We start from the raw sequence: 72,089 nt of genomic DNA on the forward strand, positions 1-72,089 counted from the left end.
TCTCCTTTCCAAATTGTATATGGCATCCACCCAAGGGGTGTATTAAAGTTGATGGATTTACCCAAGGAAGAGACCATTAGTGCAGATGGTGAAGCTTTTGCATCAGCCATCAAGGAGGTACATGACCAAGTGAAGTCTCATTTCCAACAATCTGTAGTAAAGTACAAGGCTTATGCTGATAAGAAAAAGAGGGATGTGCAATTTAGTGTTGGGGACTTGGTATGGGTACATTTGAAGAAGGAGAAACTCCCAAAAGGTAAGTACACCAAGAATGTTTGGTTTTGTGTTTGATAGGTTTTTAGGATGTCTTAGTGGTGTTTGGTTGATCCAAGTGTGTGGATCCCAACCTTAGAGAGTTTGACAACTTTTTGTGCAAACATGCAACTTTTGAGAGCAAAAGTGCAACTTTTCAAAGTTCGATTGATGTAAGCCTCCCAACGGCTCCAACCTCTTTCAAATTTAGTTGGTAACTATTGGAGATGGCTATATACCTTGTGGACATGATTCCCAAGGTTGGGGTGACTCTGGATTGAAGTTTGGAAGTAAATAAACATTGAATAAACTAAGTTTTCCCAGAAATTCTAAGTTTGCAGAGGTTGTACGTCCTTGACCGGTTTGAATTGAACAAAACAATTCATGGAGTAGTTGGAGGGATGAATCACCTTTTATTTGGCAGTGGTTTGAGGCTTTGATTGTTTCTATGTAGTGAGAACCCTCCATTTTTCTGACTGTAACCCAAAAATTAAGGGTTTGGCTAGGGTTTTACTTGAAAATGGCCATATCTTTCATCTCCTTCCTCTAGAAGCCAATTCCTTTGTTGGAGTGCAAGATTGGTCAGTGTAAATTAAGGTTTTCATGGGTTTTTTCAGGGAAGGCTTGGTTGTGAGACGATTGAAGTGAATCTAGGTTGACATCTCCATGTGACTACCTTAGGCAAATTTAGGACAGTCATCATAAAATCTGATAGCAGTGGATTCCAGGCATGCAACCCTAGAATTAAAGGTTATTCACCATTCCCCACATTCTCATAAATTTTTTTTTTTCATTTGGGATACCGGTAACGGGGGTTGCTTTGTAAATTGGGCCTAATTGCCCCAATTAGGTCTCTAGGCTTCTAAGGGGTTCAAACCCTTAGGTTGTAAATCTTGCCAACCCATTTTGGGAATGAGTGTAACTCCCAAAAGGGTATCTATAATGGTGAGTATTTTGTTAGAGTGTGTGGAATATTTTGGATTTAAGGCCAATTCTCTCGCTAAATAGGGCTACTAGACTAGGGGGTAGGTTTCCAAAGGAGGTATAAGGATTTGAAGACAAAACCCTAAACTAGTGCTTGGAACAGTCCTCAATAGTCATGAATGGACCAATTCCAAATCCCCTAAGAGAAGGAGTCACTGGTGAGGCATTTTAGAGAAGTTGAAGCCAATTACTCACCTTGAGTAGGTGTTAGGCTTGAGTAGTGGAGAGTTCAAAACCTTAAGATGTGGAATCCTTCCTTGTAGGGTCATTTTTTTCATTTGAAGGGTCAGACCCTAACCTTTTGGACTTGTTCTTAGGTGTAAGGAGGCCTTTGCATCAAAAGGTGAAGATAAGAAGAAATTCACGGTAGGCAAGGATACCGACAAGAAGACATATGCAGATGCTGCTAGAAACCGCCACACAAAACTGGTATGCTCGATCAATGAACCAGAGACCGTACTTAATGCACCGACATGCAAATCCAAGGAGAAATGCAAGTATTGATCATGAAGGATTCACAAGGGTGAGTAACATGAAAAAAAGATCCCCAGTGAGGCAACCGTTTGTGGGTTCAAGACAACCTAACCAGTATGTTCCAAATTTTCATGGTTATTATCACTATGTAATAAGTTCGGTCATAGAATGGAAGATTGTAGGAAAATGAGTGTAAACCCTAGTTTTGAGAGTAGAAACTCATTTGTTTCATTACAAAGTACAAATGTCAAATGTTATAATTGCAATGAGTTTGGTCACAAGAGTTATGAATGCATGAGTAATATGCAAAAGTTCTACAAGAATGCATTGAATACATCTTATAGTGCTAATGTGAAATGATATAAGTGTCAGAATTTTGGTCATATAGCAAGGTATTGTCAGTTGAGAACTGACAAGCAAAAGATAATTGTACCGTATGAGAAACTAGAATCAAAACTGGAACACAAAGTGACAAAAGAGGAAAAGAGAAGAGAAACTGGTTTGGGTAGAGAAGGAGAAAAACAAGATAGAGTCCAATCTAATTGTGTAGACTGCTCTACATGCAGAAAGGAGGAATTTATGGGTAGTTGATAGTGGTTTCTCAAATCACATGACCAGAGATAAGAAAAAGTTCATCAAGCTTGATGATTGGAATGGTGGTTCAGTTTGGTTCGGTGACAACTCCTCCATCAAGATCAAAGGTCGGGGTACATTGAATATTGATGGAAAGCTCAAGGCTCATGATGTGTACTATGTGGAAGGTTTGAAGCATAACCTGCTAAGTGTAAGTCAGATATGTGACAAAGGGTACAAGTTCTCATTTGACTCTACGAGTTTCCAGATAAGGAAGCAGAGTACCGGTCAAGTGGTAGCAGAAGGAAAGAGAACAAAGGGTAATGTCTACAATTTGAAGGAATGCTATGAGTCCCAATGCATGATGGGACAGGTTGATGAAAGTTGGTTATGGCACTGAAGACTAGGCCATGTGAATTTTGACAATCTGGTTAAGATAAGCAAGAACCGGTATGTAAGAAACATACCTTAGATCATAAAACCGACAAGCACATTCTGTGATGAATGTGTCAGAGGTATGCAAGCAAAGGTCAAATTTAAAACAAAAGAATATAACACCTCAAGACCTTTGGAGTTGATACATACAAACTTATGTGGGCCAACAAGGACAAGAGCATTAGCCGAAGAAAGGTATTTCATGTTGTTCATAGATGACTACTCAAGAATGACTTGGGTACCTTCTTGCATGACAATTCACAAGCATTTGAGAGATTAATTTTTTTTAGGAAGATGGTGGAAAATGAAAGTGGACACCGATTAAAATGCTTAAGATCTGACTGGGGCAGAGAATTTTCTTCAAATGAGTTTGTTGACTACTGTGAGTGACATGGAATCCGAAGACAATACTCAGCTACAAGGACAACTCAACAAAATGGGGTGGTAGAGAGGAAAAGTAGGACAGTGAAGGAGATGGCCAAGACAATGTTGAATGAGGCCAACATACCGGATATATACTAGAAGGAAGCAGTTCATACTACTATCTACACTTTAAACCGGGTAAGGTTAAGGGTGACTAGTAGAATGACCCCTTATGAGTTATGGAATGAAAGGAAACCATCACTCAAACACTTCAGAGTGTTTGGAAGTAAGTGCTTCATCAAGAAAAATGTTGATGGTTTGGGAAGTTTTGATTCCCAGAGTGATGAAGGAATTTTCTTGGGATACTCAACCAACAGTAAAGACTACAAATGCTACAACAAGAGATTGAGAAGGGTGGTTGAGAGTATAAATGTAAGAGTAGATGAAGACTCACATAGAGGAAAGTCTCCACCGACACCTTACATTGATGATTCAGATGTTGAAAATGGAGAACAATCTAACAATGGACCGGTAGAAGTTACACCAAACAAGGTCCCCAACCGGTATGTGCAGAAGAATCATCTGAAAGAATAGATCATAGGAGATAGAAATGAAGGTGTGCAGACGAGAAGGAGATTGGCCCGGGAAGGTGAACAGGTATATTTATATCTCATGACTAAAGTAGAGCCCAAAACTTTTGATGATGCTAGCAAAAGCGAGAAGTGGGTAGATGCCATGGATGAAGAACTGAGACAAATTGAGAAAAATCAGACTTGGGAACTTGTTCCTAGACCAACAAACAAGAATGTCATAGGTTCCAAATGGGTCTACCTGAACAAGATGAATGAAGAAGGTAAGATAGTTAGGCATAAAGCAAGGCTAGTTTGCAAAGGGTATGCTCAAGTTGAAGGTATTGACTTTGAAGAAACCTTTGCACCGGTTGCTAGGTTAGAGGCAATAAGAATGTTTTTATCCTTCTCAACCTATAAGGGATATAAGGTATATATGATGGATGTAAAATCCGCTTTTCTCAATGGTAATATTGAAGAAGAGGTGTATATGGAACAGTTGGAAGGGTACTCATTGCATGAAGATTAGAGTTTTGTATGTCGGTTAAAGAAAGCCTTGTATGGTTTGAAGCAGGATCCTAGAGCATGGTATTCCTGGTTAGATAAATACTTGAAGGAGAAAGGATTCCAAAAAGGGAATGCAGACAACAACTTGTATGTCAAGGTAAATAGAGATCACATGATTATAGTTGTTGTATATGTGGATGGTATTATCTTTGGTGGAGACAAGGACACCATGTGCAAAGAATTTGTAGATCATATGAAGACAGAGTTTGAGATGTCCATGCTTGGTGAGTTGTCTTATTTTCTTGGTTTGCAGATCTCACAGAAGGAGAAAGGAATTTTCATCTCCCAAACCAAGTATGTGAAAGACATGTTGAAGAAGTTTCAAATGGAGGACAACAAACCGATAAGTACTCCCATGGTTATCGGTTGTAAGTTGAGCAAACTAGATGAGTCACCAGGAGTTGAGCAAACACTATATAGATATATGATTGGTAGTCTGTTATATTTAACAACATCTAGACCAGATATTGTACAAGTTGTTTACATGGTAGCAAGATTTCAAGCTGCTCCTAAACAGTCTCACCTAAATGTAGTCAAGAGAATCTTCAGGTATTTGCAAGGAACTATTTATTACGACCTGTGGTATCCAAAGAAAGGAGACTTTGATTTGTAGGCTTATACTGATGTAGATTGGGCAGGAAGTATTGATGAATGGAAAAGTATAAGTGGAGGTGCTTTCTATTTAGGAGACCACTTAGTATCATGACATAGTAAGAAGCAAGATTCAGTGTCATTGTCTACTGTTGAGGCAGAATATATAGTAGCTGCTACATGTTGTTCACAGGTTTTATGGATGAAACAGACATTGAAAGACATACAGGTGGAGATACTAGAACCCAATCTAGTCCGGTGTGATAACTCAAGTGCAATCAACATCTCCAAGAATCTAGTAGTGCACTCAAGAACAAAACACATTGCAATCAAGTATCACTTCTTGAGAGAGAAGGTAGTAGACAAGGATGTCACAATTGAATATGTTCCAACTGATGAGCAGATCGCTAACATATTTACCAAGCCACTTCCTTTAGGCCTATTTGAGTATTTGAGACAAAAGATGGGAGTTGTCCCACTGTCTGGCAACACTTGAATGCATAGGAGATTGCATGATCCAGGGGGAGTTAACCATCACAACTATCTTATGACTCTTAAATCTTGAAGCATGGACAGAGGGGGAGAGTGTGTCTCAACCAGATGTAGTCAAGGGAGAGATTATTGGTGTCAGACTAAGGTTCCCTTTGCCATTGTTGTCAAAGGGGGAGAGAAACTGGAAAAGAAGATGTTGACATCAATGCCAAAGGGGGAGATTGTTGGCATTGAGTTGTCATTGATGTCAACCGGTATTGGAGGCAGGCCACCTGTAGAGGTATGCCATCTGGTATGAAGAAGAGTGTACCGGTCTGGTGAAAAGACAAGCAGTTGTTGGGACTATCAGTGAGTTCACTGGTATGAGGTGAGATGCATGTGTGTGTGAGCATGTAGAGTTTAAACCGGTCTGGAGTTTGGTTGCCTGTTTATGATGAAGAGGCAGGATGTTAAAGTAATCACAAATCATCAAAGGTGAAGATGTGCTACCGGTGTAGTGTAAACTATCGATTAGCAGGAGGAGAAGGTCTCATTGGTAAAGGCATGTATCGGTATGAGTTTGCTGAATGTTCAAGTATGAACCGATTGTGTGTCGGTGAGCTAAGTGATCAACCATTGTGATGCCATGTGGAGTTGAGGTTGCAAACATGCAGAGGTCAGTGAAGCCTCCAATGACATGGTTGTTGAAACAACTAGTCAACATCAATGAATCATCCAAAAATCATGAGATTGTAACTGATTGATGTGGCTTGAGGAAGAAAGAATAACATAGGAAGATCAGGGAGTAGTTGGCGCTGGGATCAAAGAAAGAAATCAGATTGCAAGAAGATCTCCATAAGGAAACAACTGAGCTTTTTAAAAGCCGACAGGTTTCAAGGTAGAAAATCATGTACGAGATTGCTATCTTTAGCAAGTATGCATTGGATAATGGAAAACATGTACAGATGCATTCCTGGAGTACAGGTGATCGATCCAAGATAGACTGGATCGGATCTCATGCAGATTGTATCAGGTAAAGGAAACCCTAATTGCTCCAAGTTTGAATTGTTACTTGGCAGGAAATCTCAAGTTTAAAAGATGATGACCTGACACTGTTGTTGTTGCTGCTGCAGAGTGAAGACAAGTGTAAAATTGTTGTCTGAGAGCCAAAGAGATAAACACTTCAAGTGTTTATGAGCGAAGATCTGACTAATAAGGAGAAGCAGAGTAAACCGGTGGAGTGTGCATTGACAACAGAGGTGACAAACCGACAAAAGTTGTGCCTAATTAAGGGTGATCGAGTGTGAGTTGAAGGTGAAAAGATCCTATGAAAGGGGACTTAGACAAGAGATCAGAAAAGTCAGGTTGCAGAGTGAGTGAAGAAGTATATAGACCGGTAAGGCTGAAACCGACAGAGAAGAATATTGTAAGGTTGCAAAGCTTCATTTGCAAGAGTGATTTCATTTGTATATCTGAGCTTTATTTTGTTTTCACTAAGTTGTAGCTTAGTGCAGGGGTTGTAGCTCCTTTAGGTTGTAGTCTATAAATTGTGTAGGGGTTGGTGCTCCTTGGGTTGGTGCCCTAAATATTCTAATCAAAGTTTCATTGTGAGGTTGGATTGGAGCAGTAGATCTCCAACAGCTATTCTCACCGAAGTTTTTCCCACATTGGGTTTTCCTCGTATATATCTGGTGTTGTGTGATGTATTCTTGTTCATGTGTGATGTTGATGTTTTAGCTAGTCCTTCCACACATTCTACTTGCATTGTTTACCGGTTTGCACTAATCCTGTCCTCTACTTTATCGGTATCTCTTTGTTAAAGAAGAAGAGTTTATATCACTGGTTCACCCCCCTCTCAGTGATCCATTGTGTCCAACACACAATTCCACTATAAAATCCAAAATGCGCTCCAAACTCCTCACACTTCCCCATAATAGCAAGATGCGTGAAATAAATGTCTAACAACATCCAAGGACAACAATATATGTTGTTATTATCATCAATACAAATCCAAAAACAAACTAAGAAACTACAACACACAAACTATTACAACCCCTGCCAAAACAAACACTCATAAAAATCTCTTTGAAGCACAACTACAACCCTTGAATGTGATTGCCACTAGAGACCTTTAAACATACTATCTACAAGCCTCTATCTCCCTGGTTTATCAGCCTGGAAGATTACTCCTTCAATGGTTTCTTAGCCTTTGAAGACTAACAACAAAACCTTGTTAAAATGAGAAGATAAAATGAATTCAAATGGAACCAATTTCATGCACATATGAAATTACTTTCAAAATTCAAATTCAAACCAAAATTAGTGCAAAAAATCCCACTCCCAAGGAAAGGAAAATTTCCTCTTTCCAAGTGTCTCCAAACTCCTACAACTCCCAAGGAAACTTGCCATTTACCATCAAATGCCAAACTTGCAATGAAATTCAAAATGTTGCTAAAATAAGACTTTCCAAGAACTCACACCATCACTTCAGTAGAAAATTCAAAATAATATCTTTGATAATAAATCACTATTACTAATTTGATTAAATTACCCCGAAAGATATTATTTTCCAGTCTTATCCAAAAGTCCTCATTTGCTATTTTTGGAAAGTTGAGCTTACTAGAAATAAAAAGTGCTGATTTTGGAAAGGGGACATTATGAATATTAAATAAATAATCTTTCCAAATGTATCTTGTCATAGTTGACTTACTACTTTTGGCCAATGGGGACTTAGCAAGGGCATGTTCCCATGCGGCTGCTTAGCTTATTTTGGCTAGCAACCGCTGCTCAATATTTTTAGGGATTATTTGTGAAGCAGCTGACCCCATGAATATTTATCTTTGCTGCTTATTTTTAAGCAAAACATCTCAAATTTTTATTAATAGCATTAATACTAATTTGTGCACTTAAAATTTGAAAAAAAAAAGAAAAAAAATCTTAAAAAAAAAGAGGGAAAGAAAATTGTGGAGCCACGTGGTATTTTTGTTAATAAGCAGCCACTGCTTATTTTCAACCCCCCCTTTTGTTCCATAGCTTATTTCTAATTCCTAAACAATAGCTGCTCCACTAAAATAGGGAAAGATTCTCAATTATCCCTTTTTTGACAATTTTTAAGTTGCATGGGAACACTTAACTGCTTAAATTTAAGCAGAAAATAGAGTTAAGCAGCTGCATGGGAACATGATGTAAATGCTATTTTTGGAAAAAAGGGACATGACATTTTGCCTGGTGTTTGTTGTATCAAGGTCTTCCAATGGGGACCCCTCTCACTCACATGGACATTCCCACTCCTAATTGTCCTTTTTGTGGCCAAATCAAGTCTCTCAAGCATCTCTTTTGGTTTTGTCCCTGAGCTCAAGAAGCTTGGAATTAGATTCATGATTTCTTTAGGCCTTTTAAGTCTAGTCCTTTCTCTTGGCACATGGTTCTTCTTGAGGATTGGACTTGCCTTCCCCACAAGTATGCCCAGATTTGACACACTTTTAGGGTGAAAATTTTCTTTACTATTTGGAAGGATAAAAATGTTAATCTCTTTGATTGCAACATTTCTGATAAATATTTTCCATTATATTCTAAAGCCATCATTTGTTTTAGTGTTCTTGTGTAGATTCAGGTGCAAGTTAGTAAAATTGCACTTGAAGTTGTGCATCTCTAGGAAATACCGAACCATTGGGGTGATGCCCCTTGCACTATTGTTCAAATTCCTCTTGACTCCACATCTCATGGGTATTAACATGGACACAACCACTCTTTTTGATGGGACAACCATTGAGATTGTGGGTCTTGCTCTTGTGGTTCTATGCCTCAAAATCCCAAGGAATTTGTTGCCCTTGTAGGATGACCTCAACCTTCATGTCCGCCATCTCCTTGGTAGGACATTGGTTGGCCAAATACTAACAAATTCCCTTGTGTGTCGCTCACCATCTCTCCGATTTGCACTCAAACGCCTCTTGAGGAAAATGCAAAAGATGTTGCTTCATTTCTGATAAATATTTTCCATTATATTCTAAAGCCATCATTTGTTTTAGTGTTCTTGTGTAGATTCAGGTGCAAGTTAGTAAAATTGCACTTGAAGTTGTGCATCTCTAGGAAATACCGAACCATTGGGGTGATGCCCCTTGCACTATTGTTCAAATTCCTCTTGACTCCACATCTCATGGGTATTAACATGGACACAACCACTCTTTTTGATGGGACAACCATTGAGATTGTGGGTCTTGCTCTTGTGGTTCTATGCCTCAAAATCCCAAGGAATTTGTTGCCCTTGTAGGATGACCTCAACCTTCATGTCCGCCATCTCCTTGGTAGGACATTGGTTGGCCAAATACTAACAAATTCCCTTGTGTGTCGCTCACCATCTCTCCGATTTGCACTCAAACGCCTCTTGAGGAAAATGCAAAAGATGTCGCTTCATTTCTGATAAATATTTTCCATTATATTCTAAAGCCATCATTTGTTTTAGTGTTCTTGTGTAGATTTAGGTGCAAGTTAGTAAAATTGCACTTGAAGTTGTGCATCTCTAGGAAATACCGAACCATTGGGGTGATGCCCCTTGCACTATTGTTCAAATTCCTCTTGACTCCACATCTCATGGGTATTAACATGGACACAACCACTCTTTTTGATGGGACAACCATTGAGATTGTGGGTCTTGCTCTTGTGGTTCTATGCCTCAAAATCCCAAGGAATTTGTTGCCCTTGTAGGATGACCTCAACCTTCATGTCCGCCATCTCCTTGGTAGGACATTAGTTGGCCAAATACTAACAAATTCCCTTGTGTGTCGCTCACCATCTCTCCGATTTGCACTCAAACGCCTCTTGAGGAAAATGCAAAAGATGTTGCTTCCACTGGGTGCGAGCCAATTGATGATTCCACCTTCAGTGATGTTTAGGGGAAACCTAATGATCAAGTCCTCCTCTATCTAACATAGCCATGATGTCTGCTTAATGACATTTTTAGACTCAACCCTATTGCTTTTGATTTTGTTTCAGAACTGAACCAATAAGTTAAATTTATGAGTGTGCCTTTTTACCACTTCTTTTTAAAAAATATTATACTATTTTCTTTCAACTAATAAACAATAAAATAAAACATATTTAATTGAACACAAATAAACAAATAAATATTTGATCAAACAAGTTTTTATGTTTTCCAACAATATTCTACTTCTTTGGACTTCTAGTAAAGTCTTCTTCTATTTTACTTTGTAACCTAACCATACGTCTTGGACACAAACTCCTTCCCTAGAGTCGATACTTTTTAATAATTAATTATAATTACTTTCTGTACTCCTCGCTTAGCATAGTGTAATCCAAACATGCATGTTAAACAAGCATTTACAGTTTTATAGCATAAAAAACAGCAAAAATTAGAGATGATGATTAAACAGGTCAAATCGAGCACATAGGAAAACATAATTTATCCTCACAAAGAAAAGATTCTGATTACATCCGCGCACAATTACTGACATACCTCGTAAGATCAATCACTTCACTCATTTATTAATTTGGAGAAGCGATACGGCATTCATACAAATCTATGGCGAATGAATAGTACATCCCACGTCGGACGCTGATGATGCAATCGACGTGGCATACAAGACAAATAAAATGCTCGCAAACCACGAAAGATCGCTGAAAGAAAAGGAGGGTTGTTCAAGGAAACAAGCAGACCTTCTGCTGCGATCTGAGGGAATCACTGCCATTTTGGCTTCAATGTTTCTGAAACAATTTTAATAATCGGAGTAAACGGATATGATTCCTCAGTTTTTCTCTTTAAAATGATACTAGATTGGAACCTAAGTCGACCATAAACTGGGCTACTTAGACCTCTCGGGGTTTACAAGAAAGGGTTTTTTTGGTTGTTAGTATTTGTGATTTTGCTGCGATCTCGAAAAGCTCATAAGGTTGAATCTGTACATAAGAGTGGATTGCTTTAACTGGTAAGAAGTCTTTTTCTTTTGTGTAAGTATTTAGGTTTTTTTTTTTTTTTTTGATTCATGTCTGTTTGGTGTCTGGTGCGCTCTTGTACTGATAATAACTGTCACGGCATGGTGGCTTTGAAACGATTAAGTTTGTTCAAGAATACAGTTGGAAGTATAAGCGAAAAACTTTGTTGCCCTCTTGGCTTTCCTTGATTTGAAGAAGTGTAAACACTTTGGGTTTTCAGCGAAAATCTTTGTTGCCCTCTTGGCTTTACGAGATTTGAAGAAGTGTAAACACGTTGGGTCTTCATGTTGGGATAAAGAGCTGATTTTGAAGTTAAGTCTGGATTTTAAGGTAGGAAAGGGGAATTTGTAGTCCATCCTAATAAGGTTTCTTTGTTTTAGTGTAAATAGATAGACCGAGATTTTAGTAACGCTCAGCAGAACAGAACAGTGCAGGTAAGCTCAAAGAAAACAAAGGATGGCTGCCAAGTGAGAAATCCGGAAATAAGAGATAGGGGAGGGTTAACATTAGACCATGGCCTCCTGAATGGATATAGGATATAAGAGCTTGAAGGCTTCGACAGATCCTAACTATCGAAGAAAAGCCCAGTCAAACAAAAAAATTCAGTGTAGAGATAACTACCTTATTCTCGTCTCCATGGCTACATCTTCTGGTAACTATATTTATATATAATATAACTGTTCCTTATCACTTACGGCGGAAACCTCATTGGAACCGCGTCCTTGCCCCTTTTTCGTACCCCTATGTGTTCAGGTGACTGAAAAAAGAGATTTCCGGAATAACCTTGAGAAAAGATTTATTTGAAGACGTTTCGGATCTATTGACTTTGGCCTGCTGGGAGTGTGTAATATATTCTTGATTAAATTAGATCGAGCAATTATATCTGTGTACCGCACTATTTATAAAGGGTTTTGTCAGGAAAGGGCTGGATATAAAGGCAGATTTGTGACCAGGAATAAATGCATAAGATTGAAATATTCATGGTTGCATAATAGGTTGAAGTATGTGAAGTAGTATCTCTCTCTGCTTTTACAACAGCCCTCCTTCGGTTTTAAATAATCCATTATTCACTCATTTAAAGCCCTTTTCTGTTTTTGCCTCGAGCATAAATGGTCCAGCTTTTGAATAAAGGATCTGTACTATAATTTATACTTAATATTATAAATTAGGTTACAACAAATATTATGTTAGTTTCACAGATCTTGGGTATACCTGTCTATAATCTTTAGTACTTCTTCATCTGATCTCAATAGTTCTTTCTTTTTCTGAGAGCAAATTCATTCCATTTCCTACTTGCTTCTTGTTATAGTGGGAGAAGTTGCAACTTGAAATGTCAAGACTGTTGAGGATCGGGCAAATGTGTTTTTGAAGTCTTTAGTTGTACTTCTTATGCGGTCAAGCTGTGAAAGCCTAAACACCTAAATAATATACTATTTTAATTCATAGCTTACAAAAGAAGTGTCATGAATTTCCAAATTTCCACTTTCAATTTCAATTCACAGACTGGAAATAGGAAAAGTTTGCAAATTACTTTTGTGGTATGCAAAGCCTCTGAAAGTGTGTTAATGGATTCTTGATGGTTTGCAACATGTATGGTGAAATCTTTGTGAAAAGAAGATAAAAAATAGATTAAGTTCGTATTTTTCTTCTTGACGATGTAGAAAAACGATTGATGTATTTGCAGTAATGATGAAGACTGCCTTTTCTGTACAAGGCTGGTAAAATGAAATAGTTTTGCAAGAGGAATCCAAAGCCTGAAATATGGTCAATAGATATGTTCCTAGCTCTACTTGTACTGCTCACATGCTTTCATAAAAAAGTATGCCCTTATAAAAATTAACGAATTCCCCTAAAAAATCTCTACGGCTGGGTTTCACTGGTTTGGGTGTTTGGATTTTGTAGATCTCACCAGGATTCAATCATTGTTGAATGTGATGAGCCCCCAACATGTGATTACACTTTACTATTAGAATATAAGGGTTCAAGATCAGATGCAAGTCCTTGTCTTATTAGAGGTAGCTCACAGACCTTGGCAGCTTAGCCAAAAAGGCATGTTCATCGTGCAGAGGTTCACAAGCTTGTGGTTTCATCCCCTATCTTCAACACATTAAAAGAAATTCCCGCAAGTCAGCAATACTAGAAAATGGTAGATTCCCAAGTGACCCTCGGGAAGGACTGGCTACATTCTTTGATAGAGCTGACAAAACACTGGACCTTGGTCTTTCTTTCCAAACTATTGCTAGCTGAACGTTTTTGGAAAACAATAATAAAAAATAATCTAGTTGTGAACCAACTTACTTCTAGGCTCTTAAAAGCTCAGACAAATCAGAAGCAGCTTGATGCAACAAAGTCATTGTTAGTGTTGTTTTCATGTTCGGATCATCCTTTCTCCAACTATTTTTACTGGACAAGAAAGTGTCACCAAGAACTCTTGATTTGTGTACTTTAAAGTGAGTTCTTGTACCTTTAAGATTTACATTAACTATGGATTGTAGGCAAAAACAATAATGTACATGTTCATGTTTGTGGGGCAAAGTAAAATGTTCCTAATAAATCTGAAAGATTAACATACCTTATATGGAAGCTTTGGTGATTCTAATTCTGATTTGAGAGGCTGTTTATTTTTTATTTGTGCAGCTTGTTCAGCCATTTATGGAAGAATACAGAATGATGGAATAGGACACAGTCTGTGCATGGTCAATTGGTGAAAAGGGCTTCACATTTCAGTGTTTTGACATGAAGTTCCTCTCAGTCAAAGAGATTAATGAAACTAAAACTATCCTTCAAACTTTGTGATTGAAAACACTGTAAATAGTTGGCTAACATTTGGCAAATTTTAGAATCACTGAGAAAGCTTGGAGATGGCTTAAGAGGTTGTGTTTTACACTTATATTGTCCAGTCTGCTTGATTTAGAACCTGGAGTTTAGATCTTTTTTTCATAGACAGGCTTCTACATCGACTTCTAAAATTTATTTTGAAACAAAATATTTGGCATCCATTGTAGCAGTGAGCAAAACCTGGACCTGAATTTTCGGATCTATAAGATGAAGTTATTCATCATTCGGAGCTTTCACGTATAAGCATTAGTTTAGCTGGTGCTGAAATACGACCTAGTCAAGATGGGGTCAGTCTGTTGTGTAGCTGGAAGGCCGCGGGATTTATTGACCAATGAGGGAGGGAGGCTTGGTCTGCGAGAGTCACATTGGCAGTCAAATGTAGGGCTCTCAACTTCAACATATCCTCATTGGGATGTTAAGCTACAGGGTGAAGATGATGTGACAGCCTTGAGTTCCATGCGACTGCAGAGGACCCTTTCATCAAACAGTGGAGGGAGCAGAGTTGCAAGCTCACGATTTGTGATCCACCAAAATGGAAATGTTCGAAATGAAGGAAGCCCTTCAGATAGTTTTCGAGCATCTAAATGGTCAAACTCTCCTGGTCATGTACGAAATGCTGAGGATTTTGGCAGCCAACCAGGTAATATATTTTTCTGAATATTTTTGTTCTTTTGTTTCCCATTTCATTGTTTCAAAGCAGCAACTAAATTACTAAATTTCATTTTTTTGCCAACTTTTTTATAATGATCCGATATTTTTGGGAACTGAAAATCATTGTAATATCTCATGTTCTGACTAACTTTGCTGAATAACCAAATTCCTTATGTTATGGAAATTGTCATCCACAAAATCATTGCTCAGACAAATTATTGCTGATAAATATGCTTAAAAATGGTCTTGCAAAAATCTGAAATCTTTTTGGCTCATCTGAGCAATTTCTTTTTGAAGAACACTGTCATTATATTTTTATTTTGTATATTGTCCTAGAACAGGAAGTGTGTGTTTTTGCTGTTCACCAAGTTAGCCATAATTTAGGGGCTTATCTTGCATAACAGATCACTACATTCCCAAAATACAAGTTATGCAACCATGTATGCATAGAAACAGAGAGAAACAGCAAATTGTAATAATACGAAGTGAAGATCAATTAGCTTAGTCTTATATGGTTAATCAGCCATTATTGTTGTACTTCATATTACCAAACATCACAACATTTCTGAAGGATGCTGCCTGTTTGTTTCCAAATAGAAATTACAGTGAATGTTCACATGGATCAATACATTGCCCTATTAGATATTGAAAATGATATAAACAACGTGGACCCAATCAAGTGATCTTAAAACTCATGATTTCAAATTTTTTTCATTACTTATTTTGACTATAAACTTCATATAGTATCTTATAATATGTAATAAAACCTCAAAAACTTTATCTTGAAGCATAGGTGAAATAGAGCAACATCATTATAAATGTAGCTTTCGATGTGTTCTTGGCAGTTCTAGTCGTTTAAATAACCTTGTTGAAAATGTCTGAAAAAGAAAGCCATTCAATTGCAATTTAAACTTCCTCAGATTTGGTTCGGTTATTCTTTACATGATTATAAATGTGGCTTGCAATAATAGTTTGGTTGTAATTGATATTCTTGAAAATGACTAACAAAGAAAAAAAGTAAAAACTGTTTGTTGTGATTAGAACTTTTTCAAGGTTTTGTTCGTTTCCTCCTGATTTTGTGATCTGGGTTTTTGCAGTCTGAAATATGCATTAGACAATTTGCTCTTTGAATTATAATTTAGTCTTCTTGATTTTTTCTTAAGGGTTATATACATCCTTGAAGATGGAGTGCCCGTTTCTTTGTTGGAAATGTCAATAAGCTGGCCTCTTCTACAAGAGAGTGTCAAGTGTATGTTTTTTGTTTCCAAAAGATATCCTTTGTCCAATGGTAGGGTGGGGTCTCCTAGCCGACCCCTCACTGCCAATCATACTGAAACCTCAAATTTATTGTTTTTACTCTGAGGGCACATATTTGTAAAAAATGAAATAGTGTTTCACCTTAATGCAGGAAATATTTGCATAATTTTCTCAAATGAACTTGGCTTTAAAATTAAAAAACTTTAAATTGAATGTAAAATACATCAAACTGAAATTTTCTGAAGGACACATCTTTGAGCTCTAATATTCTGTCTTATGCGGGGATGTATACTCATGTTTGTGTACTGCCATTACTCCTGTCCTAACTCACAAGGCTCAGGTTCGAATTCGACAGCCATGAAATTTGGATGAAATTCAACAAGGGAAAAATTCGAAAAAAAAAATTCGGATAAAATTCGCCCTATATAATTTTGTTTATTTTTAAATATATGTATACTTCTAATAAATTATCAAAATAGCTTAACATTGCTAAATAGATTTAAAGTCATTATAAAAAGATGACACATTTATAAAATATAAACCGCAACAGAAATAAGGTTATCTGCAACTGATTATAGATTTCTAAAACTCAGAAATTCGATACATGTCTTGCAAGTGACAGCAAACACAGAGATAACCCGCCACAGACACAGAGAACCCGCTGTAGACACAGATTTTGGTTGGCAAAGCTGCCCAGCAGACTCAGAAATCGCCGCCCCAGACAGAGATAACCCGCCCGAGCTCGGCCACCACAGAGATAAGCCGCGCTATCCACTGTCGACAAAATAAATCCAACGCATTAACTGGTTCGCAGGGGTTCGTCTTTTTACAGAGTGGAGAGAGGCGTTTTATAAAATAATCTGCCAAAAATGCGTCAGAAACCCTAAAAAAACGCTTTTCAGATTTTTTCTTTAGTGAAAAAAATGACGTCTGTGTCTGTACAAATTAATGGTCAAATTTGAACGATTTTTTCATACAAGTTTGAAATTTGATTAAATTCGAACCTCATCCATGAAAATCACCGTATTCTGTGACTTAGCTTCTGTCATCCTCTACATTTTGGGGAATCATCTCTCTTTGTAAAAGAAACAATCAAACATAAAAATGATCAACCACATTAATAGCCTATGGCATTATATACCATCAAACAAACTGTGCATAGCATAAAATACACTATTAGTCAGAATTTCTTATACATCAACTAGAGATGTTTTTCTGTAGGTTCAGACTTATTACTGAAAAATCCTCAATTCCAGTATACTTTCTTGTTGACACAAATAAAGCACATAACATATTCAAGAAGCAAGGTTGGATGTCACTTGTGCTTATTTTCAAATGGCTTACAGATTCAAGTCAGTGTTCAAGTCCAGGAAGAGGAAGCAACATATATTTTGGTTCCTGCCACTTGAAAAGGTAGTCAATGTCGAGTCATGAATTATAACATTAGCATGCATTAGCTATGAGAAAGGAGGAAAGGGACATGTAGAACCAATTTTAACAAATTCACTTAGTTTGCCAGCATAGTCAGCTTCTTCCTTTAACCCAGTAAAATAGTATTGTGGATTAATTTCATCAATTAATGTCCCATTGGTAAGGGGAGAAGCTCTGATAAAATGAAAATGACACTAGCAACGTTTACAAGTTGGAAATATCAACATTTATTATCATTTTCGTTGAAATCATGAACGTTTATTTACCCTTTCATTATTTTTGTTATCCTTTGGCCAATTGCTAGAGCTCCATGCGTCATGCACATGAGACCAACATAACACTAGAAGTTTGAACTTGAATCACATCAAGGCAAACCTTAACTATTGTTTTCTTTTTATTGTTGTCTATAAATTTTATTTTATTTTTGTTTGTGTATATAATCTTTTTGTTTTATGTTCAACATCAAAATGCTGGGTACACCAACAGGTTGACAATTGACATGATATGCTTTGACAATTTTGTCATCAACAGTATGAAGATCAACATCATCCATCAAGTATAGTATTATTGGGAAGGTCATTGGCAACCATGTCAGATTAAAAAATATGAAATTCTACCCACAGAAGTGTGAAGTACACCATATTGGTTTTACGATTAGTCTATTAGAAGAAATGCAAAGAGAGTTCTTAGAAGACAATTGAATTCGTCAATGTCAAAGGTGATGAGAAAATTCAGTATGCAGCTCTAATACTTAAAAAACCAATAAAACATCTTAACAGAACAAAGTGATCTGATAACAGTAAAATCTTGGCATTTGAGAACAAGGTGCAGAATGGTGGTCTCCAACAAGGTTGGTCAAATATTCAGAATTGAGAAGACTTATCAAATTGTACTTACCCATCTCCAGTTTAAACAGAATGCATTGACAATTTCCTTTTCTCTGAGTGCAGGTAGGAGAGTTTGTTTGTGATTTCTTGATTGTTAATATATTTTCAATGTAATGTCATTGTAGCTAGTTTGGAGATCAGAATATAGGTCCAGATGTTCTGGAATGAGCCAAAGTCTCATTTCCACCTCTTAGAAAACTGTGCATTTACTAATCGTGAATGTTAGGTGGTCAGATGACAGGATTCTGAGCATATCACTATAAATTTATTACTCCAACTCTGTGCTTAATAGATTGTTTTAAATATGTAATTGATGTTGCTTAGATTTTATTCCGTACAATAGATTTTCTTAAGTACATTAATTATATATCATTGTGTTTGGTAAAGTAATTGTAGTTAATCAAATCTGTTAGTCGCTGTAAGGAAAAAATGTAACTAAAAGGCTTCACAAGAGTTGGTGTTACAGCCCCAAAACCCAAGGTTAGTAATGAACTTTATTACGTCACAATATATAATAGAAGAGATTTCCTACTATACATTACAACTAACAAGCCTATGCTGTATATTAAAACATTGGTCAGTAAGATACTTGTGAACACAACTTGAGACCTTATATCTAAAATGAACTATGTAAAAAATGGAATCGGACATGTATTGTAATGACTATCCCACTGAGTGATACATTATGAAAGCATTTTGACAATAATTATATGCCTATGTTTGAATAAAAGATGAGAACATAGTGTTAAAGTAGATTAGATTTCTTAGTAGATAGAAATAGAGGTATCTTTTAATTTTTTAGTCTCTCAAATGATGCTCTCACTAACCTATGAATCTTGCAGGTTGCTGCAAGTACAAGGAGAAGATAGTATGTCCACAAAGTATGTTGATTCACCAAGTATTGATAATACTTCAAGTGTTGCTGATTATATGACAAATATTGCTGAGTATTGAGAATGAGATCGATCTCAAAGGCTTGCACTAATAGATGGCTGTACTTACCTTTCACCGATCTATCTTGGATTATATATATATGAGTGAGGAGACATATCGATGGATAGACATGTAATGTGTATCGATTTACTACTTGATCTTTATTATAATCGATAATGTGTATCGATTTAATGATGCTTGTGTTATCGTCATTCTAACATACCGATTAGGAATCGGTTTGTTAGTGGATTATAAACTATCGATTATGAATCGGTATGTATTATGTTTGCAATGATTAATTAATGGAAATATCGGTGGAGAGACATTAATTAATCATTGCAAACATAATACATACCGCTTCATAATTGATAGTTTATAATCCATTAACAAACCGATTCCTAATCGGTATGTTAGAATGATGATAACACAAGCATCATTAAATCGACACACATTATCGATTATAATAAAGATCAAGTAGTAAATCGATACATATTATCGATTATAGTAAAGATCAATGAAAGTAGTCGATACACAATATCGACTGGGTTTAGATCATGCACGATACTTAATGCAGATCGATTTAAACACAGATTTATACTTGGAAGCATAATAGTAATGATGATCGATGTGTGATCAGCCATTTGATCATTCAATCAATTCGATGCTTATTTATTCCACATAGAATAAATCAATACAATGATTTATGATTTAATATCCATTTATAATTATATATGTATGTATATTAATATATGTAATAATAATAAACTCAATTATTATTATTATGTATATTGGTATACATACATACATATAACAAAATCATAAATCATTCTATTGATGTAATTATCATCCATGATTATGTTTATCTGACCGAAGCTATCATCATTAACACATAGCAACTATTAAGCATTAAGCTGTTCAATACCCTGTCTCTTAATGGGACCATGCAGGCCTTCTGAGATGACTGGAGGGTAGAGTTTTTTGGAGGGACTGATAATTATAGACAATCTTTTACAAAGGGTGTCCCCTACTTCATTAAGTCACTGCCCCTCTCCAAAGCCCGCACCCTTCTGGAGGAGAATGAGTGAATAACATGCACCGTACATGAGGAGAATGAGTGAATTTATTGCAGATTTTCAGTGGCATAACCTGGGCTTTTAATGAATTTCTTTTGGATTATTATGACCTAAGTTACAGGGTTTTCTGGTTTCAGGGCCTGGTACTGGTCCAGTCCGGTTCGGGTTTGGGTCTTGGTCTGGTTTTCTTTTGGGATTGGGTAGGGTTTGTTCTTGGGCAAGCTGGTTCGTCTGGGGCATACCCAGGGTGAACCTGGACATCTGGGTGCGCAAATTTATGTTTTTTTTGGTCAAAATTCAATAAAATTTATAGCAATGAGGGTTTCTTTTTTGAATAGATATGTGTTTCAGAGTTGCAGATTTGTGTGATTGTTTTGCAAGTTATTATGCAGGTTTAAGACTTAAAATTATTAAGAACAGCAACAGACAATTGATAGATTTATTCAAATTTTGTTTATGTCTGAAGCAAGATAAAATAGAGCAGCAAGCAATTGAGTTCTGACCTCTTACTTGTTAACCTTATACAATGTACTGGAGCAGTTGTCAATCACAACAGCAGGATACCCATGCATTAGCTCATTTTGATTTACAATCTTCGGCTTATGAACAGCAACAAAAATATTCAGTTTCCTGAGCTCACTTATGATTTACACACTTAAGCAGTTGGACTCACTGAATATAGAAATCCCTGAAGTTGTATCAGACCTTACAATCTGAGGTATACACAATACGTTTAATAACTTTAATAGAATAGCTGATCTCCACACAGATTTAGAGTCCCAATCTTCTCCTAAAATAAACATAAGCTAAATTGCAATTAGCTTCTTATTCCCATGCCACTTTCATTGTCATCAGTAGTCTGATATGATTTGTATACATTCGACTCTTCAGCACTTCTTCAGTTGTAAGTCAGACAAGATCTAACAAGCTTATGGTGGTTTTGCTGTTTATATGATGCTATGTGACATTCTAATCTTAATTCATGCTTCTAGGCTGCATATATATATATATATATATATATTACATTGTTTTTGTACCTATGAACCCAAATCCTTTTTCAAAATTTTGCTGAACCCGAACTGGCAAATTAGTTATTATCTCATAAGCAATTTTAGATACCACTAAAGCAAAAGAAGGAAGTATTTATCTTTAAGGTACAATTGTAATAGGCTGTGCTTAACTGTACTGGATAGTTTGGTAATAGTGTGAATCAACATATGCTTGCATGTGTTCTAAAATTAATAATTTTTAATAATTCAAAATATTTCATTTCAGCAATCTGTGAGATACCAAGGTTTAAGTTTCCATGCAATCATGGACACATATCTAATTATACAGAACCCACCAAACAACCTATTTGCTGGGGAGATTATCAACATTAGATTGTAATAGGCTGTGCTTAACTGTACTGGATAGTTTGGTAATAGTGTGAATCAACATATGCTTGCATGTGTTCTAAAATTAATAATTTTTAATAATTCAAAATATTTCATTTCAGCAATCTGTGAGATACCAAGGTTTAAGTTTCCATGCAATCATGGACACATATCTAATTATACAGAACCCACCAAACAACCTATTTGCTGGGGAGATTATCAACATTTGAAGCTCGGATAACAAAATAAATCAAATTTGTTTGCATCTCTAAGCACATTTGAAGCTCGGATAACAAAAAACACTATTTCAGATAGACCAACACAGAATGCCTGTTTGATCAGTTATATACATTAAAATATTCATAGAGAAATGCACAGCAAGAACCACTAAAACTGATCTGTTTTGTTTCCTTGAACCTTAAATTGTAACTGTGTAGATGTAAAAACTGTTTGTTCAGTTAGTGGGGTCCATTGGAAATTATTCCATATTCAAAAGGCAATGGAGATACAGTGGAAGAAATTTTGCAAATTGATTATGAGCTGAAAATCAGGGAATTGGCTGCAATGTATGAAATCTGAAAACTACTGAGAAACTGGACACTGGGAAACTAAAACGGAAAACCTGAAGTTGAAAGAAAAACCGAAAGTGGGCTTTCCCTTTCTTGCTTTATTGAAATATAGCCAAACAATTTTCTATAAAACCATGGAAACATGAAGCACTTTCATGGCCTTGTCAGTGGATGCCAATGCTATGAACAGGACATTCAAGAAGAAGATAGAAAACACCCAAAAACATGAATTATATGAAAAGTTTGCTTTACATTGTACATGAAGAAAGTACAACTTAAGGTCAAAACCTGGTTGGAGATGAAAAGTGATTGCTACAAATGGGGCGAGGAGATGCCAAAAGAGATCGCCATACCAAAATAAACTGAGATTCTCATTCATGTTGAGAACCATAAAGATTAAATTCACAGCTTGGGTGATCTAGAGAGATAGTGATTTGCCAATATTATCATAACTATGTGCAGTTGACCAGGTATTCTGCAACAAATCCATTTTGTCTACAGGGTTTTCACTGCTCGTGCCAAGCTCTCTGGAAAAGAATACATAGATGTATGCACATCCAGAGTTCTTTGAAAATGAAGTTAATGCTTAGAAACTGAAAATGAGCAACAAAATCTTAAATATGGGAAATGAACTAAGAATAATGATTAATGATTCCACTACTAATGAAATGATGGAGTCAACCCTGTGCCAAAAGAGCAATGCAAATAATGGAAGAATATAATACATTTATATTTTAAAGTCATTTCTTTCCTTTGCATGATTCCTCCTAGGCATTCTTAGTTTGTTAGCCATTGGCACTTTAAACTTTTTTATGTTGTCATATCTTCAACGTGGAATTCCAGGTCAAATCCTTTTCGCAATTATATATGGATTATCACCATTAGATAATTAAATCAAATTGCTCTGCAAAGGTCTTGTATCCAAGCTGATATTAAGGATGTCATGTTAATTTTTTTTTTGCATTTTGTTTTCTGTACGATGCTTGTAATTCTAATGATGAATATGTGAATTTTTTTATTGTTTTACAAAAAATGGTAAGTATGCTTTAATATAATCACAAGTATTTTATGGACAAGATTCTGTTCACGGTATCATCTTTCTCTAGATTTTAGCGATATATATGATCTCAATCTCTCTTTCAGATTTACAAAGGTATTGTTTACTTGTCTGGAATCATTCTAAATGATATAGAGATCATCCAAATGTAGATATCTTTATCCACAAACTAGCTATTAATGAGCATATAAATGATAATTTATAAGTGACTGATCTTTTCATCTCTTTGATTTGTGCAGATTCAATTTCAAGCCCATCTGTAACACAGACATCCTCAAAAGAGGCTAGTTATATGGTTAGTAGAAAATATTTGGCGATGGTTTTAGTATTTGGGTTGGTTGTGTTTCACTTTTGAAGTGGAAGTGTGTGCATTGGTTGAAGAAATCAATTTGTGCTCAAATGCATTTCTTATATAACTAGTTTTATGGTTTCTTCTGCAGGGTGGACATTCTCCTGGATCATCAACAGTCTCCAACACTCCCGAAGCCACTCCACCCCATTTAAGCAATTTGAACTTTTCCTCCACCCGGTCCAAAAGTCAGCCTTCTTCTTCACGTCGTCGTTCAATTGGCAGTAATTTATTTTTCTCAAGGCGTCCACATCATTCTTCCGCACACCCGTTATTGAGGCAAGTTTCAGATAGTCGAATTCATGCACGGAATGCACCAAATAGCAGTCCAGTGCCTTTGTTTGAAGGAAGACACTCCTTCAAGTTATCTGGAAGTAGTGGTGATTCAACAGTTGGACCACATGGTGGGGCTTCTGACTGTTGGTCTATGCAGACATTTTCAGATCTTGTGGCTTCTTCTAGGAGAGAACGCTTGCGATGGACAGATGCTAGCAGCCCTTCTGATTTTCGATGGGCTCCCGGTAGGGAGAGTATGGATAGAGCCACATTGGCAGCAGAAAGGATAAGGGTTAACAGTTCACAAGCTGCATCAGGACCATCTGGTGGTGATGTACAAACATGTGGCATTTGCTCAAAGCTTTTAACTCAAAGATCACCATGGAGTGCTCAGAAGATGGTGGCCAGCAATGATCTTTCTGTTACTGCAGTACTTGTGTGTGGACATGTATACCATGCAGAATGTTTAGAGCAGGTTACTCCTGAAGCATGTTCCCTAGATCCACCTTGCCCTGTATGTACTGCAAGTGAAAATGTTGTTTCAAAGGGACAGAAATTAGGAGGGCAGGTTAATAACTGTAAGAATAATACAAGAGACTTATCTTCAAATAGCCAGTTTTCAAGAAATAAGCTATCTCGAATTGGGGTTGCTAATGATGATGTTCCTACTCATGAAGGCTTGTCAAATTTCAAGTCATTCAAAAGCAAAAGTTGCTTATCCATTAATGATGGTATGAAATTGCCATCGAGTTCCAATGAAAAGAGTTTCTTGAATAAATCCTTCTCCAAAAGGCATTTTTTCTTCCGAGGAAAATCTTCCAAATCTCTTATGTCAGATGATTCTATTCACAAGAAAGGATTCTGGGGAAAGCAAGAGGGGGATTAACTCACATTTTTAAATTCTAAGAATGTAAATTAGCATCCTATCATGGATTTGAAAAGAATCCGTTTAATTTAGCAGGGCTTGTAATGCCCTTTCAAGGTTTTTTTGGATGGAAGTATGCTTTATCCTCGCTGCAATGCTACTCAACCATAAACTCCCAGAGCAAAATGCATGGCCAGGGTAAGGTTTTTGAAATATTGTAAAAATCCAGTAAATGCCTGAATAGGTTTTACTTTGGCACAAAATTTACTCTTGTAACAAATAAATAGGGCTTAAGGGGTTATTATTTCTTTTATTCCTTCAATTTTATTATCTCTAAAAAGGTGAACATCTTGGGGTAAACTGATGAGTTAACTTGATGAATATTCAGCTTCCAAGGCCTGGGATGTGAGACTGCATTACAAGTCCCTCCAGCAAGTTGCCTTGTTTTATGTTGCTTAATGCATGTATCCTAACAGATCAATTCCAAAAATTGTTGTATCAATATTTGGCACATTGTTTTTGGCGTCTTTTGATGTAGTTAGGTTTTTGTTCATCACAACCTCGTTATCACAGTGTACTGATGGTATCATCGAAGCTGTTGGGAGGGAAGTTTCTTTTTTAAAGCTTCCGTTTTTAAGAATAGATGATTTGCAATTGTGGTGTTTATGGTATGTCATCTATTCTAAGTTAAGAATCTTGTACTTTGGAGGGATCCATTTTTTTTTTTCCATTTTTCAAGTTAGCAAAATTGTCATCTTGCACACAGACATCAAGGGAAATAGTTGTTTTTCTTAGAAAAGGGATTTTATGTTTCCTGTGCTTCTCTGGAATTACTATGAAATCCTTAACATTGCTTTTATTGACTTTTGATGTGATAATTGTCATTGAATACGGTGGAAGCTGAATCTCATAATGGGTACAAATATGCATTTTCTGACATTTTCTTATTCCAACAATCTGCTGCATAACCTAGAAGGCAAATGTGTAATCTTGTGAACAGAAAAAGGAGTAACATTTCGTTAGAGTCTGATTGGCAGAGGGCATGCTGCCTTTTTCTTCTGAACATGTTGAAAATGGAAATATGGAACGATTCTCTTGATTGTCATGAATTTTATTCATGATCCATACTGGGTCTTGGTAAAATAACACATGTAATATAGCTTAATTATGGTGCTGTATTAGGGTTTGATGTCCATGCTAACTTTTCATGAAATGTCATTTATCTTGAAACCATGCATTGCTATTTCTATCCCTACAAAAATGAGCATCTCTGCTAGTGAATGTGCAGGCAAAAAATTGACATGTTTTGTGATTACATTAGAATAAGTAGAACATGTAAAGATAAATATGGAAAAGCTTAAAATATTTTCTAAGATGAAATATTAGTTACATAAAAATACGGCAATTGACAGATCACATCATTATGGAAGCTTGAAAGTAAGCATCTCTGCTTGTGCTCCTACAGGCGCCAAATCAACTTTTTTTGAAACTCTGAAATTAAAATAGAAATAACACATTCGGCTAATATTTTCTTAGCAAACTCCCCTGACTGCAAAGGAAGGCAAACTCCCTGAACGGTTGATATACATTATCTCTTCTTTTGAAAGAACTGTTAAAAAATAATTTTGCCATATTAGTCTTGGAACCACTACTATAAGCAAGTAGCTGCTTTGCATTGCCAAGAGATATGTAACATTAACTTTGTTGCTTGCTTTCGACACAATATACAAGCAGAATAATAAGGAATCTTATCTCAGACAATCTCGTCTAGCCTGGTAAAAGTTGATGGACAAAGCTATACCTAATATCCATTGGAGGACACAACCCTGTACTTTTCTCTGTAAAGGTAGTAATAGTCTTGCATTTCACATGGAACCTCCTATATATATCATTTACCACAAAGAAGAGCAAACCTCATTACCAGAAGTTAGATTTCTCAAATCATCACTCATTGGTTTGAAGTTTTAACCTATGAGGCTGGATGCTGCTGCTTATGGAAACTGGTCCTGGTATACTCTGGATATCAGTAATGGTCCACACTGCTCACTGCCATTTTCCCCTGGGTCTGCCCCAGCTATGGCCCTCAACAAGTAAACGATTTTTTTGAAAATTTTGTTTTTTGACTGGAAAACAAGTCAAATAAGCATTTAAAAATATATATATATATATATATATATATATTAAAAGGAGTACAAATTTCAAATGAAACAACTAAGTTCATTTTTTGAAAAACCAAACAACCAAACAGGATGACTTTGTATTGCACGCTTATCTCAGTTATCCACTTGGTTATTTGCAATCTGTTGTTGGCCAAAAAGGCAAGGAGTTGATCTACGTTCATTTCAACTTGTGCCTAATAGCACACAAACAATTCAAATAGTAGCAAAAGGGTGGTAAATGGAAGATGGAGGCAGAGCATTGTAATATGGATACTAGTAACTACAATCGCCCATTTTTCATTATTAACATAGAGGGGTAAGAGAGTTCCTTGCAGGAGCTGCATAATTCAGCCAGTAGGAGTGGCTCTGCTACTGTGTAGATCTAATCAAACATTCTGATGTTGAAACTCAGGAAGAGATGAGACAATTTATAGTGTATGCATTTCATGAAGGCTACGTGTAGTTCTATGATTGACTATTAATATATTTGGATTTATCATGATATCTGGTATTGATTATCAATTGTTGTATAAGGGTTTTCAACTGTTTTTTGGTTATTTGATGTATTATGTTTCTTCTATAATGTTGTGATAAATTTTGTTTGCTAGATAATACATTTTATACTGTTATTATTTTCATTATTTTGTAGGGTCATAGCAGCTAAGTCAAATCTAGGATGAAAAGAATAAAATGGTATTCAGACATACCTGACTTATGCCACAACAACTTGGGTTTTAACCAGTGTTGTATGACTGGTATGGTAATACAAATACAGCAAAATTTCAACACCCCTTGATAGGGGTATGGTTGGTGGATATGAGATTTATAAAACCCATTATTACTATTTCTTTGTGATATTATTTTTTATGTTTCATTTGCATGCAGTTTCTAATTCCCCCCCAATAAATCGTAAACCAGCACCAGATGAATTGGTACCATATTGAGATGTCTTCGATACAACCCAGTTATGGACTTGAATTTAGAAAAGCCTGGAAACATATCTGGGCTGTATCATATCCATAGCCAAATCTGAGACATATATAAATGTATTTGGGTCACTTTGTATCTGCAAACCCATCTATCTTATATTTGGATACATGTATCTTGGCAGGGACAAAGTATCCAGAAACTCTGATTTTAATTTCACATGTCTTTAGATGCAAATTGAACTCTTTTCTTAAGATACAGAACCTAAATAAAGTTGTTTTCCCTGGTTAATAGCCTACAAGTGGACTTTGTATTAATATTTCATTTATCCGTCTTTCCTGTACGACAAACAATTGGATTGTAAAGAGGCCCAATATCAATCATGGTAAATATTTTAGTCTATCTACACAGGGTTGCGGGAAAAATGGACTCACAGGGTGGTGGTGTTTGTATTTCCATATACATAGCAGAAGCTCTGCTTTTACCTGGACAGCTGTCCTATCATTCATACGCTGGTGGTGTTTTTATTTTCATGTACATAACAGCAGCTCTGCTTTTACCTGGACAACTGTGCTATGCTGTAGTTGGTTACACCTTCACGTGCCACTACCTTTGGTTTCAACATTGAAATAACTTCATAGTTCCCGATTGAGCACTTCCCCCTCAACTCGTAGAGTTTTTATACTCTTTCTCTAAGTCCACTATTAAGTTCTACTATTTTGTTCAGTAAAACGTTTTTGCCAATGAAGAATGCAATTCTGATCTCATATTGTGATTTGTGTCATAGTTGAATTTATAGCATAAGTGGATAACCTAAAGTTTAAATGTTAAAGTTGAATATAGAACATCCAATAGGCAATCAAAGGTGAATAGAAGAACTCTTACTCATTACAGTGTTTTTGGGCGCCAATTTTTCTTCTTCTCACATCAATACTTTTGTGATGATTGCTGTTTATCAGTGCCAATGTGAACTTATGGTCTCCAACCAGCCAAATGTTGGATTCTATTATACCCTATAATGCATTTGTATATTTACAATGATGGACAGGCGCAGAATCTTTATTCATTGAACATAGACAGAAAAGGTTGCATTCTGGAATGGTTTGATCAAGTTGGAGTGCATCTTATACATTCTTCGATTAATTATTAAGCTAGTGATGATGGCAGTTATGCACTTTTCCAACTCTATTTCTTAAATTGAGCTGGTCTATGAAGTTCTAGACTTTTCAATTTGATCCTATATAAGAGTTACCCTGTGTTTTCTATCATATACATCTTGTTGCTTTGCCTTTGGACCCATGAAAGGAGGAGCCATTCAAGGCAGTTGGTGATAGACCAATAGAATATTAGTGCCTTTAATCTTATTATTTGTAAGGCAAATGAATGTAGAGACATCTTTGTTTTAATTCGGATGTAGAGTAATCCTTATCAGCTACCTTTGTCTTCAATATTATTGATTATGTGTGGAAAGTCTTGAGCATTACAAAAATCTTCCTTTCAACTTTAGTTTTTGTAATGAATCTGGTTAGCTTGTTTGAGTTAATTTTTGCTGATAGTTGGTTGAGGCATTACATGCTTTTTCCTTGAGCTTGTCAAAAGGAAATTCAAAGATAGCCTTCTAGACTACATCCGTTAAGTCCACCTTGCAGGATGGTGTGCAGCAGCAATAGAACTCGCTTTTGAATTGCCCTTGCTGGAGTAGTGGATGCTACAGACATGAATATTGGAACTGGAATTTCTGATTCAAATGGATGGCATTACTACATTAGAGAGATTACATGAACTTGACTTTGGCTGATTTGCCTCGAGCATTCAATTGGCATTCCCTATTTTCCATCTTGCAAGATGCAGAATGGTCAGCTCTTTGTAATAATATTTTGTCTTTATTGGATGCTAATTATATTGAAAACATATTATGTGATAAGTAATTATATTTTCTATGGATTCTTAAGTTTTCTATTTTTTTCGCTGGATAAAAGTGGCCTTACCTATATATTAAAACCTGGAAATTTACAGATTTAGGCTGCTCCAAGGAGGGCCATAGAACAAAAAAAACCAGTGGAGATATCAAAATGAAAAGTCATCGATAATCATTATAGAGTTTGTTGGTTTGCAGTTTCAGACATAAGTGATATTTACATTCATAGTATTACCAGCTTGCTATAGGACACACGGTAATTATCCTTCACACCTAGGGGCAAGCTCCTCCTCACTATTTGAGGAGTTGTCGGCCACAGCAAAGGCCTAGTCAATGCCAGGTGAAGCAGCGGCACTGGTGGTAAACTTTATTTATTTGATTCCCTGCTTCACTTGGTTTGTCTCAGGTTGTCATTGTGGTCAATTGCGAAGATGATGAACAATATCCATTGAACAATCACAGAAGTGAAATACAACCATTGACCCACACCATGGTGAAAGTGAAACACCACAAATTGCTTCATCCAGAACAACATTGAAACCTCTGCACCACTGTGGCCTCACATCAGATACTGTCCTTGTCACCTCTTTAGGTTCCTTTGCTTCCAAAAACAACAAAAAACATGGAAGAAACTTTATGTTGACATGATACCTATGTGTTGTGAGAAACAGGTCTCCTATTGTCATATTGATCGTCTGAACTATGATCATCCAACTAACTTTGAAAGTCTTCTTCAGTTGTAAGTCAAAACTCCCCTAGAAAAGAAAATTTTCTTTTCTTGGCTATCAACCTTACAATAGTATCCAAGTCTGTGCAGAAGGAAAGCCATACAAAATGAGAATAACATAATATAACATTAAGTACTCCATATGTACACCAATGATTTTTTTTTTGCTTGTACTTTAACTGTGATGGGGCAAATTTGCATAAGAACTCATGCTTGGGAAGCTTTTCCTGCCATCATTGCATTAGACCTGATCTTCATAATTATACTGGATCATCAGTAAATAAATTGGGCCTTTGGCTTTGCCAAGGCTCTAAGGATTTTCTAGGTAAGTACTGTTATCACAAAAGCTCGCACCCTTGCTGAGCTATCAACTCAACAACCTTGTGAAACATGGAAAAGACCCCGAAGTGTGGGACCTTGCACAAGGGGGTTGAATCTTCGGAGAATGTCGACTTCCTTCTCTATCTAGGTGCAGGTATTGAACCAACTCAACACTTCAAAACTTACTCCTAAGCTTATTCTAACAACTTGCAGAGGTAATAGGAAGAGAGAATTGCTTGAAATAAAAGGAGGTGATGCACCAAGAAGAGATTGTTTCTCTCCCTACTCAAATGGCACAAGGAAATTAACTAAAAAACCCAAGAGATGCACAACTTCAATTGCATAAGTGACCCAAACACATGTATGGAGGTTAGAATTTGCTAAGTGTTGAGAGAGGAAAAGGATTCCCACAAGTCACACTCAAAAAACAAGTTAACACAACATAGATGGAGAGAAAAGCCACAAGACATACACTTATAACGAAGACAAGAAAGCATACAGAACATGCATAGGTTAGAAAGAGGCAAGAATGGTGATTTTCAATTTATCATAAGGCCAAAAACCAATCTTACAGTTGCAGAAATGCAAAAATAATTACAAGTCTTTAAGAGAAGAGAAGAGCATAAGAAAGCTCAAGCCAGCAGGGAGAGAACTCTTTACAATGAGGCCTGACAAACTTATATAGAAAAAAGGTTACAAAGGTGATCATGACCCCTGCATGTCAGTCTGGAAGTGCATGCACTTGACTTGTACATGCAATCAACCTAGCCATACCCACAAAGAGAAATCCTAAGAAGGTGGATTGACTAACCTTCCAAAGTCAGTCATGACATAAGTCACCAAGCATGGCCTCGTACCTCCCTGATGGAAATCCTGCCAAAACATTTAATGCACTCTCGTGGCTCCATAAAAGAAAGTGCACAAGTCACCAAAACCATCGGAGCATTAAAAGCCTTGAGTGCTGATCACGCCATTCAGAAGTGTCGCCAGTCGGAAGGAAGCCCGGAGACTTCGGACTTCCAAAGTGAGGAAGACCCAAGAGCAAGGAACTTTGGAACCTTGAGGTACTGGAGTTCCGGGATAGAGAGAGGAAGAGAAGGAAAGGAACTTTGGAACCTCGGGCTTCCGGAGTTTCGGGGGAACTAGGGAGAGAAGGCAAAAGGGGAAGGAACTTTGGAACTTGGGAGTTTCGAAATTCTGGGGAACTTCTCAAAGGAACTTCGGAACCTCGGGGTTCCGGAGTTCCGAGATAGAGAGGGAAAGGGCTAAAGAGAGAAGGGGAACTTCAAAACCCGGGGGTTCCAGTTCCGAAGTTCCGGGCAAGGATAGAAGAAAGGCTATGGAGAGGAAGGGAACTTCCGAACCTCGGGGTTCTGGAGTTCCGAGCAAAGGAGAAGCTTAAGAGAAGAGGTGAAGGAGAGGAAGGCTAGGAACTTTGGAACCTCGGGGTTCCAGAGTTCCGAAGAGGGAAGGAGAAAAGGGACAAGGAACTTCGGAACCTCGAGGTTTCAGAGTTCCGGGGGAAAAGAGAGAAAGGCTAAGGAGAGGAGGGGCTAAGCTAGGGAAAGAACTTCGGAACCTTGGGGTCTCGGAGTTCTGGAGAAATTGGAGAAAAGCTAAGGGAAGGAAGGGAACTTCGGGTTCCGGAGAACGAAAGAAAGCAGCTAAGGCAAAGAACTTCGGAACCTTGGGGTTCTGGAGTTTTGAAGAGGGAAGGAGAAAAGGGACAAGGAACTTCGGAACTTTGAGGTTCCAGAGTTCCGAGGGTAAAAAGGGGGCCTAGGAACTTTCGACAAGGCAACACTTCAAACCATGATTGCTTTTCTCCTTGATCAATTGGGGCAACACTAGTCCATGGAACATATCTTTGATCGGTTCTCACTAACGGACCAAGGGTGTCATAAAATGACAACAAGTACCCCATGCAAATATCTACTGTGAAGTTGGCCAAAGCATCCGTTTGGGATTGATCTTGCTAAATACATGCTTAATTGTAAATTCATGTAAGGTTTCTAATAATGGTCAAATTTGCTTAAGGATCCTATTTATTTTCTAACTTTGAGTTCCCCCACTCCTAATGGCATTTGCCTTCAATTTGTACTCTTCTGGAACCAAGGTGTATACATGTTTGCAAACCTAAGAGAAGCATGTGAGCTTCTGTTTCATTGTTTGTTCCATGCTTGAGCCCTTCTGAAGCAGCTCCAATTAAAAGACTATGATCTTGTTGGTGTTTCCAAGTGATTTCTTAAGTTTCTCTAAGAATTAGCCTTCTGCATTCGACAAGAACTTAAGACCATTGGCCAATTAACAAGGATATCATGACAAGATGGACAATCCTTCTTCATTTCAGGTTCTGCAAGACCCAGACAGGTTCACCTATAGCAATACTCACAAATTTACAACACACTAGACCGGTATTGCTTTTAAAACAGATAATTCTCGATGACACAGGTTAAACTCATAATTGGCCCTATTTAGCTTATTTCACAAGATATTGTCGACTGAGGATTCAAATTCTTATATAAAAATGTAAATTGAGAAAACAATTGCATAAAAGATATTGTGGTTATTGAACAAACATGTCATCAGACCATTGTGTTATTCATAGGCACAGAGTCATATTTTTGATAGACTGACAAGAGTCACATTTAAATCCTTGAATATAAATGCCTTACAAATATATCCTATCATAATTTCTCTTGAAGCATACTTAACCAATTGTATAACTATTCCTCAATTATTGTAATGTACTACAAGAATTTAATTTCTTCCTTAAAGAAAATTTAAGTATCACATCACACATATACAAAGAACCCATAGAGACGATACCATTTGTCTTTAACAAATGAAAGCATACAATTGAGAAATAACAGATACGAGACAATTCATCAGAATGTTTCTATTAATTTTCATGTGTGTAACCATTCATATGTTAGAAAAAAATAACTTTGTATCAAGAAAAAACACTCATAGATCACTTCAATATTACATTTTCAGAACCCTTCCAAAATGGCCATGGATTCACTTTTATAAAAACAAGAGAGCAACAAGCTTCCGGCTAATACCATGCCACGTCACTATCTTGCTTCATCATCAAGGAATAAAGCATGATAGTTATCTCGAGGAGAAACTAGGGACGAAGAATTCCATAACAAACCATGATTCATAATGAATCACTACCTTTTACAACTATAAACTCTTTGACAAGTCATATTAGAAACGAGACATTTTGATTAAATTGCAACATAATTCATGAAAACAAAAGAAAACCTCCAGCTGACAAGACTACCTCTCATGACTCACTTCTCTTTAAAAAAGAAGCTTTGCCAAGAATCCATGTGTGCGTTATATGAAGAAGTCACTAAGGTAGCATTCACTTTATTCAAGATTCTGGCACTATACTCCAGTTGGTACAAGCTACTTATCTGCAATTGCAAATTCTCCACCACCCTATCAACATCATCCAAACCTTTATCTAGTAATTTCCAAGTTCTATCTTCCATTCTTGTTCTGTTCTAAGTTCTCCACCACCTTTTATGAATGAAGGGAGGGGAGTGCCTTTAATTTGACAAATCTTTTCAGAGCTTGTGCAATACGTCCATGAAATCTATGGGGATTATTTAGCAATTCTTCAACCTTAGATAATGTGAATTTAATTCATTTAACATGCTTGTCCATACTTGAGCATCTTGACCACCAACAGACTCAATAAACTCATAAATAAGTAGATTAATTGCTGCTTTTGAAACAAATGCCGCATGGTAAGTTTTAATTGAATCTCTAATGCCTTTTGCTTTTGTATAACATGGAATAACACCCGATATCTTGTCCCTGCAACCTGTAGATAGGGCAATATCTGTTCAAACTTGCTCTTGACATAACTTTGGGCCCATGTGAACTTATCATTTTGAGATCTTTCTTCAAATGCATTACCTCCTATTGCAATTTCAACACTTGCTTCTCAGCCTCTTCTCTTTTATTTCTTTTATATATGAGGCTGGTCTATAACTTGGAAATAGTGTTCTCATCCTCCAACAACAAACCTTTTCCTTTTGAAGCTCCTAGTGCTTCTTTTAACTCAATGTTTTCCTGAGTAATTTGTGCAATTATTTCATTCAATTCCTCAACCTTGGCTTGAGTAAATAGGGCAGTATTTACATTTAACTCAACTACATCACTAGCAGGGACATCCCTAAGCCTGTAAACCATAAACTGTCCCATTATTTCATTCATATCATTGATCAATTTTGGTCTGTCCCTCTGGATACATGCACCATGTGGAAAGAGTCTTATTAGAAGATCTAAACTCTAAACCAAAACAAATCTTATCATATCCTTCATTTGTAAAATTGCACTCAAATTTTTGATCTCTTCTCAGATTATCAAAAACAATACCAGAAGATAAATCCTTCCAGGGATAATCAAACATCCAACTTCCTTAAGCAATTGTCTCCCATTTTCAGATGTCATTTGATCAAATTCTTCCTTGAGCTCTTCGTAGAACTTCTTATTACATTCCTCTCGTTGCTCATTAGGGATTTCTCTTAGTCCCCTAGCAATCTCTCTTCTTCTCCACTTGTACACAAATAATTTAAATTCTTGAGAATGAATGAATTTATCATCAGATAGAAAAGATTCTGATGCTTTTCTTCTCACATCTTCTGTTAGATAGTTTCTTATTTGAATCATATCATCATTATTCTCATAAGGTGGAATGTAACGTTGCAACATTACTTCCTGGGTCACTTCCACCTCCTCTTGCTTTTTGCTTGTACCTTCACCCTCCTAAGATAAATCAACACATGAAGGTGGTGCTGGAGACATTCTGGCTAAAGGGGAAACCTTAATCGGTCCTCCCACTGCAAAGGTTGATGGACTTGGAGACGAGGGTGGAGGAATGAATAAGTTGTCTAAAATTACTAGGGCATTTTGAATAATCTTCTCTATCCTTACTACTCCGTTAAATTCATCCAAAAAAAGTCCTCCATAAGAAGGGTCTTCAAGCCTTTTCCTATTTCAATTTTTTGTACTTTGAAGTACATTGATCTTCTTGCCTGTACCTCTTCATAGGAACTAGAATTCCTCATTAATGCCTTTTTTAGTTCAAATTCATGCTGGACTCTCCCTAATGTCATTGCCCTTTTAGCAAAAGTATAATACCTTTCCGGGTCGAATTCCTTGACCTTCAATCCTAGTGGCAAATGAAAAGACATAAGAAACTGAACGACTTGTTCAAAACCTTTATTTGATTTAATTTCAAAATCACCAATTTCCAAACACATAGGCAAAAAGGATCCCTTTTGACTGGTCCTAAAAGGAGCCGAGGCTTCATACATTTGCCACACAATCTCTAAAGCAGCCAATCTATTTGAAACTATAAATGGTAAAATATGTGACATTTCCTTGAATCCATATACCCTGATGTATGTATATTGCTCATCCAGGTACTAGTTAGCCCAATTATGGTCAATATTCACTTTGAGTTCCTGTTCCTTCCCCTTTGGTCTCAGGAAATTCATCACTTGCTTTGAAAATCGAGGGACCTCTATGCCACATGCAACATATATTCTTATGACAAAATACTGCTCGAAGACGAGCTTGCAAATGTTGGTATCCACTATCCCATATAGCAGTCCACAACTGGACTGACATTTTAACACCCTTCTAAACATGCTTTACATTAAGAAAAGGGCTCCATACACCATATTTCTATCCTTGAAATAATATCATATGCATTAAAAATGAATACCATTTGAAAGTGAGTATTGAACCACTCTGTTATATTTTCACCAATGACTTTGTAACAAATTGGGGGTAGTCATAACATTTGTAATCAGTTTTACTTTGCACATCACAAGCAAGCAAAATTAACTCCTTGGGCATCATAGGATTCCCACTATACCCTAATACTTGACAAATTGCATAATAAGTCAATTCAAAATATATAGAATAACTCCACTTTATATGGGGGATCTTCGTTTCTAGCAAACTATTGCAAGTTATTTCTATACCTTGGTCTATGAATAGGCAACCATTTTCTTCTAAAAAACCCTTCTGTGGCATCATATTCAGCTTTTAGGTTTTCCAAATTAATCTATGTAGCACAATCTCTACAATCTTCTAGGCCAAATACCTCCAATATTGTATCTCTGTTAATATCTAACAACCTTCCATTTGTGGCTTTGATGTATTGACCTTCAGAATTTTAGCATTTTGCTAAGGCCCAAACTAGGTCTACATTGAGAAAAATATTAGGAACAACCAACCTAGCTAGTCCTAATCTCCATGGATTGCACTCAGGAGTTGCAGACTCTGATTTCATATAGAAACATTTAAAAAGATGGTGCCCCTTGGTTTTGAAATAACTTTCCCTACAATTAGATTGCTTATCAACAAATTTCAAAACACCAGCTCCCATTTTAGGATTGTAAGATGGCCCAAATAATTGAGCAAGTAAATCATCATGAAGACTCCTACTTTTGTTTCTTAGCTTTGGGTTTTACAAACTATGAGGTTTTCAAAGGGGTGGACATTTTACAAATTGATTCAAGATTATCCCAGACCTTGACAATACTTCAACTAGGGCTATATTTGATTTGTTTACCAGGCTCTTCAAAGAAACTAAAGAAATAGGCAGTAGAACTTACAGATTTTTGCTTGCGCTCTTTGACCCTTATGGCTGCTGGACACTTTCGTAACTTGATTTTTCGGCTCCACACTAGACCCTTTCAATAATTTGTAATAAAAGAAATCGAAGTTGTCCAACACTCAAACTCACCAACCTTTTCTTCATAAATGAAGTTCGTATGAATAATGATGGCGCAAACAGGCTTTACACAAGTTTAAACATGCATCGTTGATCTCAGAAAATTGACGACTGTTGGCGAAATTCAAATGTCCATACCTAAGGAAGCTGTCAATCACATCACTTGTCTCATCACTTTATTTCACTCACTCAACACTCGTCTGGATCACCAAAGCTACTTTGGCGAGGCCTGAGCTGACACGCTGGATTCTACCTGGCTGCTAACGTTCCGCTTGTTCCTCCTCCTCTCGAGACTCATTGAAGCAGAGAAAACACTTCCACTGAGTGTCGGGTTAACCTTTTACTGTAGCTGTAATAGCCTTCTCAGACACTTGTGGAGCGCAAAACACAAGACTTACCAAGTTTCGAGTAACTTTTACCTGGCCAACTCAACTCGGGACTTGACCAAGTTAAGAAAACACGTCCACCAAGTGTTGGGCACGTACTGTCACCACATCAGACAACAACTCAATGCAAACACAACCTCTCTTTCAATTAGGGCCCACTTAAAAATAATCCGTGCACGTGATCAATTACAAACCTTTAAGTTACATCCAGGAGGGGATGAAACTTTAATTAACCTAAGACATGGGAAGATAATAACCAATGCAATGCCGGCCAAAACAATTTCTCACTAAAACCACCATCAAAGGGACTATTAAGAAAACATAAGTGCTTAAAACAAAATTTGAAAAACAACAGCAAGAAAACCTAAACCTAACCAAGGAAAGAATATGCCCAAAACAATCCTAACAGATCTCTCAAAACACAACCTGCCCTTGAAATCCCAAGATTGCTTGCAACATTCATTGGGAGGAGCTATCCATCTTATGCCTTTCGTCAGATTTGAAGGTGGATTATCCCGACCAGCTCCATGAATAGGGTTAAATTTTCTATTTATTATATATATTTTAGTTTACCATATTTTTAAACCATATCTGATGTCTACCGCATTATTGTTTTGTATAAAAGTTGCTACCTTTACTTTGACTAAGAAATTTTGTAGCATGTTTCAAATGTTAAAATCCCAGACCATCGTTAGATGCAGGGAGTGACCAAACAATAGATTCGACTTCAAATGGTATTAAATTGTAGGCTAAACTTTGATAAGAGAATTCTTGTGAGAGATGTCAACAATGTGCACTTTCATAATTGCGATCAGTGTATACCATCCATTTAACATTTTAGATTCATTTTTATTTCACACAAGGATATTTCTTAGAATGAATACTTCGTGATAGAAGACAATGAATGTTTTTCTCCGCTCCGAAGTACCTAGAGTTCGTTCTTTAATGTACAATTAAAATCCTCTTTACTGTTTGTTGATTGTGGAACCGGTTCAACTTATTTGCTTGCATGTAAAATATATCTTTAAGATGTTTGAAGGCCTATATGGTTTAAAATCAGAGGACAAAGATGCTTTGGGCACAATGTGTTTCTGTAACAAAAAAAGCCTAAAGTGGCTGCAAAATTCTCTTCAAAAATACAAATAGAATAAGTTTCAAACACTTTATTTTAACAACCATTAGGATGACTTAGATAATATATTTGAGTAGAGGAGTCAGAGGAGAAAACTCAAATAGTAGTGCACCCCCACTTTGCATCCCTCAACTTTCAAATAGTGCATCAGAATTTTGTTAAAACAAATGACATACCTTTGTATTTGAGAGCTTAAACTTATTTGGACTTCTGGATAGTTATGGTGAATGTAAAGATGAGTTGTTCAGCGGATAGTGCTCCGTAAGTGATGGACCATACTCATGCAAGGAGGGCCCTAATAATTGAATGCTATGCCTATTAACAAAAAAATTAATAGATCTTTTATATAATGCTCTAATTTTTTTTAATATTCAATAAAATACTAATTTTACACCATATGAAGAGGAATCCGTTATCTCCATGGATATATCTTGAACTTTTGTTCAATTTTCTTTATCCCTAATCATAAACGCAGTGAAGCTTTGTCTGTTGTTGTTTACTATTTTTTTTGGGTTGCTACTCAAACACATTCTGGATTAGAAATAAAACTAATGCAAATTATCAACGGATTCAACCACAAAAAAATCTCAAATTCACAAACAATTTATCAATGAAATATGTAAAGTGAATGCATGAACAATGAATTGATAACAATGAATTATACCTCACATGATCTGATGTTAGGATCTATGACTGTTGCACGTGAGATGTTAACTTTTGCAACGATTAAATGAAGGTCTTAAAATTACAATCAAATTGTTTAAATAAACATAATAATCAAATAACGATAGATTGAACAAAAGAGGGAAAGAAGAGAGAAGACAAAACACAAGTTGATAACGGAGTTCACCAATTGGCTACGTCTCTGGGTCCCTCCAATGGAGTGGCCGATCCTTGATTCAGCTCTAGAAAATGGTTACAAAGCACCTCAATGGTTACAAAGACTCCTTATGTCTCCTTGGACGATAATTAATTACAAAGTCCTTCTCCCACGTACAACAAGCTTGAATTCAAGCTCCCAATGCACAAAGATGAACCATTCACTATCAAACACCCAAAATAAATTTTCTCACTGAATCTCCAATCTTCAACTCTCTCCCAATTTCCTCACAATTCACTACTACCTCTAGCTCACAACTTACCCCCATTTTATACAATTTTACATGCTAAAATTGGGTTAACAAACATATTCCCCATATCTCCCATTTACAACAATAAATCTCCTTATCTCCAATATCTCCCAAATTTAAAAGTATATCTTTAAAAATACCTTATAAAATGGGGCTTATTAAGTTTAATTGGCTTACATAATTTTAGCCCCCATTCCTTCTTATCTGGTCCATTTATCTTGTTTGGTTTATGGTGAATAATAGGGGGAATCACATGGTGTAGTGGTTGAGAGGAAAAGTCGGAGGTGAGAGATTGGGGGGTTTGAATCTCTCAACCCCAATTTTGGTAAACTTAACTAAATAATCACTTCTGTATCTACTGAAACATTAACCATTTTTGGTGGAAAACTTATCCATTGGATCATCACACAAACACCTTGCTTATCTCCATTGCTTCTTCAACTTCTCTTTGAATGATAGTATTGTTGATTTCAGATTTTGCACAAGTATAAGTGATAATGTGATCACATGAAAGCTCAAAGATTGTGGTTTGAAAATAATGATGGATGAAGGTTGAATATATAGATTTTTTTGATATCGATCAATAGTAGAGATTGGTTGAAACATATCAAAACGATTGATGAGAGCAATTGAAAGCTAAAAATAAGAGTTAACTAATTGTCTAACTTAGTGAATTGAATGCATGAAAGAATGACTAATGAGAAGACTAAAATTAAATGTGAGTTGAACTTAATGAGATGAAGATGTTAATAGAATTAAGTAATTAAAAATTATTCAATCCCTTTGCATGATTAATTATAAAAAGAATTAAATAAATAAATAATTTAATTAATGCGCACGTGGAATATAAATAAAATAATGGTTTTATTCATTATTAGAGGAAATATATTTAGAATAAGAATAATTACATAAATTAAAACAATCTATTTAATTAAATAAAAACAACTAGCTATTATATAATTAAAAATAATTATTTAATTAATGTATAAGAGTAAAAGTTAATAAATTAATTAAATAATCAAAATTACTTAAGGTCAAAAGAAGTGAGTACTTAATGACTTAATTAAATAATTAAAAATTATTTAATTAAAGTGGAAATTGAGGGAAAATTTGAATTGAATTATGAAAGAAGAAAATGAAGTTAGTTAAAATAATTTAATTAATTTAAGAAAGAAATGATGATGAAATGCTTTAGTCATTTTTTAGTGTCTATATTTTGCCCCTTTTTGAGACAATATGTTTTATAGCATTGTTTCAAAGAAAAAGAAAAAGTAGCAAATGACGACGACGATGATAGACATGCCCCAATTGGGTAAAATATGGAATGCAAAAATAGAAAAGATGGTGGTTGATGCCCCCTTGAGAGATTATTTGTACATCAAAGACATGAATGATCTCTTGAAAGAAGAAGAAAGAGAATAATGTTAAATGAAAGATGAAATATGATGAAAAAGAAGAATGAAAGATGGATGCAAGAAACATGAATATTGATTCAATGATGATGATAATGATGTTAAAATTGATATGAAATTGTGATTTTGTTTGTGTTTTTTATCATCACAAAGTGTTTTATTATGGAAAATAGGTATGTGTACACCAAGGTATGACAAAACCATGGTGACTTTGCAAGGATTATGACTACAAACAATGAATGTTCTCATTTATACCACACACAATAGAACCTTGTTGGAATATGTGATGAAGTAGCATTAAAGCATGATCTTTCTAATGCAAAAAGTGTTAGATGACCTTATTTGCACAAGATGATCATTTGTACTAGAAGTTATTCCAACACACACAAGGAACATATTTGCCCTAATACTGTTCATATGAAAACACACATCATACCCCATCATCACTCCTCTTATCATTTGCAAATATCCTTGAGTACCATAGGAACATGTGACATAAGATGAAATGAGAAAAGTAAAAGATCCATTTACCAAACGAATTAACATCCATTTGGATCTTCTTGCCAAAATTTATGTGCTTTAGATACGACAATGTTAGATAAAATACCTATTGTATGAAAGGTGTATCCGTTAAGACATGATTTTGTGATAAAGATGGATAATGTTGATTAGGCAATTGATTGGTTAGGTGTAGGCTAGTTTGGTAGTTGTCTTTTTGTTTGCGGTTTTGTTTGAATCTTGATGTTTTTCTGTGATGCTTAGTTGTTCTTGTTTAAGTGTCAAAAGTTTAGGCAAATATCCATTTATTATGGATGAGGTAGTAAATGGTTGGATATGTTATGATGTTTGAATGCATGATGAGATGATATGGATTGAGATTTTTTGGATATTCAACATTTTGGATTTTGACCATATTTGATTTCTTTTGGAATATGTGTTTTTTTTTTGTTGTATTTTTGGAATATGTAATTATTTTAGATTTTTGGAATGTTTGATTTTTTTGTATTTTTTGAAATATTTGATTTTGTTTTGGATTTTTGGAATATTTGTTTTAAATTTTTTTTTTTTTTGGAGTATTTGTTTTTTTTGCTTGATGGGTCTTTGTGGCCTCTTGGACTTTGCCTTTTGTTTTGTTTTTGCATGTCTTTTAGATGAAACATGTTGATCCTTGAATGTATGCATATTTTTGGACTTATGGACTTTATTCTCGACATCCAAATTGTTACCAAGAACAATGAGATTCATATATGGATAGGAGTGATATGAAGGTCTTTTGGATGGGTTTATTAGGTATTATTTGGAAGGTTCTCAAGGATGCATGGCTTTGTTGATCTTGATTTATGATAGGGTAAACAAATTTTGAGGTAGGAGTGATATGGATAGTGGATGGAGGGATATGTTGATGGGCCTTTGGACACATGTAACATGCAAGCTTCGTGAAACTAGGCTCCTCATGAAAAAGGTAAGGAAGTGGGAAATTCCAACCTTCCAAGGTCTCTTTTGTTGGATCACAATGATTTTGGGTAGTACAATGTTCACATGACTTATTTCAATCAAGGGATCTGCTGGTTTTGCAAGTGGAGCATACGAATTAGATCCTTACTGAATAAATAAAAATCAAAAGATGGGACAAAGATGTGAGAGAGAAAGTAAATAAAGAAAGCATGCAATTACAAAATAGACAAACTATATAATATGATATTATCAGATAAATTTAGAGACAACATCAAACATAATTTCTAATTAACATGTAAGATCATCAATCAACATGTAAACATAGAAAGATTCATAAATATAGATTTTCACAATACCAATCAATCCTTATATAATTCACATACATAATATAATTCATAGAATAATAAAGCTTGAAACAAACAAATGCTATCTGAATAGAGAGAAGATATCACACTATAGAGGAGTACCGATTATGAAGACCATATCTTATTGACCATGTGATCCATAATTTTTTTTGCATTAATTTAGAAAATCATCAACAATCACTAATATTGTAAGTGTTTAACTGCTTATAAATACTAGAAACTTGAAAATAATAAAATTCCTACTTATTGGCCTCAAATCATCAATTCTCGGACCCTTCAAATGGCTTAATAACACATTACATTTATAGGTCTTTCACCCCATAGACCTGGAACAAATTCTGCCTAAGATCTAGTTACAAAATGGAAGAGGTTGCAGTTTGACTTGCAAATTGCTTCATCCTGACCTTAGTTAACTGCTCTTAAACAAGTCTTCTCAACAACTCCTCACTAACTGGACAATAGTTACATTCTCCCTTGAGCGTGATTTTTGCTTTCTGAGATGTTGTAGAACCTTGCATGTTGAACACGTTGTTTCCCTGGGTGTACTATCAAAATTGTAGATTACTTGATGATAGCAATAATTACGCCATGACTGCATCCTTCAAATGAAGATAATTGGGGTTGCACATATAGAGTATTTATTATTGTAGCGTCCTAAAATTGCGACACTTGCAATTTCGACCGCATTTGGGTCTTCACGATGGCGACGCAACACTAAACCTGAATGGAGACCTCGAAACTTGCTCATGACACCAAAAACTGCATTTTTCCAGTACCCTGGCCTGATCCTCCTTGCACCCTGCTGTCCCGGGAGGTGGGACTAGAGCGCCCAGCGCCCTGGTCCCTGGCCCTATTTTGGGCCCGGTCTCCTATGGGACTTCGGGCCTTTTTGTTTACAAATTGGAAAATAACATTTCCTGGTCGGCCTAAGGTCGGGAAAATCAGTCTTTCAACCCTAATTGACAAGTATATAAACTACTTTTCCTCTCTCATTTTGGTATGAAAAGAAAAAGGTGAAAACGATATTCAAACATTCAAACATTCAAGCATTCAAGCATTCAAGCATTCCTTCAAGCAATTGATCATTCTAAGTCTCCATTCAAGGCTAAGTGTTGCATTCAAGACAAGGATTCAACCATTGAAGAGGAGATCACTTACAACACATTACATGCTACAACATACAACATACAACAAACAACAACATCTATACCTTCGCATATAAGGATACAAACATCCTTACAACAAGGTATTAGTACTTGTTTTACATTACATTTACAACATTTCTCATTTCTTGGTTAATTCCAAAACCAGGGTTTGACCTAAGGGCAAACCCCTAATCCCTAACCCCCCAATCGTCTTCGCTTTTCTGTGTGTAGGTTGCAGGTACGCGGCTGAAATTGAAGATCTGGAATCCTTGTGCAGAGACGAACAGATCCCCCTTCGTTTCGCGGATTTTTCGGAGGACCGTGTGCACGCCGGGCGCCATCGTCCCGTCAACTTTTGCTCAAATTTGCAGGACAGCGCCGTCTCGACATTTTACTGCTAATTCCAGGTCCGCAGCTTCATCCTATATCCCTAACTCAGTTTATAAGCGAATCTCTCACTTTCTATGCATTCCTAGTTCAATCTTTCCATCTACATTCTTTACAAAAGAGGGTATCCTTGTTATCACAACCCTTGAAACTCATATAGAATCCAATCTTGCATTGCGTGGGATTGGATCTTGTGGGTTTCAACCCCTCTTTTGAATGTAAAGTCCCTCCTAAGTGAAAACCATCAACCCTAGTGACTCTCCCTTCTCCCTCCTCGGAGTTGGGGAGGGGAGAACGACTAGGGTTTGATTTTTCCGCTTTACAATTATTATTCTTGTAATTGTCTTACTTTCCCAAATAAAATTCAATGGAATCTTGAGGAGGATCTGAAGCATGCTAGACCTGGAACTTGGAGACTCTAATGTTTTCTCTTAGTTCATCCATTCTATCCACCAAGCTATCTATCACTTGTGTTGCCTGGCAAGATTGCAAAATGAGGTACATGTACCTCTCCATCATACTAGTGTCAAATTCGGTCTCTAGAGAGAATTTATCTAGAACATATGTTTCCCACAACTTGATCACCTCTTCTTGATCAAGTGAGCTTGATTAGATAGCTATAGACCTAGGTTTGCCCAATACCTTGACTACACATTTTTCATACTCTTCTAACATCCCCAAGAGGGATGGGTGTCCTTTCAACACTTTGGTTCTAGACTGGTCAAGAATATCCCTTTTAAACTCTAACATATCAATGCAAGCTTGTAGGAAATTGGAGTCTTCACCTCCTAATAAGTCTTCTCTTTTAATCACATCTTCCCCCAAGTTCTTGACTTTCTTCAACATCTTAATTTTCTTTGTGAATCCATTAGATTGGGATTCCCATTGAGTTGAAAGAAATATTAAACCCTTTTCCAGAAGATGATCATCACCTTCCTTAATTGATCTCTAGCCCAAGTATCTACAATCATTGCTTTCTTTCTCATGACATACAAGGACTTTACTTCTTACTGAGGGAGTGCTATGAAAGAAGGTTGAGTATCTGTAGGCCTTGAATCCTGTGGTTGTGATAGCTCCATAAGCAACTGCCTATATTTCTCCAATTGATCCTTAGCCTCTTGTTTCAACTTGTGCTCCTTTTCAATCATTGTTTTAATGGTGGCAGTAGTGGCATCCAAAGTGGCTATTTATCCCCATTTAATTTGTTTACCTAGATTTACCTGGGAGATTTGAAAACTAGTAGAAACATTCTCTCCACCTTCCTTTTCTAGCAATGGAGTGGCTATGTTAGCCACGAGCTCTCCTAACTCACTTCTAGTCAAGTGATGTTTAGTTTTCACCTTCTTGGCCCTTCTAGAAGATTAAGTGGTTATATCTTGCAGAGTCTCCCTTGGCAAGACAATCTCTCTTTTTCTCAAAGTTAGAACTTAGACATTGAGGCATGCTTGAATCTTGTTGTTCACCCTATGGAGTAATCTGAGTTGTTATTGCATAGGTTTTTGGCTCTTTTTCCTATTCCTTTTCTTCTTCTTCATATTCTTCATCTCTATCATGATGTTCTTCTTGTTGCTACTCCTTAGACTCTTCTTGTTGTGGTGGTGGCTGTGAGAGTTGTTGAGTAGACTGCTCATGTTGTTATTGTTCCTTGGTAAGCTCTTCCAGTTTTTCTCCTACCTCTTGCTCAAAAGCTTCCTTATTTGTCTCTTCTTTTTGTTTCCTTTGGCTTTCCTCAAGATATTTTTGAAGCACCTCTTGATCTTGTGGTGTAAGGACCATACGTTCATCCTCATCATCAACCTCCATATGTTCATTTTTTGGTTCATCTACCTATTGCTGCAAAATTTCAGTAGTTTGGTCTATATGTGTAACAATAGGTGGTTGAATTGTTTTCTCTTCTCGAGAGGCAACATAAACTTGAACTAATATAGGCTCCTCCAAGCTTTGCCTTGAAGTAGATTGCCTTTGCATTGAGGTTTCATTTCTTTTGTGAGTTACCACTGAAATAGGTTCATTATTCGAATTGGATTCAGAATCATTACCAACCGGTGGATTTCTGCTTCTACAAAATTTAGCAATATATCCAACCTTATTACATCCATAACATGTAACATTGTTCCTTTGAATTGATTTTCTAAAACCAGTGAAATTGCTTGACCTATACTGATTATCCATATGTCCAAACTTTCCACATGCATAGCATTTAACATTCATTATGCAATCTTCTGTCTTATGACCATACTTATTGCACTTAGAATATTTCTTGGGAGCAGAATCAGGGTTCTGATTTGCTCCATTTCTACATTGTCTAACCATGTGACCAAATCTATTGAAAACAAAACATCTACCATTAAATTTATAAGCATTGAATTGCCTTACCAATGCTTAATGGTTTTGATTTTTATTAGCATTACCAAAACTCTGTTCTTGCTCAAATCCAAGTCCATTGGAATCTCCAATTTGCCTTTGTCTCTTCAATAACTCATCTAGTTGTGTTGAGCTAATTTTGAATTTTTCTTTATACTTACTTGTAGTAGTTAGATCTTCCCTTAGAATTATCATTTGTCTCTCAAGATCCTGTTCATTACTTTGGGATTGTACTAAATCAGTTCTCAACATATCATTCTCATGAACCAACCTACCACATTATTCAAATTTGTTCTTCAGGGATACAACAAGATTTTCTTCCTTTTTCTTTCAGTCCTCAATCTCCTTAGACATCCTCATAGTTATAACTTGCATTTCATTTTTCATAACCATGTTCTCCTGACTCAATTTCTGACACTGTTCCTTAAGTGCATCTTTCTCTTCATCATCCTGACTTTGAAAAAGTTCCTTCCTCCTAGCTTGAATAGATGATAGCCTCTCTTGTAGGACAATAATGAATTCCTTAGCATAATTTAATTCATCTTGTAGCTTTAAGCTCTTCAACCTTTCAACATCATAATCTTCAAGTGCCATCTCAGGTTGCTTCTCCAAAGCCATATTCATAATTCCGGATTCAGAATCTTCCTCAAGCTGTTAAAATTCCTTTGAGGCACAAGGATCTGATACCAATTGTTGGAATCCAATAACACTGAGGGGGGGGGGGGGGGGTGGGGGGGTGATGATCAATTTTAGCCTTATTAAAACATGCATACATCAACCGGTATACCGGTACATACATAATTGAAAGAAGTAAAGCAACCAATAAGCCAATCACATAAATGAGAATTATAACACACAAAATTTTACATGGAAAACCTCAAAGAGAAAAAAACACAGTGGGATTTGTGACCCACAATATCAATCCACTGGCCATATGAAGAGATATTACAGAATATGAGGGGCCTGTACTTGCAGGAAGGCTTATAGCCTAGAGCACACTTCTCAATCACAAAAGGAGCTTCACTGACTACATAAAAATCCATACTACAATCTGAAGAAGTGTTGAACTACGAAGATAACATCTTCTATGCCAAAATACAGTTCTGATTTAAGCTCTGTATGTTCTGATCTGGAACCCTAAACCCTTTATAGAAATAACCCTCACATGAATTTACTCACATACATAATCTCTCTGATATATTTTACATCATATTACTTTTGCATATCCATAATCTCCTATTTCATGTCTCTCTCAAATTGATCTAATCCAACTGACCTATGTACCCTATGAAAATTATCATACCTTATGTCGGTTTACAAAGATATATACAATATCAAATTACATGTCAGCTAGATAACATGAATGCATAAATATTAAGAACAATTTCTGATGCCGGATCCAAGATAAGTCGGCCTTCAATACCGATAACCATATTCTAAACCATGTCGACCTCCATTGCCGGTAACCAAAGAAATCCTTCTATCCTATCGGTGTCGGTGCCGGTGCCAGTGTAGTGTCGTGAAGTGCCTGCCGGTACACAACTGCACCAAAACATGAAGCCAAAACATAATATCATGTTGCCATCAATGACAACATGGTGATACCAACCAATTGAGTGTCAATTGCCAACAAATGTAATGTGTGGATTGGACCTCTCGATGAATTTCCGGGATGTCTTATGTGTTGGATATTATTTGTTTGGTCTAAGGTCGACATTGTTTGTAATTATGTAATTGGTTTATTGTTTGATGAACGACTTGATTATTTATGGTCGAGGGTTTGCATATATAGATGTAAGATCTCATTGTATATTATCATGGTTATTGTTAGAGGTCATGGTCAAGGGATGTAATATGTGGATAATGTAATATCATTCAAGCAGAGGAGTTGGTCGATCATTGGAGATCGAATTGGGTGTATGTAAGAGGATTTATTCCTCTAGTATTGAGCTTGACCGAAACTGTACTTAGGCATAGGAGATGCTATCTTTTGCAGTTCAACACTTCTCCTGATTGTAGTCTGGATTTCTATGTAGTCAGTGAGGCTCCTTTTGTGATGAGCAGTGCACTCTAGGTTGTTGGCCTTCCTGCAAGTGCAGGCCCCTCAATTGTAATTCACATACTTACTGCATAAGTATTATCTGACTATGGGTAGGCTTCCTACCATGGTTTTTCCCTTTACTGAGTTTTCCACGTACAAATCTTGGTGTCATGTGGATGGTATCTATTTTGTGATTATTGTTTATGCTTAATTGGTTTAACTTCTATTCCGGTATTAATGTTTTGGGTTCTGGTATTAAAGTTTAAAGTCCTAATGGTTTCGGTAATCTGTGACAACTTATTCATGCCCCCCCTCCTCTTAGTTGTCTTCCAGTTATTTGAACTGTCTAACAATTGGTATCCAAATTTCGGTCCTCTCTACAGAAAGCTTAACCGCTTGAGGAAGATCCTATGATGACTAACAGTTCAAGTTCATCCAGTTCTTCTGGAGCTATCTTTTGGAGGGATATTCCGAGGCTTGATGGAACAAATTACAGAGTATGAAAGATTCATATGGAAACTCATCTGAGATGTCTTGGCAAGGAGATTTGGGAGATCACAAAGAATGGTGTCACACCTTATAATCAAGGATCGGGCAATCCTCCTCTGACAAAAGAGGACAAGGAGCTTGAGAATGATTGTAGAGCAAGAGAAGCCCTCTTATGTGCACTTTCTGATTAGCAAATGATGGGATTAACCGACAAATCATCTGGAAAGGCTATATGGGATAAGTTGGAGACTCTTAACGAAGGTGACCCTACAATAAATATTTCTAAACTTGATGGTTACTAGGTGAGATATAAAAACCTGAAGATGGAAGAAGATGAAAGGATTACTGTATTCATGGAAAGGGTAAATGAGATTGTGTTGGGTGAATATTTTGTCACCAGCGTACCAATGAAAAAATATATGATTTACACACAACTATGTAGGGAAGTTAATCTCTCCTCTCATCAAGAGGAGGTTCCCTTTGAAATTTCTTCTCTAATTAATAAGAAATCAAGATCTGTGGGTTGGTGTTGGGCATATAATTCTCTTTTTTCAGAGTCTATGTATTCTCCCTCTACCTTGTTACAATTCCTCTACCCCTTTAGATACTTAAAGAAAAGAACAACGAATCTAACAAACTACAATAAAACTTACTATCAAGTAGCACAAAGTCTCGCTTGAACGTAATACTAACTCAAACTGATTATTACAAATAATTAGAAACTTAACTTGCAGCTCAAAGTCTTCAAATATAAATTCCTAATCCTTTAAACTACAAGTAAATGCAGTGATACAAAGCCTACCACTAATCACTCAATTACCAGAAGATTTCCCAAATATGCTAGAAGCACATAGTCTACTTGCACGATTCAAGAGCTCTTTTACCCACATAACAATATCTCCAATATCAAAGAAGTAAAGAACATATATAAGTAATGGACATAAGAGCATTAACTCATATAAACAATTTTCTTGACACAACACAAAGTTTGAGATCAAACAAAATTGTTTTCTTTATTTGCTTGATAGAATCTTCACAACAAAAGCACAAAGTCTTAGTTGAGGCAAAAATTATGCAGAGTTTTACTTAGCATGAAAAAGATAAATATTTACAAATGAGGTCATCCTTAAATAGGAAAAGAATAGAGAAAAATGTGGGCACAGTTGACTAATTCAATTGCACAGTCCCACTTTACTACAACTACAACATAAGGAAAATGTGCAGCTGCAAGAAAACTAGCAACATCTAATGATGCAACTGTATAAAAAAGAAAAAGCTAAAAGGGGACACTTTATTCATCTTTCTCCTCCTCGTTTGATTTTTGGAATTCTTCAAACTTAGCCAGGATGGATTTCATCTCTGCTTCGTTTGACATAGGGGTAGAACTTGTGATCACTCGAACATGGGAAATTGCATCTTCAATATTTACGTGTTTCTTTTTCCCATCCTTCAGCATGGATGCAAGGACTTCAAAACTGACCTGGATCTCCAATATCTTATCAAATGTATCAAGTGAGAAATCCTGTCCCATGCAGTGATCCATTAAGGAAAGGAATTTCTGTGTGATAGATTCACCAGTAATGAGATTCTAATCACCATCATATAAATAACAAGGAAGATCGACAACTTTGGAAAAAATGAGATCAATCTTGTCATCACCTTCTTTCTTCTCTTGGTCCAGCTCTGCAATCATCAACCTTATTGTCTCTTGCTTATGAGACAATAATGACAAAATTTGGATATATTTTTCCCTCGTAGGAATTACTTTATTTTCAACAAGGACATCTATTTTGAAGTCCTCCATCTTGCTCCAAAGGGTCGTACTTTTCTCAACTTCCTCAATTTCTTGCGATAATGAAGTTTTGAGTCCTTGCATTTTACTTTGGATTACTTCAAAATCCGCCAATATCCCAACTGTTGAACTTAGAAGATGAGAGCCTTCTGACCTTAGTCATGAAATCCACTCATCCATCACTCGGCCCTTAGCTCGTACCTGTTCAATTTTCTTTAGAGCTTCAGTATCCATTGAGGATCCTATGGGCTCAACTTCCTAAGAAGATTGTGTGACCTTTAGAAGAACATTGGTCAATTGTTCACATTTCTACATTAATTCATTCTTCTCATCCCTCTCTTGATCAAAACTTCATAACAAAGAGTTGAAGGCTGTCTGAGAATCCAACTTAACACTCTCAAGTGTTTCGACCCTGAGCTCTATGGTTTGCATGGTGTAATCCTCAGGTTGTATGTTGCCGTTATCTTTATTTGATGATGGTACCATGACCTCAACATATTTTCTTTTAGAATCTAGGTCTACTAACACCCGAGATACCATCTTTGGCTTCTTTGTTCCCTTAGGCTTCAGAGGAACCAATTACTCAAAATCAAACTCATATGGAGAAATTACCTATTTTTCCTCTTAGGGGCCACTACTTCCATCCAAGGTGGTAATTCTAGATTGGCCGATGGAGTAGTAGCTCCTTGCTGATTTTTCAGTTAAGATTTCAGGAGCAGGTTGACTAGAGCTCGAAGCAGTTATGAGTGTTGTCATTGGCACCAATGTTGAAGCATCTTGTGGTACACTTGTTGATGTTGTGATATTTGCTGCTGCTGACACCTCTTTAGTTACAGATGGGAGAGTTGAAGGCATCGTGGATGCAACTTCAGTACTTACTAATGGTGGAATTTCTGGTGTGACTGTAGTAACAGGTAAGTCCACTGTAGACTGTTCTGCAAATACCTCTTCCAAGGCTTCATTAAAATCCATCATCGTAGATTCAATGGTAGATGAAGGAATATCATCCAAATTGGAGAAATTGGTTAATGTGAAAAACTCTTGAGCAACCTCTGACTGTGCCATGCCCATACCTAGATCCCCATCTTTATACTCCTCATCCTCTTGATCAGAGTCATAATCAATAGAGTGGATGATCACCTCTGAATGAGTTAGTACCTGTGAATTGGTTGGGGCATCAAATCCATCTGGATGTGATGTTTCTTCAACCTGTGCTTCCTCTTGTTGAGGAGTTTCACCTTCTTTAGTCCCCTTCTCTTTTTCAATTTCAATGGCAGGCAGTTGTTCTGGCTCATTTGTGACTGTCCCCTGCACTGCTGATGATGAATCACCTTTCTTGGACCCTTTAATTGTGAATTTAATTTTGGGCCCTTCCCCCTTAGGTTGTACCATGAGAGCCAAAGATAGTGCTTGTGGATTTTCCCTTCTCTTTATTCTTATCTCAGCTTTAGCTGTCTTGCCAACTGAGCCATCACTATTATCCTCATCCCCTGAACTAGCAGGAAGCTGTTTCATCCTAATATTATTTTTCAACAACCAAGCATTGGTATTTGCCAGGATGGGAGCGAGCCTTTGGGTGATAGATTTACTCTCCTTCTTTGACCATTGCACTAGTGGGAGTGGAGAGTCGGCAATCTTCTTTTCATAATAGAGAGGGTCTATTATGTCATCCGTGTCTTCCATGGTCATTGGGATCTTTGCTAAATCCAAGTTTTCAATCTGTTCCAGGGTAAGATGACTAAAATCCATCCTTCTTATATCTTCCTCATTCTGACAGTCTACCCATACATCTTCAAACCTGTAGACATGGGTATAACTCCTCTTGAGTTTGTTCTTCATGCCATGAAAATCAAAATTGTTTTGTGCCTTGAATCTTCTCATAGTATTCCACTGTATTTCTTCCTCCATGTTTTTGGCTTTGGGATTAGTTAGGACTGAGTACCTGCTAATTGATTCTGGGAACTTCAACCCAATCTTATGTGCTTGTGATTTATTTTCATGTACATATATTAGTTGTTGACACAACTCCATCAAAATGATCTTGTCAGAAGGATACCTTGGTAGAATGAAAGGCTCACCTAAGAACATCCAATCCAGATGTAAGTGAATGTTGGGAATTGAAGGAAAACACATCAAAAGGAGACACCCTATTGTACGCGGCCTCTGGTAATCTCCTCTTCTACAAGCTCTTATCAAACATGAACTTCCACACAACAAAGAAGGCATCATTAACTCTTCTAAAGTGGCTACCTTGATTCTTGATCGTAAGTTGATAAGAGTACTCCTAGACAGACACCAATCTCCTATCACCCTTGGTAGACAAACCTGGATATTGCCTCATTGAGGCAGCTACACAAACTAGGTATTAGGTCATATAAAATTTTAGTCTTACTTTGACTTCCTTTAATTGAGCATAAAGTGCATCGCTAATCTGTTCACCCCAGTCAATTCTTGTAGCCCCTTTCCTGATTATATTCATGTAGTAACACATCCAACTTTGAAAGTAATGCGAGTCTTTTAACCCCTTCACTCTTGATAACATGGTGACCATGTCGTTGTAATCCTCATTGAAGTCACTCCTGTGAAAGAACTTGGGCCATCGCGTGGTAGTGGAATTTCTGGCAGCAGAGAGGTACACAGTATTGATCACTTTCTTGCATTTAACCTCATTTTTCTCATAGTACTCTTGAGCACTTTCTTGAGAAATGTCAGTTACTTCTTCAACTAGAGAACCTTTGAAGACACTGTTGAAGAACACACTATCCAGAGTCATGATGACATTTTGATCAACGTCCCTCACCTATCTTGTATTCAGATCAAAGTGATCCATTACTGTAAGTACAAATTTTGGATCATGAGCTACAACTGGGAAGGATGCATATTTATGCAACTCAGATTTGATCAGATTGGTTAGGCGATCAGGAGCTTTCTCAACTCGATCAATAAACTCTTGCATACTGACATGTCCAATTTCAGTATCTCTAATATCCTTGATTTTTGAGTCCATTGAACCCTCTGGGTACAGATTCAAGTACTTATCATACTTGTACTTCATCTTTTTTGTTGATGTTTTACTTGGAGAAGATTCCAATTGGCTCGAGGAAGGCTCGGATTTATCCTGAGGGGGCTTTGACATTCACAATGACTGCATTCAACACTGAGGATTAGCTCCTTTGATAGTTATCATTATCATCAAAATCAAATTTTCTCAATAGGATTGAAAAATCAGACTTAGAATAAGCTTGAGAGTAAAACTGTCAAAAACACCAAGTTGGGGAAAAAAGTCTGATCTTCTCTTCAGGGGATAAAATTTGCACATTGGACTTTAAAGTCCGATGTGCAAGGATAAACATCTTAATTCACACATCGGACTTTAAAGTACAATGTGCAAATTTGGAAAAGTCATCAGCACATCAGACTTTAAAGTCCAATGTGCAAACCAAGGAAGATCATTAGCACATCGGACTTTAAAGTCCGATGTGCAAGTGTAATTTTTTTTGAAAAATCAGCACATCGGACTTTAAAGTCTGATAAGCTGATCGGGGGAAAGAAACTAATTGACATGTCAGGTTTTAAAACCCGACATGTCAATCCAACATTCTCCTCTTTGCATATAGGATTTTAAAGTCCGATATGCGAAGATCACCCTTCTGCATATCGGACTGTAAAATCCGATACATGAAGAGGGATCCATTGATCAGCTTGCATATCATATTTTAAAGTCCGATATGCAAGCTAAGGGGAGAAGAAAATATTGGAAGGACAATCGGACTTTAAAGTCCGATGATCCTCCAAAGAAAGTACCAAGCAAAATGAAAAACAAACAAGCAAACAAGGCGAAATAGAAAAAAAAGAAAACATAAAGAACATGCAAAAACCTGAAATGAAATCACAAACCTACCTTAATCCGCTACAACAAGATAAAAATCTGATGTAGACGAGATAAACCCACAAGGCCGACGAGCGAAAATGGAGGAGGACACGCGCGGAGGAGAAAAACACAAGCCAGAATGAAGAAATAATCACCAAAATTCAATAAATAATCCCCCAAATTAGTAATCAATGCAATATTAATTGCTAATCATGCAGTGCATGTCGGACTTTAAAGTCCGACATGCAGGAAGAAAACCCTTGCAAGTCAGACTTTAAAGTCCGACATGCACTCTTCGACCAGACAACCTGCAGGTCGGACTTTAAAGTCCGAACTGCAGGGGAAATATTACTTGCAGGTCGGACTTTAAAGTCTGATCTGCAAGATGAAAATCAAACACGTGCAATTAACTTTGCAAAGAAAGAACCCTGCAGGGTGGACTTTAAAGTCCGACCTGGAGGTAAAAATGCAAACTTAAAAAAAACTTAGAAAACAATAAAAATGAAAAGCGAAAAGCTAAATGAGCTAACCAATAGAGTTGATCAAGCTCTACCAAAGGTTGTAAGGTACGAAACAGACCAATTTCGTAGGGTTGCCTCACGATTTTGGCTGTGCTGAAATTGAGGATAACAAATTGTTATGGGAATGCAATGTTGTGGTGGAACTTTGAGCAAAGATGAAATTGTTTCTAAAGTCATGAGAGCCCTACCATCGGCTTACAAAATGAAGTATATTGCTATTAATGAGTTGAGAACAATGGCTAATACATCTATCAACATAGATACTTTGGTTGGGAAACTATCTACTTTTGAGCTTGAAGAATTTGGACCTTTTGGAGTAGTGAAGACTGAACCTTCTTTTCATTCATCTACATCTACAACCGGTAAGAAAGCCTAGAAATATTTGTATGAAAATGAATTGGAAGATATGAAGAGAGAAGATGATGAGTTTGAGAAACTTGAAGCACTATTTGCTAGAAGAGTACCTAAAGGACTGGTAGGAAGTAAGTATGAAGGAAAAGCACCTTTTGTATGTTTTGCATGTAATAAGATTGGTTATTTTGCATCTAGATGTCCTGAAAGGAATTCAAGATTTGAAGAAAGAGTTAGAAGATTATTTAAACCTAACCCTGGATATCAGAACAAGTATAAGTACAGTAAAAATAGAGATAAATCATGCTACATAGCAGATGAGGAAGGCATTACTGATTCCGATGATGAACCAACAAAAGACTCTGCTAGTGGTTCTGACAATGGGAAGGAATAGGTGTTCTTGGCTATCAAGGAAGATGATCTGACACTGGAAGAGAATGTACCCGAAGAGAAGGCACTCATTGCTAAAATTGAAGATAAGGATGAATGGGTAATTGACAATAGTTGTTCACATCATATGACTGGTGATAAAATGAAGTTTCTATCTTTGTAAGAATTTGATGACAATCTAGTTAAATTTGGAGATGACAAAGCATGTATGATCAAAGGAAGATAAACTATATCATTGGATGGTAAGAACAATACTGACAGTATTTATTATGTTGCAGGTTTGAGGCATAATATTTTGAGTGTAGGACAATTGGTAGATAATGGATTTCAGTTACAATTCAAGGATGGAAAATGCAAAATCATTAACAAATCTGGTTTGGAGATTGCAACCGGTACACAAACAAAAGGTAATAGATTTCATTTGAACTTCGGTGAGAAGAAATGTTTGAATACACAGATTGATGAGAGTTGGCCATGGCATAAAAGGCTGTGTCATGTGAATTTTGTTTGCATTGTGAAGATCAGTTCAACTAAGGCAGTTAGGGATATACCTAAGATTATGAAGCCCTATAATCCGGTATGTAAAGAATGTCAAATGGGTAAACAAGTCAGAACCTCTTTTAGGAGTATACAAGATAAATCAAATTATGTTCTTGATCTTATTCATACTGATTTGTGTGGTCCTTCTAGAGTTAGAAGTTTTCAAGGTGATAGATATTTCTGATGAATAATGACGCATAGTTAGTACCAAACCGGTACTGAGAGGGGGGGGTGAATCAGTACAGGCAATTTTTTTTTTTCCTTGAACCAGTTTGATTGCAAAGACTGCACTTAACTGGTAAGCAGTAACACCGGTCTAAATCAGGGCACTACTGGTAACAACACAGTAAGACTGTGAAACACACAAACCGGTAACACCTAGATCAATTCAAGACCTAATACCTTATCACAACTTCACCCAAAAGCTTAAGAAAATAATACATCAGAAATACTTATGACCATTGAATCAACTTGCATTACCACTTAACATAAAACACTAAACCATCACATGAAAAACATCACACATGACACACTGATTTTTCACGTGGAAACCCAACTGGGAAAAACCACGGTGGGGATGAATACCCACAAGCTATTCTTTGAACTCTTCTGAAGTCTGCTCTGTTAGGAGCCTAGTCTGGTTAAAGAATTTTACAATAGGTTCTGCTAGGAACCGATCCTGCTAGGGATCACCCGGTTAAGGGAAGGCTAAATACCCGATTAAGGGTTAGAACCCTGTTAAAGGTTACCTCGCAAGAGGATTTGAAGAAATTATTGAATTGAGTCACCCTGTTAAAGGATTTATACAAAAGCCTGTTAAAGCTACCCGGTTAAGGGATTTTCCAACTGCCGAAATGGTTAGAAGTCAATAGGTAATACATTGATCTGATAACAACACACAATGCCAAGGCAGATCCTCTTTAGCTCCTTTGCTTCTGCAATCACACTCTGCAGGTATCAACACACTTCTCCAATCTGGCAAGAATCAAGTATCTCTTCACTTGGATACACACATAACATTTGCCAACAACTTCAAAATGAAAAACATCATCGACCTTATAGGAAACAGATAGGTCGGTAGCATAAACCCTAAACCCTAAACATTTAGGTTTAACAATTCAGTCAATTCAATCCTGACCGTTAATCATATTGCATTGAATACAACAGTCTTGAACATATCTTAAGACATTCTCCAACGTTCATTCTTTTCCACTTCAGGAAGTTGATAACCCATCACATGCTCTCCACCGTTTATAGAGACTTTGCACATTCCCGAGGTAGATAGGATCAATCTCCATGCAAGATTTTCAAGGAAATCCTTCACATGCACAAGGTTGATGTGGCAACATGATCTGATTTTCATTACAATGCTAACTTCATCACAAGATGTCATCAGTTGAATCACACAGGCTTGGAATGCATCAACCGGAAACCTTGAAGCTGAGACTACCAACCGGTAGTCATGCCAAATGAAACCCCGATACAAAACTTCCCATATACCGGTTCTCATTCCAACATACCACTTTACTTTTTCACATATACCGGTTCACAATATCATACTAGTTCTCTTGCCAGTTTGCTTACTTCAATATACCGGTTCATACTTCAACATATTGACATCAATGACAATATACAATATCATCATGTCATCAAGCTCTGCACATATGCCAACAATTTCATGCTAATCATTGATGATTATTCTAGAATGATGTGGGTTACTTTTCTTAAAGAAAAATATGAAGCATTTGAAAAGTTCAAAATATTTAAGGCTAAAGTGGAAACTGAGACAAGATTGAAGATTAAATGTTTGAGGTCAGATCATGGTGGAGAATTCACATCTGGTGAGTTTAATAACTTTTGTGAGAAGCATGGTATAAGAAGACAATTTTCTGCTCCCTAGACACCTCAACAAAATGGAGTTGTGGAAAGGAAGAACATAACTATCTTGGATGCTGCTAGAAAAATGATGATGGAATATAGTCTACCTCATATCTACTGGAGAGAAGCAGTGAGCACAATGGTTTATACATTCAACAGAGTACATATCAAAGGAGAAACCAGTAAGACACCTTATGAATTATGGTTTGGCAATACACCTACAGTTAAGTATTGTTGGCATTATGGATGAATTGATTATTTGTTGCATTGATGTCTTGTCATTGATATGAAAACTAGTTGTTATGGTTGGTTACCGACATACATGTTTTGGTTACCGGTAGTAGATCTAGTGTTATCGGCAGAAGAGACTATCTATTGGACACTTCTGACATGTTTGGATCAATGGAGTATGTTTGATTTTATGTGTTACATGTTCTTGGAGCATGTTTTGGTCAGTTGGTATTGGCTTGGTGATCGGATGCTATCATACACTCTTGTAACCCCTTACCGACATTGGTTTAAGGTTTAACCGACATATCTTTTATTGAGGAATCTTGACATGATGCATAAGTGGTGTTGGTGCGGCTTCTACATGGATTTTAAGATGCTGAATATGTTCTTTGATCGTGCTTCAAATAGCCTGAAGACATTGCTTTAGCATGGTGGACCCAGAATAGGTCCGGTGCCTATCAAGGTTATGTACCGATATCTTGTTAACGTGCACTCTACACGTTACTGGGATGTTTCAGGATGTTCTATGGATTGGTTATTGTTGTTTTGGTCTTAAGCCAAAATGGCATATCATTGTAATATGAATTTATGTAATGATCTTATTGTAATATCTTTTAGGTGGCCAACCTAATTGGTTTAGGCCTTAGAGTTGGTATAAATGATGTAAGATCTCATTGTAGATCATGACCATATGGGAATGTGGAATACATGTCGTGGTCTTGAAATGCAATATCATATGCGAAGGAGATTTGGTTAATCATAGGTGATCAAATTGGGATTAAGGAAGAGATCAAAGGCCTCCGGTATTGAGCTTAACCGAGACTATAATCAGGCATGGTAGATGCTATCTCTAGAAGTTCATTACTTTGGATTGTTGTCCATTTATCTTGAGGTGGTTATAACCTCTCTATAGTTAGTGAGACTCTTTTGTAATGAGCAGTGCGCTCTAGACAGTGTGCCTTCCTGCATGTGCAGGCCCCTCATTGTATCACATACTTTTTGTAGAAGTATCATCCGACTGTGGGTAGGCTTCCCACCATAGTTTTTCCCTTTTTGGGTTTTTCACGTTCAAATCATGGTGTTATGTGGTATTGTTGGATTGTCTTGATTATCTGTTTCATTGTTAATTTTTATTGCTTACCGATATCTGTTTCTATTTTACGGGTACTTAATCTAGTTAAAGGATATTAAGTGGATTAATTGATATAATTTGTTAACAACTGATTCACCCCTGAGCTAGAACTACGTACTAGAACTTCTGGACCTGAAACTATCGCCCTATAGTTGAGAGTAGGGGCTATGGATCTTTGGCTCGCTCACGAAGGTCAGCAGAAACTGGGACTGAGTCCCGACCTTTAGGATCTGCGAAACTTGCCACCCTTGTTTATGACGTCGTAACAGGCTCTGCTGCTTGCTTTGTTGCTTTAAGCTTTGGTCCTCTTTTGCAAAAGCTTAACCGCTTGAGGTAGATCCTATGACAACTAATCCACCGCCAACTATTTTTAGAAGAGAAATCCCTAAGCTTGATGGAAAAAATTATGGGATATGGAAAATTCAAATGGAGACTAATCTTAGATGTCTTAGCAAGGATATTTGGGAGATCATTGAGAAAGGATACACACCTTATGATCCAACATTTGACAATCCTTCTCCTCCAGACTTAGATAAGAATATTGAAAATGATTGCAAAGCTAGAGAAGCCCTCTTGTGTGCACTTACTAATCAACAGATCATGGGATTTACTGATAAATCATCGGCTAAGGTTATGTGGGATAAATTGCAAACTCTAAATGAAGGTGATCCTACTATCAAAATTGCTAAATTGATGGTTATCGGGTAAGATATGAAAACTTAAAGATTGAAGATAATGAAAGAATTGTTGTGTTTATGGAAAGAGTAAATGAGATTGTTATGGGAATTCAATGTTGTGGAGGATTTTTGAGTGAAGATGAAATAGTTTCCAAAGTCTTGAGAGCCCTTCCATCGAATTACAAGATGAAGGCAATTGCAATTAATGAACTGAGAACAATGGCTAACTCTTCAGTTAACATATATATTTTGATTGGGAAATTATTATCTTTTGAGCTTGAAGAATTTGGATCTTCTGGAGTTGTAAAGTTTGAACCTTCTTTTCATGCATCATCATCATCATCATCTATCGGTGAAAGTGATTGGAAATTCCTATATGCAAAAGAATTGGAAGATATGAGGAAAGAAGATGAAGAATTTGAGCAACTTGAAGCCTTATTTGCTAGAAGAGTACCTAAAGGACTGATAGGAAGTAAGTATGAAGGAAAAGCATCTTTTAAATGTTTTGCATGCAATAAGATTGGTCATTTTACATCTAGATGTCCTAAAAGGAATACAATATTTGAGGAAAGAGTTAAGAAATCATTTAAGCCCAACCATAATAGATATAGATTCAATAAAAGTAAACAATGCTACATAGAAAATGAGGAAGGAGTAAGTGATGACTATGGGGATGAACTAACAGAAGACTCTACTAGTGGATCCGACAATGGAAAGGAATGGGTGTTCTATGCTTTAAAGGAAGATGAACTGGAACCTGCTATTATGAATAAAGAAAAAGCCCTGGAAGCAAAAGTTGAAGATAAGGATGAATGGGTAATTGATAGTGGATGCTCACATCATATGACCAGAGATAAAAGGAAATTTCTATCCCTGCAAGAATACAATGGCAGTCAAGTCAAATTTGGAGATGACAAAGCATGTATGATCAAAGGTAGAGGTATTATTTATCTAGATGGTAAGCATAATAATGACAATGTCTATTATGTAGAAGGTTTAAAGCATAATCTTTTAAGTGTTGGTCAATTGGTGGACAAGGGTTTCCAACTTTAGTTTAAAGATAGAAAATGCAAAATCATTAACAAGACTAGTTTGGAGATTGCAACCGGTACTTACACTGGAGGTAACATCTTTCACTTGAATACTGGTAATAAGACATGTTTGATTTCTCATATTGATGAGAGTTGGTTATGGCATAAGAGGTTGTGTCATGTTAATTTTGATTGTATCGTTAAGATCAGTTCAACTAAGGCAGTTAGAGATATACCTAAGATTATGAAGCCTCGTAATCCAGTATGTAAGGAATGTCAATTGGGAAAGCAAGTTAAAACTTATTTTAAGAGAATACATGATAAATCTAATGATGTACTTGATTTGATTCACATTGACTTATGTGGTCCAACAAGGACTAGAATCTTTCAAGGTGATAGGTATTTCATGTTGATTATTGATGACTATTTTAGATTGATGTGGGTGACTTTTTAAAGGGAAAAGTCTAAAGCCTTTGAGAAATTCAAGATCTTTAAAGCAAAGGTTGAAACATAAACTATATTGAAAATTAGATGTCTAAGATCAGATCAAGGTGGTGAGTTCACTTCTCATGAATTTAATAGTTATTGTGAGACAAATGGAATTAAGAGACAATTATCTGCACGTTGGACTCCTCAACAGAATGGAGTAGTGGAAAGAAATAACAAAACCATTTTGGATGTAGCAAGATCTATGATGATGGAAGCCAAATTGCCTCACATCTATTGGAGAGAAGTAGTGAGTACAACAGTCTACACATTCAACAAAGTTCACATCAAAGGTGAAACCGGTAAGATCCCTTATGAATTATGGTTTGGATATACACAAACTGTTAAATATTTCAGAATTTTTGGAAGTAAATGCTATATCAAAAGAGATGATTCAATTGGAAAGTTTGATCCTAGATGTGATGAAGGGATATTTCTTGGTTATTCAATTCAAAGCAAAGCATATAGATGTTATAACAAAATATTGCAGAAAATTGTGGAGAGTGCTAATGTAAAAGTGGATGAGCAGTAAAAAAATTAATATATATCATATGACAGGGAACCGAAAGTGGAATTGATCATAACTGAACCAATAATGCATCAACCGGTACAGGAAACTGAGACAAGTACATTGACACAATCAAGAAATTCAACTGTGACTGATGATTAGAGTAGTGAACCTGAAGTTCAGAAGACACCAAGGTATGTAAGATTAAATAATTCTGAAGATCAAATCATTAGAGATAGGAACAAGGGAGTTATGACAAGAAGAAGACTGGTAAATGAAGAGGTATGTCTTATTTCTCTAATTGAACCAACATCTGTTATTGAATCTTGTAAAGATAAATATTGGTTAAAGGCTATGGAAGATGAATTAGATTAGATAGAGAAAAATGAAACTTAGACTTTAGTTCCCCGACCTAAAAATAAGAATGTTATTGGAACTAAATGGGTTTTTAGGAATAAATTGAATGAGGATGGTCAAGTTGTAAGAAAAAAGGTGAGATTGGTTTGTAAAGGATATTCTCAAATGGAAGGAATTGATCATGGTGAGAGATTTGCACATGTAGCTAGAATTGAACCTGTTAGACTATTTCTTGCCTATGCAGCTTATAAGAACTATAAGGTTTATCAAATGGATGTTAAATGCACATTTTTGAATGGTGAAATTGAAGAAGTATACATTGAGCAACCTGATGTATTTTCACTAATAGATGATAAAGATATGGTTTGCAGATTGAAGAAAGCTTTATATGGATTGAAACAAGCTCCTAGAGCTTGGTATGCAAGGTTGGATAAATATCTTTTGAAGCTTGGTTTTACTAATGGCAGTGTTGATAGTAATTTATATTATAAAATTACTAATGATGATATTCTGATTATTGAAGTATTTTTTGATGATATCATTTTAGAGGAGAAGATAAATTGTGCATGGAATTTGCTAACAACATGAATAATGAATTTGAAATGTCCATGACTGGTGAGATAAAATTTTTCTTAGGTTTGCAGATTACTCAAACTGACAAAGACATCTTTATCTATCAAACTAAGTATTTGAGGGAATTGTTGAAGAAGTTTGGTATGGATAATTCCAAACTGGTAAGTACTCCTATGGTGACAAGTGAGAAATTATCCATCAAGGATACTTCTACACTGGTAAATCCGACAAGGTATAAGTCTATGATTGGTGGCTTTCTATATTTAACTCAGACTAGACCAGATATTATGAATGCAGTAAGTATTGTTTCTAGATATCAAAGTAATCCTATAGAAAATCATGAATGTGCAGTAAAGAGGATATTCTGGTATTTACAAGGAACAACAAAATATGGTTTATGGTATTCTAAAATGATGATTCCACTTTATGTGCATATACTGACTCAGATTGGGCAGGAGATATTGATGACAGGAAGAGAACTTCTGGTGGAGCTTTCTTTCTTGGAAAGAAACTGGTTTCATGGATCAACAAAAAAGAGTCATGCATTTCTTTATCTACTGCAAAAGTTGAATATGTTGCAGCAACAACTAATTGCACTCAAGTCTTGTGGATGAAGCACATGTTGAAGGATATCAAGGTAAATTGTAGTGAACCGGTAGTTATCTACTGTGATAACTCTACAACTATTGACATGTCTAAGATTCCAGTATCTCACTCTAAGACTAAGCATATATCAATAAAGTATAACTTTATGAAGGACAAGGTAGAAGCAAAGGAAGTCAAACTGGTTTATGTGAACACTAAAGAACAAATTGCAGATATATTCACTAAACCGATGTCTAAGGAATAATTTGAGTATTTCAGAGATAGGTTAGGGGTTTCTACCTCTCCAACAGAGACTTGATTGATGCAGTTTGTCATTAGTCCGACATGCATTATCAGAGATATTATACATTCCGACACAGATGAGTGGTGCTACTACTCAGGGGGAGTAGTCAGCTTTGAGATTCAGAGGTTTATATTCTTGCTTTGATATTTTTGTCAGGTTTTTGGCATCAATGTCAAAGGGGGAGAGATAGTAATGTGAAAAATAATTTTAGAACTTTATAGGGAATCATTCACAGGGGGAGAGTTATTGGTATTTAGGAGACTGTTGGTTGTCTTCCATAGGGGGAGACTTCTTTGGCATTTTTTTAGTACTTAGATGTTTTTCACATCTAGTGTTGCCATCATTGCCAAAGGGGGAGATTGTTGGCATTATGGATGAATTGATTCGGTGTTGCCTTGATGTCTTGTCATTGATGTCAACACTAGCTATTATGGTTGGTTACGACATGCAAGTTTTGGTTATTGGTAGAAGATCTAGTGTTACCAACAGAAGAGACTATCTGTTGGATACTTTCGACATGTTTGGATCAATGGAGTATGTTTGATTTTATGTGTTACATGTTCCTGGAGAATGTTTTGGTTAGTTGGTATTGACTTGGTGATCAGATTCTATCATACACTCTTGTAAACCCTTACCGACATTGGTTTAAGGTTTAACCCGATGAGCTTTTAGTAAGGAATCTTGACAAGATGCATAAGTGGTGTTGGTGCGGCTTCTACATGGATTTCAGGATGCTGAAGATGTTCTTTGATCATTCTTCAAACAACTTGAAGACATTGCTTTAGCATGGTGGACCCATAATAGGTTCAGTCCCTATCTATGTTATGGACCGGTATCTTATTAACATGTACTCTACACATTACCGAGATGTTTTGGGCTGTTCTATGGATTGGTTATTGTTGTTTTGGTCTTAAGCCGACATGACATATCATTGTAATATGAATTATGTAATGATCTTATTGTAATATCTTTTTGGTGGTCGACCTAATTGGTTTAGGCCTTAGGGTTGGTATAAAATGTTGTAAGATCTCATTGTAGATCATGGTATGGGAATGTGGAATAAGTGTCGTGGTCTTGAAATGCAATATCATATGCGAAGGAGATTTGGTCGATCATAGGTGATCAAATTGGGATTAAGGAAGAGGTCAAAGGCCTCTGATATTGAGCTTAACTGGGATTGTAATCATGCATGGTAGATGCTATCTATGGCGGTTCATTACTCTGGATTGTTGTCCATTTATCTTGAGGTGGTTATAACCTCTCTATAGTCAGTGAGACTCTTTTGTAATGAGCAGTGCACTCTAGACAGTGCAGCTTCCTGCATGTGCAGGCCCCTCATTGTATCACATACTTTTTGCAGAAGTATCATCTGACTGTGGGTAGGCTTCCCACCATGGTTTTTCACTTTTCAAGTTTTCCATGTACAAATCATGGTGTTATGTGGTATGGTTGCATTGTGTTGATTATATGTTTCATTGTTAAGTTTTATTGCTTATCGGTATTTGTTTCTATTTTACTGGTACTTAATCTGGTTCAAGATTATTAAGTGGATTAATTGATATATTCTGTTAACAATTGATTCACCCCCCCTCTCAGTTGTTCACTGGTTATCCTAACAAAGTATTTCAAAATTTATGGTAGTAAATGTTATATCAGGAGAGATGATATCATTGGGAAATTTGATCCTAGATGTGATGAAGGCATATTTATTGGTTATTCTAATGAAAGCAAAGCATATGGATGTTATAACAAGTGATTGCATGGAATCATGGAGAGTGTTAATGTCAAAGTAGATGAGCTGAACATAAGTCAAATTAGAGTTTATGAGAAGGAACCGATAGTGAAAATGATTATATTTGAACTGGTAGCACCTTTACCGGAACAAAGTGTTGAACTAGTTACTCCAGCAGTATCAGAGAATTCTACAGTAACTGAAGAACAGGGAAGAGGAACAACAAGTAAGAAGACTAATAGGCATGCAAGATTGAATCATTCAGAAGATCAAATCATTGGGGATAAGAGAAATGAAGTGATGACAAGAAGACTGGCAACTAATGAGGAATGTTTAATTTCACAAGTTGAACCGGTAAGTAATTGAGGCATGTAAAGATGAATATTGATTGAAAGCTATGGAAGAAGAATTAGATCAGATTGAGAAAAATAACACATGGACCTTGGTTCCCCGGCCTAAAAATAAAAATGTTATTGGAACTAGATGGGTTCTTAGGAATAAATTGAATGAGGATGGTCAAGTTATAAGGAATAAGGCTAGATTGGTTTGTAAAGGATATTCTCAGAAGGAAGGAATTGATTATGGAGAGACTTTTGCACTTGTAGCTAGGATTGAAGCTATATGATTATTTCTTGCCTATGCTGCTTATAAAAACTACAAGGTTTATCAGATGGATGTTAAATGTGTATTTTTGAATGGGGATCTTGATGAGAAAGTTTATATTGAGCAACCTGATGGTTTTTCACTATCAGATGATACAAATATGGTTTGTAGGTTAAGGAAAGCTTTATATGGATTGAAACAAGAACCTAGAGCTTGGTATGCAAGATTGGATAAATATATTTTGAATCTTGGCTTTACTAAGGGTAGTGCTGACAATAATTTATATTATAAGATCATTGATGATGATATATTGATTATTCAAGTATTTGTTGATGACATTATTTTTGGAGGTGAAGATAGGTTATGCATAGAATTTTCTAAGAATATGGAGAAAGAATTTGAGATGTCTATGATTGGTGAGATGAAATTTTCCTTAGGTTTGTAGATTACTTAGACTGACAAAGGTATTTTCATCTGTCAAACTAAATATGCTAAGTAATTGTTGAAGAAATTTGGTATGAGAGATTCTAAACTGGTAAGTACTCCTATGGTTACAAGTGAGAAATTGACGAGAAAAGATGTTTTTGCAGCAGTAAATCCTACAAGATACAAATCTATGATTGGAGGTTTGCTTTATTTAACTCAAAATAGGCCTGACATTATGAATGTTGTTTGTATTATTTCAAAATTTCAGAGTGATCCTAGAGAAAATCATGAGATTATGCTGAAAAGGATTTTTAGATACTTGCAAGGTACATCAGAATATGGTTTGTGGTACCCTAAGGATGATAACTTTACTTTAGGTGCATATATAGATGTTGATTGGGTTGGAGATGTTGATGACCAGAAAATTACTTCCGATGGAGCTTTCTTGGAAAGAAGTTGGTTTCATGGATCAGCAAGAAACAGTCATGTACTTCTTTATCTACTGTTGAAGCTGAGTATGTTGTTGTTGCTACTAACTGTATATAAGTTCGTTGGATGAAGCAAATGTTGAAGGATATAAAGGTGGATTGTGATACACTGGTAGTTATTCACTGTGATAACTTTATTGCTATTGATATATCAAAGAATCTGGTATTTCATTCTAAAACAAAGCACATATCTATAAAGTATAACTTTTTGAAGGAAAAGGTGGAAACAAATGAAGTTAGATTGGTTTATGTGAACACTAAAGAGCAAATTGCAGATATTTTCACTAAACCTTTGCCCAAGGAATCATTAAAGTACCCGAGAGACAGATTGGGAGTTTATGCCCCTCCAATAGAGATTTGATTGATGCAGTTTGGCATCAATCTGACATGCACTATTAGAGATACTATTCATTTCGGCACTGATGTGGGATGCTACTTCTTAGGGGGAGTAGTCAGCTTTGTGATTCAATGGTTTATGTTTTTGCTTTGATATTTTTGTCAAATTTCTGGCATTTATGTCAAAGGGGGAGTAATATTGACATGAAAAAGAAAAAAAGTGAAAAAGAAAAAGAAAGGGGGAGAGACATTGATAGGGGAAAATTCAGAGCTTTACAAAGATATTATTTATAGGGGGAGTTTGGTCTTTATTTCAGAGCTGTATGTGGGAGATTGTTGGTTGTCTTCCATTAGGGGAGACTTGTTTGGTATTTCTTGGTACTTCGATGTTTTTCACATCTAGTGTTGCCATCAATACCAAAGGGGGAGATTGTTGGCCATTTGGTGGAATTGATTATGTGTTGCATTGATGTTTTGTCATTGATGCCAACACTAGCTGTTTGGATGCTTTACCGACACCCTTTTGGTCCCGGTAGGTTGAATGGTTTTTGGTTGATCTGGATCCGACATGATCCGGTAGGCTCTGGTATAGTTTGGTGATGGAATTGGCTTGATCATGATACTCATACTCATATTTGGTCAGTTGGTTTTGGTTTGGTGATCGGATGCTATCCTATTTTCTTAGAAGCTTAGTTTCTGGTTATGATGAGGGTTTCACTGATAAAGCTTTTGATGAAGATCTTTGATGAATTTCATAAGTGGTGTTGGTACAACTTCTGGTGGAGTTTCAGGATGTTGTTGGTGATCATGTTCGAGACTTGGCAGATGGAGATCATTGTTGAAGCATGTGGACCTATATTGGGTCTCGGTTGATCTAGGTTATGGACCAACTTTAATGTAATGTGTGGATTGGACCTCTCGGTGTATTTTTGGGATGTCTTATGTGTTGGATATTATTTGTTTGGTCTAAGGCAGACATGGTTTGTAATTATGTAATTGGTTTATTGTCTGATGGCCAACCTAATTGTGTATGGTTGAGGGTTTGTATATATAGATGTAAGATCTCATTGTAGATTATCATGGTTATTGTTAGAGGTCATGGTCAAGGGATGTAATATGCGGATAATGTAATATCATTCAGGAAGAGGACTTGGTCGATCATTGGAGATTGAATTGAGTGTATGTAAGAGGATTTAGTCCTCCAGTATTGAGCTTAATCGGAACTGTACTCATGCATAGGAGATGCTATCTTTTGCAGTTCAACACTTCTCCGGATTGTAGTATGGATTTCTATGTAGTTAGTGAGGCTCCTTTTGTGATGATCAGTGCGCTCTAAGCTGTTGGCTTTCCTGCAAGTGCAGGCCCCTCAATTGTAATTTACATACTTACTGTAGAAATATTATTTGACTGTGGCGAGGCTTCCCACCATGGTTTTTCCCTTTACCGGGTTTTCCATGTACAAATCTTGGTGTCATGTGGATGGTATTTATTCTGTGATTATTGTTTATGCTTAATTGGTTTAATTGCTATTTTGGTATTAATGTTTTAGGTTCTGGTATTAAAGTTTAAAGTCCTAGTGGTTCTAGTAATCTGTGACAACTGATTCAACCCCCTCCCCCTCTCAGTTGTCTTTCATTTATTTGAACTGTCTTACAACTATGGTCTATACTAGACTAGACATTGCCCAAGTACTGGGATTTATTTCTAGATAAATGTCTAATCCTTGTCGAGTTCATTGGGATGCAGTCAAAGAGACTTCAGATATTTGAAGGGTACCTCAAATTAGTCTTTGTGTTATCATGTGGTAATTTGGTTGGAGATGCAATTTCCCTTTATATTCATGGTTGTTTGGATTCAGACTAGGTAGGTGATATTGATAGCAAAATATCCACCAGTGCTTATGTGTTTACTTTATTTGGTGGTGCAATTAGTTAGATGAGTAAGCAACATGTTGTGGTTTCTTTGTCCACTATAGAAGTAGAGTATATGAAAACTACACATGCTCGTAAAGAAGCCATTTGGCCTAAGAGACTGTGTTTAGATATTGGAATAAAACAAGGTGCAGTGATTGTTTAGTTTGACAGTCAGAGTGCGATCTGCCTAGCTAAGAACTCGACATTTCATGCCTAGACCAAACACATTGAAGTTCAATATTATTTTGTTAGAGATATGGTCAAAGATGGCAGGGTGAAGCTAGTTAAGGTAGAAACTTTGATGAATGTTATAGATTCTTTAATTAAGATTGTGAGCATAGAGAAGTTCAGATGGTGTTCAGAGTCTATGGGCCTCATGGCCCCTAGCAATTAATTTATTGTGTTGATACTCCCTTTTCTCTTGCAAGGTGTTCGACAAGTGGGAAAATGCCGGGAAAATGGTGACGTTACCTTGCATTTACAAAAGGTTACTATTTATAGATGTATACACCTAAAAATGGTCTACAGATAATTAATTAAATAAGAAATTATTTAATTAATCTCCCTTCCCAATTTAATCGAATTCACTAAGCAATTTGATTAAATTTCCCTTTTCATCTACTTATTAATAAATCTAAGGATTTATTTAATAGGTTCATTTCATCCAGTTTAATCAATTAATTCAAATTAATTAATTCCCTCCAACAAAATTATTTCTTCTAATCACTAATTAATTAAAACAAATCAAATTCATGAGTTGTTGAGATTAATTAGCCTTTTCCTATTATTTTAATTTCTAAATTCAAATTCTCCTAACTTCTACCACTCCTAAACCCAACCATTCCTAAACCTAAACCATTCTACCTACCCACCATGTTCCCTTTCATCCAATATCTTCTAGAACCTTTGTGACACTTGTCACTAAGTGTTCCCTTTCATCTAACTCCTTCTAGAAGCCTCCTGATAGTTGTCACCATAGAGATGACAGATGTTCCCTTTAATCCAACCCCCTTTTCCAACCTCCTCCAATTTAACCATTGATATATTCAGATCAATCTTGACCGTTGATTCCTAACACCTCACCCCTAGCCTTGAAAAATCCTATAAATAGACCTCATTTTGGAGCACAAAGGGTCCCATATTCATATCATTTTTGCATATCGATTGATCCCGTCTCATTTTCATCTTATACATTGTTACTATATGCATTTAGTTTATAGCTTATCATCTTAGCAATGTTATTATGCTCAATTTTAGCTTAATTGCATCTTAATCTTAGTTCATTTTCTAGATCAAACATGAACTCATATAGCTTAATCATGCTATTCTTGCTAGATCATGCATTTTCATCATTCAAATCCTCCATCTAAGTGTAGTCAAGTCACTGAAATATGCATAATCAGATCTGAGAGCATTTTTCATACTCACATTTACTAGGAGGCAATAAGTC

At 36.3% G+C, this 72,089-nt stretch overlaps 1 protein-coding gene across 2 annotated transcripts; it reads left to right on the forward strand.

Moving 5' to 3' along the window:
• Positions 1–10,848: 10,848 nt before the first annotated feature.
• Positions 10,849–25,301, forward strand: LOC131071724 (uncharacterized). Of its 2 annotated transcripts, XM_058007669.2 has the most exons (5): positions 10,849–11,221; positions 13,866–14,101; positions 14,237–14,706; positions 23,540–23,595; positions 23,741–25,301. In XM_058007669.2, the coding sequence occupies exons 3-5, from the start codon at positions 14,349–14,351 to the stop codon at positions 24,809–24,811; spliced, it is 1,485 nt and encodes a 494-aa protein (XP_057863652.2). In that variant the 5' UTR covers positions 10,849–11,221; positions 13,866–14,101; positions 14,237–14,348; the 3' UTR covers positions 24,812–25,301. The 2 variants fall into 2 exon arrangements, with proteins under 2 accessions (XP_057863652.2, XP_057863653.2); XM_058007670.2 differs by lacking the exon at positions 13,866–14,101.
• Positions 25,302–72,089: the final 46,788 nt, after the last annotated feature.

The sequence above is a fragment of the Cryptomeria japonica genome, chromosome 4, assembly GCF_030272615.1.
Source record: "Cryptomeria japonica chromosome 4, Sugi_1.0, whole genome shotgun sequence".
NCBI lineage: Eukaryota > Viridiplantae > Streptophyta > Pinopsida > Cupressales > Cupressaceae > Cryptomeria > Cryptomeria japonica.

Bases quoted from the DNA above. Each gene is read 5' to 3' on its own strand.
- LOC131071724 (XM_058007669.2), top strand. From the start codon at position 14,349: ATGGGGTCAGTCTGTTGTGTAGCTGGAAGGCCGCGGGATTTATTGACC. The intron at 14,707-23,539 runs GTAATATATTTT...TGATTTGTGCAG, and splicing joins GGATTTTGGCAGCCAACCAG to ATTCAATTTCAAGCCCATCT. The intron at 23,596-23,740 runs GTTAGTAGAAAA...TTTCTTCTGCAG, and splicing joins CAAAAGAGGCTAGTTATATG to GGTGGACATTCTCCTGGATC.